This window comes from Oreochromis aureus, linkage group 6 (genome assembly GCF_013358895.1).
Source record: "Oreochromis aureus strain Israel breed Guangdong linkage group 6, ZZ_aureus, whole genome shotgun sequence".
Classification (NCBI taxonomy): domain Eukaryota; kingdom Metazoa; phylum Chordata; class Actinopteri; order Cichliformes; family Cichlidae; genus Oreochromis; species Oreochromis aureus.
Window position 1 is genome coordinate 26,334,527 of NC_052947.1, and position 72,089 is coordinate 26,406,615.

A 72,089-nucleotide genomic window follows, 5' to 3' on the forward strand; every position below is an offset into this window, starting at 1 on the left:
CGGTTTTCTCTGGTTAGACCTGGACCGTATGTATATTTTTGAACATGTGGATTAGAGAAAATCCAAATCCAAAATATCTTCAAATTTGTGCACCGATTTCTTGTTTTTTAAAGTCATTAAAGATGTATGCTGTAAAATATTTCCACCTTGGACAGGCATGACGCCTGTTCACTTATACATTATTTGTTCTGGGATTAATAAAGTATTCTGATTCTAAAAGCCCCAAACTACCATGATCATGTTCATGGTGAGTGTATGTAAACCTTTCACCACAAGTGCACTTCTCCAAATTTTAAGGGATGCACAACAAAATGTAACTAAATGAGGAAATGAAGCATGACAGAAGGTGACGTTAGGGAAACCTGATGCTAAGTATTGGATGTTTTATCTGCTTCTCCTTTTTTTCCCCAGACACACAATATGATAAATTTAAATTCAACATGATACGAAAAACATCTAATACAAAAGATGTCTATTAAACTTACTCAGAGCTATTGCTGGGATTCACACAGAAGTGTGAGTCAGTCTATCTATCTGTGACCATCTGTGGCTGAGAGAAGGATTCAGTATAGTGAATCTAAGAGCAGATGACAGCAACCTCCCTAAACAGGACCCAGTAACCATTACAGTGGCAGACATCCTAGCACTGTACAGCACCAGGCCTTGACATGATTTACACCTACTATAAAGCTTGCTCAATAACTTTATCCCTGACTTGTCTGGTGTGTTCTTTGGACTTCATGGTGTTGTTGCTCCCAGCATTCTCTTAGACAACCTCTGAGGCCGTCACAGAGCAGCTGTATTTGTACTGACATTAGATTACACACAGGTGCACTCTATTTAGTCATTAGCACTCATCAGGTAATGTCTATGGGCAACTGACTGCACTCAGACCAAAGGGGGCTGAATAATTACGCACACCCCACTTTTCAGTTATTTATTTGTAAAAAATGTTTGGAATCATGATTTTCGTTCCACTTCTCACGTGTACACCACTTTGTATTGGTCTTTCACGTGGAATTCCAATAAAATTGATTCATGTTTGTGGCTGTAATGTGACAAAATGTGGAAAAGTTCAAGGGGGCCGAATACTTTTGCAAGCCACTGTATATCAGCTTTTTGGTCAGCTTGCCCGGATGGATGGTATTGAAAGCAGAACTGGAGTCCAGGAAAAGCATCCTGGCATACGTTCTGCTACTCTTCAGATGTTGCAGAGTGGTGTTTAAGGCTATTGCTACTGCGTCATCCACTGATCAATTGGGACAGCAGGCAAATTGGAGGGGACGGACAGTGTCCGGGACCATGTTGTTGATGTGTGTGAGAACCAGTTTTTCTAGGCACTTTATGGCAACTGGTGTGAGTGCCACTGGCCTGAAGTCATTTAGGGTGGATATGTCCAGTCTTTTGGGGGCTGGTATGATTGTGGAGGATTTGAAAATGCATGGGACTACTGCCTGGCATAATGACAGGTTAAAGACATCAGCATACACACCAACAGGCCTTCAGAACTCTGGGAGGAACTCCATCAGGTCCCACACCCTTGTGGGAGTTCACTTTCTTCAGAGCTTTCAGCATCACCTAGAAGGCAGTGTCTGTGGGGTCATGCAGACATAAGTGTACACATTAGTTTTTGACTGCTAGTGAAAATGGTTTTCTTTACAAATAACTCTCTCGCTGAACTAACACACCCAAACCCTAAACATGTTTGTACTCTCTGCTCATAATGCCTTCATAATTAAATAATGTTTTGCCTTTTAAAGAACTTATTTTAACATTGCACTCAACAACAAACATATGCTTCCTAACAAAAGAACTTCCTTCAAGGGCCAAATTGCACATTTATATTTCTTCATGTCAACATACGGCCCGGGCAAGAGGCCCGTGAGCTGCAAGTTTGAGAGCCCTGGTCTAGACGAATAGGCATATGACTCAATACATGGGCCCAGAAAGGAATTGTCAGAAAAAGCAAAGAGGAAAAACACCAGCTGCTGGAACATTGGTCAGTCTGGTCTCAAGTGACTGCTCTATCTGTGCACCACCTAGTTTAATTACAAGAAAGCCTACGACACAATGCGTCACACATGGATATGAACAACACCTAAAACTATTTAAGCTCAACAAGACCCTAAGAACAAAACTAGAGGCCAACTTCTCGCCAATAGCACAATTGCAGGATGTACCAAGGAGAAGCTCTGTTGTCTATGTTTTTCACAGGTCTGAACCCTCTCAGCCATATCACTCTTAAGACTGGCTACAGATACAGAATTGAGCAAACGTATGTATGCCAGCATCGAATGAGACATCAATTACCCAGCAAGATCAACAGCAACATCATCTGAATGCTATTTGGACTGATTAAGTGCAGTCAGATGGTAAATAAAGAGAAGGAACCTAGTGAGAAGTGAAAGTGCTCCATTATTAGAAGGCAAGATTGAATATATTGGGGACAGTACTTTGGAATCCCCCAGTCAAACTGGAACCATAAAGAGGCCTGTGGGAAACCATCAAATACCTGCAGTGAGTAAGGCCAGTTCTGAGGAGTCAGCTGAATGGAAAGAACAAGATTTGCCTCCAGCAGACGGTAGGGACACCAAGGATCTATGTTCAGAAGAGTAGTTCTAGGAACAGCAAAGATGCTGCGCAAGAGTCTGAAGCTCCGAGGCCTCTGGTAGAGGACCTGAGCTTGAAGAATAAAGACAACAGCAGGGCAAGTGGGGACATGCATACGCACACACAGCTTATTACGTCATTCAAGAAATCATTGTCTAGAAACTGATTACTTTGAAAACTGACTACATATACACTTTATTGGCCATGTAATGATGGATAATTATGTCTTTGGCTTCTAAAAGTACTTACATCATGGCATTTCCTCTTACTGCATGGAAGCAATTACTGAGAAGTAAATTCAAACCAATAATTTTTAAATGACTGTAACTGTACCTGCAAACAGTGTTTTCAGATGTGTGAAAACACACGTACACACAGATTTGTAAAAAAAGAAAGAAAAGAAAAAAAGACTCAATTTATTCCAATAATACATTTTATAATAACAACAGATGTCAGTGAATTTAAAACACAGGGTTACATCAATCAAACCTCCATCTTTAATCAAAGCCTTTGTAAGTATAAAAGCAAAAGCAGGACCAAGCGTTCTCTCTTCCCAAATTAAAAACAAACAAAAAACTCAAACAAAAACAGTTTTTCACTTCTTCGGCACGTTAGACTGACTGCAGCCTACATATTGTCTGCACTGCGCTGTTCAGACATGTTAATATGTCACGTAACATGGCAGTGTAATCAAACTCAACACTAGCTGTGATGCTGCCTTTGAGTATTTTGTGTAAATATTCCACTGGATCGTATCAACACTGGTCATGAGCATTTGAAGACTGGGTATAACAAAGATGTTCAGGGATGAAAGGGGGAGGTAGGGATGTTCATAGGAAACAGTCTTTAAAGAGGCGAGCCTCCAGTTTGCTGTTGGAACACGTCGATTGTATCTTCATCCTCCATTTCTAGCTGCAAAAAAAAAAAAAAAAAGAAAGACAAGAAAACTTTTAAATATTAGAAGGAAGTACAAATGCTTTTAAAAGGAGGCCGTAGCCACCGTGATGCAACCCACTGGTATGTGAAAAGACTTGACAAACAAGTTATTACTCAGTGAGCTGCGGTATGAACCTCAGATCATACTTCTTTCTGAATGGACTTGATGTTTTAGGTTTGTTTCCCAAGCTCACAAACTCATCAAGAAAGTGAGGTCACAGAGGAAGTAAGCCAGGGCCATTTTCCCACACACATACAATCACAAGTTCTTCAACAAAAAGGATGGCCTGCCCTCTGGTGGCCATTAAAATATAAGGCACATCAATGCTGACTACACTTTTTCAAGACCTGAGGCCTGTAGAAATCCTGAAGCAGGATTTGTACCCATCTCATTTACTTCAGGGTTATTTGTTGATATATTCTGAAAGCTGTTCATTTCTTGCTGTTCTGGGCCCTGTTTCAGAAAGCCGGTTTAGAAAACTCAGAGTTAAAAATGATACTCAGGGTTGAGTAACCCCGAACTGTCCAACTCAGAATATTCGGTTTCAGAAAGGCTGATAACAATTAGTTCAATCAACCCGGAGTTGCTTTTAACCCCAAGTTAAGCGCCAGCATAAAGCCCTGATTAGTGGAGCACAGATTAAGCGAGTCACCATGGAGACAGAGGGAAAGAAGGCGCGGTCAATGTATTTCACAGCGCTTGAGGCCGAAATTCTGATGGCAGCATATGCCAATAACATGCAAATTTTATGGAAAAAAGTAACACAGCCTCAGCTGCAAAAGAAAGGGAGCATGCATGGCAAAACATAGCCGACAGAGTCAATGCGTGAGTGTTAATTTAAACATTGATCTAGGGATTTCCACCCATTTAACACGTTATTTTTTTATTACATTTCATTTTTTATTTTATACATTTTATTTTGTGATGTGATGTGAGCGCATGTGCAACCCAACAGGCCCCAAACGTTCCTGGCAGCAAGTAAAATGAAATATAAAAAATGTAGAGGAAGAGGGTCCAGCCACTTCTCCAACAAACCTTTCCTCAGTAAGATGTTCAGCACTGATTTACAACCAACCTAAGTAGGCATGTACTATGAATGTCAATGCTATTTTCTGTGTTTCAATAGCTCCCTGTAAAGCAGCTGTACAAGACCTGTTTGATCAAGAAAATAAAAAATGCTTTTTGGAACACTTCAAGCAGCAGAATGGAATGTGAGTGCCGTCTATACAGCCAATCACGCCTGGGAACCCTGAAAATAAATGTAAAATCTAAGTAGTAGTTCAAGTATCACCACATCATGAATTAAGTTTTGTTCATCCTGATACCTGCAATTTTGTGGAATCCTCTTTGATAAATCTTGTGGGTCTATGACCGGGGAACACCACAAACGGGTACAGGAGACGTTTCAGTGCAACTGTAACATTCCTGACTGCCCGACAGACGGTAGCCTTGGAAACGTGCTCAGCGTCACCAATATTATACAGAAAGCTCCCGCTTGCAAAAAAACCCAAGTGCAATACAAATAATATGTACAGAACTGAGAGAATGTCCGCGATGTGTCACATGAGCAATATAAGGCCTGAGGATGTTATTCAAATAAATTATGGATTGTGCTGAAAAACGGTAACGTTCACACAGAAAATCATCAGGAAATGATAAAATGTCCAAACGCGCTCTAATCACTCTCTCTCCGGCGGAGAGCTCTCATGGAGAATTTGGGCTTCAACATCTACTGGCTCTTCAAGGAAGGGGCATGCCATGTCTGACACTTCCTACAGTCAGGTTTCCGACAAAGAGGCGGAGAAGGTCAGGGTTAGTTGAAGTAAACCTGCTAGGGGGCAGGTTAGCTTCACGGACTGTGTCGTCATAGTAACTCACTCAGAATTAATCTAAACTTGCTTTGTGAAACCGAAAACCCAGAGTTTTCGTTAACTCAGGGTATACTTACTCAGAGTTTGCACTAAACCAGCTTTCTGAAACAGGGCCCTGGAGAAGGTTATACTCAAGATAAAGATAAACAGGTAGAAAACTGCCTACTGAGCAATCACTTTTCTGGAAAAGTATCATCACCATTCCTGGAAGATCCAAAAATATTTAATAGGATCTAAAGTTTTTGTCTTTCCCACCTGCTCTTGGGAAGCAGCTTAATTTCAGCTTTTTTCCCCCCACTTGTCAACTGCAAGTTCAAAAGACATGTTTTAGGAGCATTAATGTGCTCCTGAAACATAAGCACTTCTAAACATTAACTCAATGTAATAAAACAATTATAATCCATCATTTTGTCCTGTGTTTTGATAACAGACCTGTAATACCTGTGTGTAAACTTACACAGTAATTATTATTCTGTGATTAACCTCTTCAATTAGTTTTAAAATATCATAGCTTTTAATTAACCATATGCATGATTTGTCATATGTTTTTAATGTCACCCCTTTCATGTGAAGCTGCTTGTAGACAGGCTGCCAAACCCTGGGTTGATTTATCCAGTTGATATCAACCTTCATGTGAACTCTTAGGCTGACTGCCAAGGGTAGGGTGAGTGAAGCAGAGAGATCTGAGTATGTTGAACTTGCTTTGGAGTACAAGGTCTTGGTTGCTGTGTCTTTATATGCTTGGCAGTCTTAGTAGAGCAGCTGTGTGAAAGAACAATGTGTGGAGACATGGGCAGCTTTAATTTTTGTGTCCACAGCAGTTATGTGAATAACTATACTTAATGTATCAGAGTATTCTTGTTTCTTACCTGATTTATCACCCAGTGTTTGACATAATGTTTTCCTTTAAACATCATAGTAAAAAAAGATTATGTTCTGCACTGAAATAAAGGGGTACTGCAGATGCAACAAGGAGTTAGATCTGTTCATAACGGCTCTGTGCTTTTGAGTAAACCTCTATGCTTTTTCTGTATACAACAGTAAATATTATAATCTCTTTCTTGTTTTAGTTGTAGTACAGTTGTAATGCAGAATTATTGCTTCTTTGAGTTCATGAAAGTAAATGGTATATGCTGGAAACATATCAGCTGAAATGCAATCTCGGGACTGCAAAAACAAACAAAAAACCTAAACCAAAACAAACAAGGATCATGTTGGCCTGACCTATATTAGCTATGTGGTAATCCATGACTTTACTGGAATGCCCCAAACAGCTGACTGGTTTGTGGATTTTGAGTACTGTAACATAATGCATTGAGTTCACATGTAACTACTAATATGAGGTGTAAGAGCCAAAGTAGCAAGACTATGAGGGCCAAGGTTTATTCAGCCGTAGTTCACAATAACGAAAAGTGATTCCAAAAGTGCACAAGAACAAGAGCATGTAGACTTACCTGAGAAGGTGTGTCTGTTTCATTGATGGGCTGACCGTCAAATCGAAATCGTATTTGCCTCATTGACAGCCCCTGAGTGGAAAAACAAAATGTTTACTTTTAAACTTCACAAGGTATTTTTGTGACCTCGGGTTTAAAACACCGACTGTGAATTGCAATGACTCCTGTTTCAGGAAAACCATCTCTCCCTACTGACTGCTTAACCAAAAAACCCCTTCAAAATTTGATGGAAATAAAAAGGGTGGGACAAAAGGAAATTATGTGGTTAAACTTGCTCCAAGACCATTAGAACCGTAACAGACTGTCTAAAATTAAATAATACAATATATTACAAAGTTACATACATGAGAAATAGCTCTAACGTATACAAATAACACAATTTCTAAACATGCAGAATATTGTAAAGATTAAATATATATGATTGACATTTTAGTTTTAACTGCAAAACTTTGTTATTTTCACTATAGCGGATGTGCAAAATGGTGTAACTGTCTCACTGTGTGCTGTGCATTAGATGGGGGAGGACTGATGTTGCACACCTAATATGTCTACAGTAGAACTGAGGTGTTTTTAAGACTCTTAACTTCCAGATAAATTTAAGGTTGTGTGGATTCTGCCAAACTTTTCCGGGTACCATGTGAGTAATGACAAAATGAAAACAAAGATTTGCTTCTTTAGGATCAAACCAAAAACTCTGCATATAGTTAAAGCAACAAAAAGCCTTGTTACCATGGTTAACAGATGTTTGCATTACCCTTATATTTTAGGCCATCTGATATACAGAAACATATTCTAAGCATAAGTAAATTAAGCAAATTAAATTTTTTTGGAAGGTTTACATTGTTGGATGTTTGGATGTCCAAATATACCCCCCCCCCATTTCTGATTTGGCAAGAACCATGTATTTTTAAATGTCAATTTCTTGGTCTCTTGTTTATGAATGATCAATTTCAGATGACCAGCAATACACTTAAAGACACTTATAAAAAAAGTTAATTGTGTCCCAGTCTCACCTGCCGTTCACAATAAGCTTTCATCAGTTTGCTGAGAGGAGTGTGCCTTTTGATCTTAAACTGCACCACTGAGCCATCCTGTCCTGCCACCTTCAGGTTGATGTGCTCGTTGTTCTCCGTCTTTACTCCCTCCTAAGACAGAAAACAAGTTCATAGAAAGTCACACTATTTAGAAAAAAGGGGGAGGTGTGACGATTTACAAGAAACTGCGCCCGCCATTACAAATTCCGAGTCATAGGTGTCTTGCATATCTCAGCGATACCTCATTGTCTTCAAACAAAAGTTAAGTTCACAATATGTGCGTGGATTTACGTTTTTTGTTTGTTTGTTTTATCCTCCGCGACAACTGCCTGCCTGATGTGCGTAGAGCTGAAGACTAGCGTGGGTACCGAGAGCAATGAGGACTGGATTTACAACTTCAGCGTTAGCATTAGCTGTAGGCAACTCAAGCAACAATGGCCTTCAATACAACAAGATGCACTGCGGCCTAGCAAAGATTCAAATTATTCCACTTGTGCTATTAACAAAACCCTTATCTCTTTACCCAGGCTTATGGCTGGCGAGTCAGTACAACGCAACCCTTTATTTAAAATCTAAGATTCGTTTGCACATTACGACTTTTGCTCAAAAGGTTCCTTTTTGTACCGTTTATGTTACAAAAGGTGGTCGTCTTTCAGCCTTTCTTACCTTGGCCATGTCTCCGAGTATTGCACACCTTGTGCTTTTGGGCACTCCAGTGATGTTGCAGCTCTGAAATATGGCCAAACTGGTGGCAAGTGGCATCTTGGCAGCTGCACGCTTGACTTTTCTCAGTTCATGGGCAGTTATTTTGCGCCTTGGTTTGTCCACACGCTTCTTACGACCCTGTTGACTATTTTGAATGAAACGCTTGATTGTTCGATGATCACGCTTCAGAAGCTTTGCAATTTTAAGACTGCTGCATCCCTCTGCAAGATACCTCACTATTTTTGACTTTTCTGAGCCTGTCAAGTCCTTCTTTTGACCCATTTTGCCAAAGGAAAGGAAGTTGCCTAATAATTATGCACACCTGATATAGGGTGTTGATGTCATTAGACCACACCCCTTCTCATTACAGAGATGCACATCACCTAATATGCTTAATTGGTAGTAGGCTTTTGAGCCTATACAGTTTGGAGTAAGACAACATGCATGAAGAGGATGATGTGGACAAAATACTCTTTTGCCTAATAATTCTGCACTCCCTGTAATTATATTGCACAGTTAGGATATGCACATTTCTCACATGAAGTGAGGTAGTGTGGGATTATTATTGCACGTTGTTCAGTGTTTTTTGTTTGCCATCAGTCTGACTGTGGAGGGGAATAAGCTATTGAAAAACCTTGTTCTGTGAGTGATGATGCTGTCCGCTCTGCTGTGTCTTAGGTTGTATGTGCAGTTCTTGTGTCTGAGCAGAGAGTGAGCTGAATGGAGTGGGTCGCTGATAATTCCATCTGCTCTTTTCCCTGGTTCAGGCTAGCTCTCCCGAGCAGCCTAATGACATAGAGCATTTGCTGTTCTTTTCTCATTGTGGCTGTGGTGTTAAGAGTCCAGCTCAGGTCTGTGACCTGCAGTCCCAGGAATCCGTGGCTTTTGGCCCTTTCCATCTCAGTACCTTTGATGATAAGAGGCTGCCGAGGGGGAGGATTTTTCCTGAAGTCCAGTATCATTTCTTTGGTCTTCTCTGTGTTAAGGATGAGGCCATTCTCCTCTCTGTAGACAAGAGTGTTGTTTACCAGGGTCCTGTACCCATGCCCCCCTTGATAAACCGTAGGATGGCGGTCTCATCATCGTATTTAATGACAAAGATGTAATCCTGGGTGGAGACACAGTCATTAGTACACAGGGTGGAGAGTCTGGGGCTGAGGCAACAGCCCCGTGAGGATCCTGTGCTGATTGTGAGCTCAGCAGACACCTGTCCTCCCATTCTCACCACCTGTAGTCTATCTGTCAGGAAATCCAGAGTCCAGTTGCACTTGGGAGTTGTATGCCGAGGTACAGTTGCTTGCAAAAGTATTCGGCCCCCTTGAACTTTTCCACATTTTGTCATATTACAGCCACAAACATGAATCAATTTTATTGGAATTCCACGTGAAAGACCAATACAAAGTGGTGTACACGTGAGAAGTGGAACGAAAATCATACATGATTCCAAACAGTTTTTACAAATAAATAACTGAAAAGTGGGGTGTGTGTAATTATTCAGCCCCCTTTGGTCTGAGTGCAGTCAGTTGCCCATAGACATTACCTGATGAGTGCTAATGACTAAATAGAGTGCACCTGTGTGTAATCTAATGTCAGTAAAAATACAGCTGCCCTGTGACGGCCTCAGAGGTTGTCTAAGAGAATACTGGGAGCAACAACACCATGAAGTCCAAAGAATACACCAGACAAGTCAGGGATAAAGTTATTGAGAAATTTAAAGCAGGCTTAGGCTACAAAAAGATTTCCCAAGCCTTGAACATCCCACGGGGCACTGTTCAAGCGATCATTCAGAAATGGAAGGAGTATGGCACAACTGTAAACCTACCAAGACAAGGCCATCCACCTAAACTCACAGGCCGAACAAGGAGAGCGCTGATCAGAAATGCAGCCAAGAGGCCCATGGTGACTCTGGACGAGCTGCAGAGATCTACAGCTCAGGTGGGGGAATCTGTCCATAGGACAACTATTAGTCGTGCACTGCACAAAGTTGGCCTTTATGGAAGAGTGGCAAGAAGAAAACCATTGTTAACAGAAAACCATAAGAAGTCCCGTTTGCAGTTTGCCACAAGCCATGTGGGGGACACAGCAAACATGTGGAAGAAGGTGCTCTGGTCAGATGAGACCAAAATGGAACTTTTTGGCCAAAATGCAAAACGCTGTGTGGCGGAAAACTACCACTGCACATCACACTGAACACACCATCCCCACTGTCAAATATGGTGGTGGCAGCATCATACTCTGGGGGTGCTTCTCTTCAGCAGGGACAGGGAAGCTGGTCAGAGTTGATGGGAAGATGGATGGAGCCAAATACAGGGCAATCTTGGAAGAAAACCTCTTGGAGTCTGCAAAAAACTTGAGACTGGGGCGGAGGTTCACCTTCCAGCAGGACAACGACCCTAAACATAAAGCCAGGGCAACAATGGAATGGTTTCAAACAAAACATATCCATGTGTTAGAATGGCCCAGTCAAAGTCCAGATCTAAATCCAATCCAGAATCTGTGGCAAGATCTGAAAACTGCTGTTCACAAACGTTGTCCATCTAATCTGACTGAGCTGGAGCTGTTTTGCAAAGAATGGGCAAGAATTTCAGTCTCTAGATGTGCAAAGCTGGTAGAGACATACCCTAAAAGACTGGCAGCTGTAATTGCAGCAAAAGGTGGTTCTACAAAGTATTGACTCAGGGGGCTGAATAATTACGCACACCCCACTTTTCAGTTATTTATTTGTAAAAACTGTTTGGAATCATGTATGATTTTCGTTCCACTTCTCACGTGTACACCACTTTGTATTGGTCTTTCACGCGGAATTCCAGTAACATTGATTAATGTTTGTGGCTGTAATGTGACAAAATGTGGAAAAGTTCAAGGGGGCCGAATACTTTTGCAAGCCACTGTAGTGAGTGAAAAAAGTGACTGAAGAAGAAATAGTCAATGCATCATGGGAATCCTCCAGCAGCCTACGCCTGTTGCAGCATAACTAAGGGAGGATTCAGGGTCACCTGATCCAGCCCTAACTTTATGCTTTAGCCAAAAGAAAAGTTTTAAGCCTAATCTTAAAAGTAGAGATAGCATGTGCCTCCCAAATCCAAACTGGAAGTTGGTTCCACAGAAGAGGGGCCTGAAAACTGAAGGCTTTGCCTCCCATTTTACTTTTAAATACTCTAGGAACAACAAGTAAGCGTTTTGTTTTTTGAAATTTCAACTATTATATAACTGGCAAAAGTGCAAACCAAATTGGTACAGTCTTTCTGGCCAGACACGTGGCAGCACTTGTGCTACAATTTAGTTTGTATTTAACAAAATAAAAATGCAGACATAAGTGTACACATTAGTTTTTGATTGCTAGTGAAAATGGTTTTCTTTACAAATAACTCTCTCGCTGAACTAACGCACCCAAACCCTAAACATGTTTGTACTCTCTGCTCATAATGCCTTCATAATTAAATGTTTTGCCTTTTAAAAAACTTATTTTAACATTGCACTCAACAACAAACATATGCTTCCTAACAAAAAAAGTAACTTCAAGGGCCAAATTGCACATTTATATTTCTTCATGTCAACATACGGGCTGCAAGAGGCCCGTGAGCTGCAAGTTTGAGACCCCTGGTCTAGACGAATAGGCATATGACTCAATACATGGGCCCAGAAAGGAATTGTCAGAAAAAGCAAAGAGGAAAAACACCAGCTGCTGGAACATTGGTCAGTCTGGTCTCAAGTGACTGCTCTATCTGTGCACCACCTAGTTTAATTACAAGAAAGCCTACGACACAATGCGTCACACATGGATATGAACAACACCTAAAACTATTTAAGCTCAACAAGACCCTAAGAACAAAACTAGAGGCCAACTTCTCGCCAATAGCACAATTGCAGGATGTACCAAGGAGAAGCTCTGTTGTCTATGTTTTTCACAGGTCTGAACCCTCTCAGCCATATCACTCTTAAGACTGGCTACAGATACAGAATTGAGCAAACGTATGTATGCCAGCATCGAATGAGACATCAATTACCCAGCAAGATCAACAGCAACATCATCTGAATGCTATTTGGACTGATTAAGTGCAGTCAGATGGTAAATAAAGAGAAGGAACCTAGTGAGAAGTGAAAGTGCTCCATTATTAGAAGGCAAGATTGAATATATTGGGGACAGTACTTTGGAATCCCCCAGTCAAACTGGAACCATAAAGAGGCCTGTGGGAAACCATCAAATACCTGCAGTGAGTAAGGCCAGTTCTGAGGAGTCAGCTGAATGGAAAGAACAAGATTTGCCTCCAGCAGACGGTAGGGACACCAAGGATCTATGTTCAGAAGAGTGTAGTTCTAGGAACAGCAAAGATGCTGCGCAAGAGTCTGAAGCTCCGAGGCCTCTGGTAGAGGACCTGAGCTTGAATAAAGACAACAGCAGGGCAAGTGGGGACATGCATACGCACACACAGCTTATTACGTCATTCAAGAAATCATTGTCTAGAAACTGATTACTTTGAAAACTGACTACATATACACTTTATTGGCCATGTAATGATGGATAATTATGTCTTTGGCTTCTAAAAGTACTTACATCATGGCATTTCCTCTTACTGCATGGAAGCAATTACTGAGAAGTAAATTCAAACCAATAATTTTTAAATGACTGTAACTGTACCTGCAAACAGTGTTTTCAGATGTGACGAAAACACACGTACACACAGATTTGTAAAAAAAGAAAGAAAGAAAAAAAAGACTCAATTTATTCCAATAATACATTTTTATAATAACAACAGATGTCAGTGAATTTAAAACACAGGGTTACATCAATCAAACCTCCATCTTTAATCAAAGCCTTTGTAAGTATAAAAGCAAAAGCAGGACCAAGCGTTCTCTCTTCCCAAATTAAAACAAAAAACAAACAAACAAAAAACTCAAACAAAAACAGTTTTTCACTTCTTCGGCACGTTAGACTGACTGCAGCCTACATATTGTCTGCACTGCGCTGTTCAGACATGTTAATATGTCACGTAACATGGCAGTGTAATCAAACTCAACACTAGCTGTGATGCTGCCTTTGAGTATTTTGTGTAAATATTCCACTGGATCGTATCAACACTGGTCATGAGCATTTGAAGACTGGGTATAACAAAGATGTTCAGGGATGAAAGGGGGAGGTAGGGATGTTCATAGGAAACAGTCTTTAAAGAGGCGAGCCTCCAGTTTGCTGTTGGAACACGTCGATTGTATCTTCATCCTCCATTTCTAGCTGCAAAAAAAAGAAAGACAAGAAAACTTTTTAAATATTAGAAGGAAGTACAAATGCTTTAAAAGGAGGCCGTAGCCACCGTGATGCAACCCACTGGTATGTGAAAAGACTTGACAAACAAGTTATTACTCAGTGAGCTGTAGTATGAACCTCAGATCATACTTCTTTCTGAATGGACTTGATGTTTTAGGTTTGTTTCCCAAGCTCACAAACTCATCAAGAAAGTGAGGTCACAGAGGAAGTAAGCCAGGGGCCATTTTCCCACACACATACAATCACAAGTTCTTCAACAAAAGGATGGCCTGCCCTCTGGTGGCCATTAAAATATAAGGCACATCAATGCTGACTACACTTTTTCAAGACCTGAGGCCTGTAGAAATCCTGAAGCAGGATTTGTACCAGTCTCATTTACTTCAGGGTTATTTGTTGATATATTCTGAAAGCTGTTCATTTCTTGCTGTTCTGGAGAAGGTTATACTCAAGATAAACAGGTAGAAAACTGCCTACTGAGCAATCACTTTTCTGGAAAAGTATCATCACCATTCCTGGAAGATCCAAAAATATTTAATAGGATCTAAAGTTTTTTGTCTTTCCCACCTGCTCTTGGGAAGCAGCTTAATTTCAGCTTTTTTCCCCACTTGTCAACTGCAAGTTCAAATGACATGTTTTAGGAGCATTAATGTGCTCCTAAACATAAGCACTTCTAAACATTAACTCAATGTAATAAAACAATTATAATCCATCATTTTGTCCTGTGTTTTGATAACAGACCTGTAATACCTGTGTGTAAACTTACACAGTAGTTATTATTCTGTGCTTAACCTCTTTAATTTCTTTTAAAATATCATAGCTTTTAATTAACCATATGCATGATTTGTCATATGTTTTTAATGTCACCCCTTTCATGTGAAGCTGCTTGTAGACAGGCTGCCAAACCCTGGGTTGATTTATCCAGTTGATATCAACCTTCATGTGAACTCTTAGGCTGACTGCCAAGGGTAGGGTGAGTGAAACAGAGATCTGAGTATGTTGAACTTGCTTTGGAGTACAAGGTCTTGGTTGCTGTGTATTTATATGGTTGGCAGTCTTAGTAGAGCAGCTGTGTGAAACACAACAATTTATGTGTGGAGACATGGGTGGCTTTAATTTTTGTGTCCACAGCAGTTATGTGAATAACTATACTTAATGTATCAGAGTATTCTTGTTTCTTACCTGATTTATCACCCAGTGTTTGACATAATGTTTTCCTTTAAACATCATAGTAAAAAAAGATTATGTTCTGCACTGAAATAAAGGGGTACTGCAGATGCAACAAGGAGTTAGATCTGTTCATAATGGCTCTGTGCTTTTGAGTAAACCTCTATGCTTTTTCTGTATACAACAGTAAGTATTATAATCTCTTTCTCGTTTTAGTTGTAGTACAGTTGTAATGCAGAATTATTGCTTCTTTGAGTTCATGAAAGTAAATGGTATATGCTGGAAACATATCAGCTGAAATGCAATCTCGGGACTGCAAAAACAAACAAAAAACCTAAACCAAACCAAACCAAACAAGGATCATGTTGGCCTGACCTATATTAGCTATGTGGTAATCCATGACTTTACTGGAATGCCCCAAACAGCTGACTGGTTTGTGGATTTTGAGTACTGTAACATAATGCATTGAGTTCACATGTAACAACTAATATGAGATGTAAGAGCCAAAGTAGCAAGACTATGAGGGCCAAGGTTTATTCAGCCGTAGTTCACAATAACGAAAAGTGATTCCAAAAGTGCACAAGAACAAGAGCATGTAGACTTACCTGAGAAGGTGTGTCTGTTTCATTGATGGGCTGACCGTCAAATCGAAATCGTATTTGCCTCATTGACAGCCCCTGAGTGGAAAAACAAATGTTTACTTTTAAACTTCACAAGGTATTTTTGTGACCTCGGGTTTAAAACATCGGCTGTGAATTGCAATGACTCCTGTTTCAGGAAAACCATCTCTCCCTACTGACTGCTTAACCAAAAAACCCCTTCAAAATTTGATGGAAATACAAATAACAAATAACTAGAGATGGACCGATCCGATATTACGTATCGGTATCGGTCCGATACTGACCTAAATTACTGGATCGGATATCGGCGAAAAATAAAAAATGTACTCCGATCCATTAAATATCAAAAAGCATCTCACAAAACTTGCGACACGGCGTAACTCGGCTCATAACCGTAGCACGTTGCAGCAGTTTGCCTCATGTGATAGAGTGGCTGTGTGTATTTGTAGCCTCACTACCAAACCAGCATTTCATCTCCGAGGAAGTGATCCCAGAGAGAAGTAAAACAAGTGTGTAAGTTCATCTCTGAATGTTTGTAAAGCGTTCCCATGTTAAGCTTAACAACCGATATATGGAGCGACTGCCTCTCTCTCCCTCACCTTCCTGCCACTACTTCAATCGTGAAACTGCTTAACGATCAGCTGATCGGCTTTTCTGTCAGAGAGTCCGTCTCTCTTCTTTGTTTTTGGCCCACTTCTCACCAGAAAGAGGAAACCAGCGGCTGAACAACAGCAGCACGTTTAAGCTTGATAAGCTGTTGTTAGAATTTATTTAATATTACTTTCTACACCAGGATCCTTTTCACGTAGCTGACGGCTGGTAACTGTGCAGGGGCGGATCTAGCAAAGTGCAGCCAGGGGGCCGATGGGCATGAACAGGAAAAGGGGGCACAAAGACATACTTTTCTTTCTTATTCTCATTTAAAATATGTAGCTTTTAATAAATAATTATCTGAATCTTACACCCAAAGTTTTAATCTGATGTAAAATGTATAGAAGTCCATTACTATATATAGTAACTCTTAAGTCTATATACCCTAGTAAGCTATAGTACTTTTTCCTTTGGGAAGGTACCGTCTGTGAATTCTGCAATTCTGTTGAAGAAAGATGTTGAATCTATTTAATTATTCTTGAAAAATAATTTATTTCTGTGCATTTTTTTTCACCCTGCATCAAATTAAAGTTGATTACATCGATTAAGCATCATGAGGTGGAGGGTGGGTGGTTCCCTATTTTTTTGTTTTTTTGCTGGGAGTTGGCAACCCTATTAGTTAGGTTGCTTAATATTTCTGCTAAGTACTCTTTAAAATACCAGAATAGGGAGGATGGAGTAGGTTTAAGTTAGGTTTTAAGTTAGGTAAGGTTTATTAGATTGATCAGTGTTGCTGAACTATGAAATATTTTGGGTGCAGTGTATTTTTTACACACAGGTATAACAGAATAGCTTTAGTGTTGTTGTTTATTTAAACTTGAGTATGAACTTATACAAAATGCAGCAAGATATTAAAAACACAGTTTTATTGATTAAAAAACACAATATCGGATTCATATCGGTATCGGCAGATATCCAAATGTATGATATCGGTATCGGTATCGGACATAAAAAAGTGGTATCGTGCCATCTCTACAAATAACACAATTTATAAACATCCAGAATATTGTAAAGATTAAATATATATGATTGACATTTTAGTTTTAACTGCAAAACTTTGTTATTTTCACTATAGCAGATGTGCAAAATGGTGTAACTGTCTCACTGTGTGCTGTGCATTAGATGGGGGAGGACTGATGTTGCACACCTAATATGTCTACAGTAGAACTGAGGTGTTTTTAAGACTCTTAACTTCCAGATAAATTTAAGGTTGTGTGGATTCCGCCAAACTTTTCCGGGTACCATGTGAGTAATGACAAAATGAAAACAAAGATTTGCTTCTTTAGGGTCAAACCAAAAACTCTGCATATAGTTAAAGCAAAAAAAGCCTTGTTACCATAGTTAACAGATGTTTGCATTACCCTTCTATTTTAGGCCATCTGATATACAGAAACATATTCTAAGCATAAGTAAATTAAGCAAATTAATGTTTTTTGGAAGGTTTACCTTGTTGGATGTCCAAATATACCCCCCCCCCCCCCATTTCTGATTTGGCAAGAACCATGTATTTTTAAATGTCAATTTCTTGGTCTCTTGTTTATGAATGATCAATTTCAGATGACCAGCAATACACTTAAAGACACTTATAAAAAAAAGTTAATTGTGTCCCAGTCTCACCTGCCGTTCACAATAAGCTTTCATCAGTTTGCTGAGAGGAGTGTGCCTTTTGATCTTAAACTGCACCACTGAGCCATCCTGTCCTGCCACCTTCAGGTTGATGTGCTCGTTGTTCTCCGTCTTTACTCCCTCCTAAGACAGAAAACAAGTTCATAGAAAGTCACACTATTTAGAAAAAAGGGGAGGTGTGACGATTTACAAGAAACTGCGCCCGCCATTACAAATTCCGAGTCATAGGTGTCTTGCATATCTCAGCGATACCTCATTGTCTTCAAACAAAAGTTAAGTTCACAATATGTGCGTGGATTTACGTTTTTTGTTTGTTTGTTTTATCCTCCGCGACAACTGCCTGCCTGATGTGCGTAGAGCTGAAGACTAGCGTGGGTACCGAGAGCAATGAGGACTGGATTTACAACTTCAACGTTAGCATTAGCTGTAGGCAACTCAAGCAACAATGGCCTTCAATACAACAAGATGCACTGCGGCCTAGCAAAGATTCAAATTATTCCACTTGTGCTATTAACAAAACCCTTATCTCTTTACCCAGGCTTATGGCTGGCGAGTCAGTACAACGGAACCCTTTATTTAAAATCTAAGATTCGTTTGCACATTACGACTTTTGCTCAAAAGGTTCCTTTTTGTACCGTTTATGTTGCTCTGTTCTGTCTCAGCGTTAACTCACTTTTCTTGAACTGGTGCTTAATCTAGTCGGGTATGGGATAACTAGATTATTTCCCATTACATGTGCATTAGTCATACAGATGGCAAAATTTTAAAGGTGCCGATTAGAAATTATTTTACAGAAAATATTGATATTTTCTTTATTTCACCAATGGATCGGGTCGGTTAGCCACGTTAGCTTATTATGCTAACTTAACCCGCTAGCTTCCTAGCAAACACCGTAAAGTTAGCGCATGTTTGAAGCGGTTTTTGGAGTTATACGATTCGAAGTAATTGTACGAACTGCTTTCCATCAGTTTACCGTGTACATTCAACTTTGTATGGGCTCTGATGCATTTAAAGTCCAATCCTCACCTTGGGCTTTCCATCTGCCATGGCTGCTGCTGCTGAGGACTGTCTGCCTGCGTCTCGCCTGTTCTGCTACTGCTGCGACTGCGCAGTCTAGCGCGCCACTTTGCGTCGGCTGCAGTGAGCGAAGAGCCCGCGTTTGACTTAACAGCAATATAGTTCATGGCTCCAGTATCGTCAAGTTAATAACAATTATTAAGCGAAGTTTAGATACATATAATCTGGGAGTAGAAGCACTGTATCTGTAGTTCGTACTTACCATCTGGCATTGCAAAATGAATAAATGCACATCAAGGACGTTGTTTGGTTATATTAATGCACTTCACATACAGCAAACAACAACATGAGGTACATAAAATCCATTTCAGGGAGCATATGACTATTATTTTTATCAGGTCCTGAGATAGGTTAACGATTGGCAGAAACATTGATTTTCATGCATTCTTATTTTTTCTACAGTGTATATTCTAGGTCCCAATGAAAAAAAATGCAACTTCCCACAAACGGCTGTAAAAATATTATCTAGTAATATGTTGAGTTGAACTGATTAATTTGTTGACCTGTAAACACCATCTGTAATGAGCATCCCTATATAAGGCTGCTGTTCTTCTGTGTCCATATACACCACTGAGTGTTTCCCAGGGCCACAACTTAGAATCAGCAGCGGTGCATAGCTGGTGGCATGGTGTGCAGGTCCCAGGTTCAAACTCGTAGACCGTTGCGGTGTTAGTGGGAGATAAACATTTGGGGAATACAAAAATATGGAGATGGACAAGTCAATCATGTCAGTGCTTCAACCATATCCAAAATGATTGCAATTGCAGGAGCAGTCATTCTGGATATACAATATTCAAAATGCAATACATTTACTCTTATTGAATTAAAAGGCCACACCCTGCATTATAAACTAAGAGAAAAGACTTGAAGGGGGATCTCTCTCTCTCACATACGATTATCCAACAACATTTATTTCAGTAGCAAAGCACCCTTGCAGAAAAAAGAAGAGTGACATTTTGCCACTTGCTTTGAATGGGAAAAAGCAGTACCATCTGGTGGGGAAATATAAAAATAAAAAACTGAGGTGAGTACTCCAAAATCAAACCTTAACATAAAGGAATGAATTAGTTAATGTCAAAATAAATGTAGGATCAAAAGTTGTATTTTCAATGACTTTGAATGGGGGAAAATGTGGCCCGTTAGAGTACCTTAGACATTTTAAGTTAATTTAAGGAACTGAGATAACAATTCTAAAATGAAAATACATTCAGTTGCATTTACACCGATTTTGTGAACACTGAAAAAACAACAACAAAAAAAATCCAAAACAAAAACAAAGTCATGTTAAAATGTTAAAAGGTTTAACATAAATAAAATCCATCCCAGGCTTTATTCATCCATGCACAGAAGTAGTTGTTCAAAAAATGCAATGACAAGTTAATTTAACAATATGACAAATAAATAAACTTATAAGAAATATGTAGAGAACCTCCAGCACATGTAACTCCAAAAAGATAAAGACAAAGAGGTCACAATTCTGTATGAACACATGGTAAGTTACCCAAGGGTTAGGCCTTGACCTATGGCTGCCGTTTCTTCCAACATGAATTAAATTTCCTCGTTAAGCCCATCTCTAGTTTGCTAAATAATGTAACGTTTATAACAAGTCTGTATGACTATTTGGTAACATTACAGACTCTGAAAATCACACTAACCTTTTCATCTATTAATACAATACTCAAAGTATCTATTAATAAGGGGAATGCAGGATACAGCTGACAGCTGCATCACCACACATTTCGTTAGGAGTTGTGATAGCTTCCTCACTAACCAAAATAAATACATTCATGACAATAAATACTGCAATGCTAAAAAATATTAGTGCTGAATATAACAGGCTGAGCTGTGATTTCCTGTAAAACCCAGAAGAAAGGTATTCAGTTGTAGTTTTGAGACACTCTGGAAGCGACCGATTTCCAAACAGCCAATATTGGAGTGATTTTTGAGCAAAAGAGGGGCTCTTGTTTGCTTTGGCCTGATGTCTCAACTCTAAAAATCTTACACAGTCATCAAGAAATCATGTGAAACTCAAATTGCGATCACATGTTCATACAACCACAGTTTCACAATCATTTTAACCTCTAATGCAAGACTGCCTTGTTTCCAAAAGTGCAACTATTCTCCAATAAAACAGAGACACAAATAAGAACATTAAAATTATATCAAAGGGGTACTAAAAAAATGAAAGCACAACAATATTTAAAATTCACCAAACAACCACCATCAGCATTCAGACAGTTCATTTTGTTAGTTACTGCATCACACTGACTACCTCTGGTATCGTAATAAAATTAGCGCTGTATTTGTGCTACATCAGCAGACCATCTTCAACGCTCTGAAATCCAACAAAGTTTATCATATATTCAAACTCTGCCTGAAAGCTTTAATATTTTGCTTTCTTTTGACCACAGCAGAGCAAATCGATCAAGTAGTCTTACAGCAATCAGCCTACAGAGCTATAGAGCTCCCCATTTATCAACAGGTGGAAAATCATTCACCTCCCCCACTTCTGTGAATGGCTGCTCTCCCAGCGTGAATATCAATTTATATCTCATCCGGACCTTTTCCTGCAAGACATAAAAGCAGAATGTTTCAGTTAAGGACCGCACTGAGCCATTAACCATTATATTCTCATATTGATTGACAAGGAAGACAGTAAAAAGATGTTTCACCGTTCTTTACTGAATGAACAGCTCAACTGAGTAAGCGCTCTGTCAATAAATAAATGCTTAAATGCACAAACACAAGAAAAGCTCAAAGCTGAGCTTTACCTTGAGAGGATTGGCAAGCAGCATGATCTGAGTGATGGCAGCAGGGGGAAGTATTGGGTTAAAAGAGGCCAGCTCTGTACCCGAGGGTGGCTGCAGTTTTACTTTCATCGTCTGGAAAATTGGCAGAAGAGACATCCACATACATCAAACAGAAGCTGCATCCCACTTAAATTCGATTTTTTTCTCAAAAATCTAATCTCATGATGCAGGAACAGTGTTACGTATGCACGTCATGTTTTACCCTGGGCACAGCAGCCTGCAGAACAATGTTCTTGACCGGCTGAGTGGCTGTGTTAAGCATGGACGCCACCATCACCAGCACATCCGGCCTGCCTGGTGGAGAGTCGGTGGCGAAATGCAGCAGAACACGAACACCATTTTTATCATAAGCTGTCACTGGGCACACTTTACCTAAAAGTGTAGGTAGCGCAAAGAAAAAGAATAAACTGAGATTACTTCATAAACTGATAAGGCAGTACACACGACCCTCAACACAGTCATTTGAGTCAGCTAGAAGAGGTTTCTGCTTTCATGCACATCGTTCCTTTCGTGCATGCTGCAATGCTTAATTTCAGACCACAATAAGAACATAAAATCCATCTTATTTCCAGTATTAATATGTTTTTCACTGTCAATTTGTTATTCACTTTTTCACTGTCACCAGTAATGATCAGTAATGATGAAATGTTCATTTTTCCATCTAACAATTATGTTTTGACAAAAAACACCTGGAGGTCAGTGAACCATCTGCAGTACACAGGCACGAATGCTTTCCCAAAATCTCTCAGGTGATTATTCTCTCTACAGAATTTGCTATCAAAGTAGACAGATGGTCAAACAGCAGCCAACATTTTAAATTACTGGTTGGAAAAACAAAAATGTCCTAATAAAAACAAAATACATGTTCACATTTTGAGAACATAAAGCTCTTTTTGAACAGCTTTTACACTGGTCCTTTTCAGTGAAAAATCTACTTTAGAAATATATATTTCCAATAGGTTTTAAGGACTTAAAATAGTGTTAAGTGCTTAATAGAGTAAACACCATTTTTCCATCACTGAAAACCTCCAGAAAGACATCAGATGATCTGATTTGACCTCAAATTTATCTTGTCAGGGACCCTGAGCATACACTCCAACAGGCTACAAAAACCTTCACTTAGAGATAAACATATAGTCAGTAAAGCCCACTTGGTGAACTCACTTGGCTTGATGGTATCAAGAGGGACAAATACATTGGCCAGGGACACCTCTTGTCCTCTACCTGGACTCGACTGGCTCAGGGGTAGAACAGGGGACAGAGAGCGCAACAGAGGGCTGTCATCTGCCTGACTCTTGATAGACAGAGGAGCAGACCATGCATGTATTCCTTCTGATATAATTGGGGTGGATGTGGCTTCAAGACTGAAAGACAAAGCGCAAAGAAAATGTTTGGAAAAAAAACACACATTTTTTGTAATTTTGCCTCTGTACACCACCACAGTGGATTTTAACATTCAACAATCAAAATGTGATTTAAGTGCAGACTGATGGATTGGATTTGGTGAGTTTAACAAAAGTACTACAATTTATACAAAGCCCCCTGTTTTCAGAGACTTAACTGTAATTGGACAAGTGACTAACAAGTAGTTTCCTGGCCAGATTAAGTCTGTCTCCTCATTTTTTCAATGCAAATTAAACACAAAAGATCTGAAGCGCTGAATTTATAGCTATTGACTGGTAATCTCAATCTGAGTCCCAAAGAGACATTGATGAAAGTGAGGGAGGCCATCCTTAAGAAATGAACAACCCGACACGATATAAAATGAATAAAATAAAAATGAATAAAAATTAATGCACTGGCATTCACCAAAACAACTGAAAGACCACAGAAGACAAATGAAAATAACTTTACAACATCTAACCAGCACACTGGCACGGTGGTTAGAAGGTGGTCCTGGGAGTTTGGCATTTGCATGTTCTTCCAGTGTCTGCGTGGGTTCTCTCTGGGTACTCCAGCTTCCTCACAGTCCAAAAACATGCAGTTAGTAGGGTTAGGTTAACTGATGATTTTAAATTGTCCAGAGTTGTGAATGTGTGCAAATGGTTGTCTGCCTCTGTGTTAGCCCCGTGACAGACTGGCGACCTGTCCAGGGTGTAACCTGCCTCTTATCCTATGGCAGCTGGGATAGGTTTCTTACATGTAAAATGATGTTAGTTTGTCCAATTATCTTTGAGCCTCTGAAAATGGGGGGGGGAACTATGTATAAAAATGAGTGAAAATCCTAAACAGTTACCGCCATGCTTTTATCAAATCTCTTAAATTAAAAGCTGAAAGTTGGCACTTCACTGATTTAAAATACATTACGACAGTGTGCAGAAACTGTGTCAGTGTCTAAGTATTATACTACTTATGGACCCATATGTATAAAACAACATGTAGTAAATGTTTGGCACAGACGAGATCATAAATATTTATCCTCTACTTGGGAAATTCTTTTGTTACATCAGTTGAAGTAATGACTATCATTATTTGGCACATGTGTACAGCATGTGGTATGAAAGACTTTCTCTGCCTTATTGAACTGAACTAGCCTGTTAGAGAACAAAAAACACACAACACTGTTCCTATAACACTTCCGCTTGAAACACTTCTGGAAATGCTAGGGTAAATAATCAATAGTGGAATCCAAAAGCATTTGACTTCACAGTAACACAAACACATTTGAACCATTAGCAGATAATCAGCTAGCACAGCTACATGAAAATAATCCATCTCAATCTTTGTCTTATCTCAGTTAACGCAAAATACAAAGTACTCTAATGATTTAAAATTTAATTTGTATCATATGGAAAAACGATCAAAAAAAAAAAAAAAGTGTCTGTCAAGAGGTAATGGAGTTTTACAGATCAATCTGCCACTTGCAAACTTTGGATGATTAAATACCACCTTTAAAATTGATTAAGAGACGCAGTCTTAATGGAATGAAGAGTTTGCACCATTTACTGAGGATTCTTTATAAAAAAAAATAAAAATACGATGTGTGAAAGTGTACAGATGGAGTGACCCAGTCTAGAGAATTTTACACAACAGCATATGTATTACTCACCTATTATTGTTGCCCAGATCCAGCAAGGTGAGATCTTGCAGAATGTGACCTGGAGAAGGCGATGGAGAGTGGAAGCCCAAAGTCGAAGTTGAAATTAGTTGAGGGGTGATATTGGGGGCTGAGGGAGCAGATGAGGTCAAGCTGAATGACTGAGGAGGAGCAGCTGGAGCCACGGTGGTCAATACAGAACTGAAGGGTTGTGGGGATATGACGGATGTTGTTGAAACGGATGTTGTAGAAGCCAGAGGTGTAGAAAAGACAGGGCCATTGAAGTTTAAGGAAGAAGCTGGTGTATAAGTCTTGGAAGAATTAGCTGGGGCTCCTGTTGTAGAGAGGGCATCCAGAAAGAGAGAAGGCGTAGAAAACACCGGAACTGTGGGTAAAGTGTCAAAAAGACCCAAATCTTGACTGGAATCCTGGAAATCAAGGGAATAAAAACACTTCTAACCAACAAGACAATAATTAAAATTACTTTAAATTAATTCACTTAAATACCTGTGTAGATGGCAATGGATTGCTTGGGTTTCCATGTGTCAATTTATTAAGCTCAGTAATAGGTTCATTGAGGCCTGTAAATAAAAACAATTGTGACAGAATTTGCATCAAAATCTATTAATTCTGATACAATTGTTAAACGGCACCCATTATTTTGATATTTAACTCCAAATTTTCATTGTTGGACCACAGTAGCCCTGCATAATATACAGTTTACCTTTGTTAAACTCATGGTACAGGCCAAAGTTCATACACTATCTGAAACAAAATAGTTTCCAACTCCCATGAGTGTTTAGAGCAGTCTGATGCCTGAGTTTTTGGCTCATGTATCAGCACTGAAAATACACAACTATAGAAGAAGGTATTTTTGGCTGCTTCTTTGTTTCCTAAGGGGTCACACGCTTGTGTTGGATTTAATGCAACCTTCCCATTTATCCAGGCTTGGGACCTGCACTAGAAGTACACTAGCTTGGGACCCTAGTCTCAAATCATGAGTCTTAAGATGAATGGGTTAACCACTATACCATGGATGCACTATAGCAACAATACACAGTAATACAAAAAGAAAGAAAGAAAGAAAGCAAAAGCGTAATAGGTCCTCTTTATAATTCAGTTTCAAAATTAAAAAATAAATCAGTGTGATTAAACCACATTATGCTGAATGTTACCTAAAGACAGCAGCTCTTCATCCAGCAGTGACAGTGCTGTGGAGGGTACGTTAACACTCTGGGACGGTGGGTCAGTGGCAGCTGATCCACACAACAGGTCAGCAGGAAATGACTGCGAAGATGCTGGAGGTTGCTGCTCAGATGCAGAGGGGCTCTGGATATCCAGACCCACCAGATCAATCAAAATCTCTGATTGGTTTGTGCTTCCAGTGCCTATCAGATACAGTATATAAATGTACTCAAAGCAGTAGTACTGTCAGTCTTCACTGGTAAAACAAGCCAAATCTAAAGAGTCACTTCCCCTAAAAATAATACTTACACCCAACCTTGCTTGTAAACTGTACACAGCATTCCAATACGCACAAAGGCCATTCTCTTAAAAGTGCTAATCCTTTCTCAGGTTAGACTGGATATCCACTCTTAAGCTTATTCTTATGTGTACTTTACACATTATAACATATCTGAAAACATGGTGGATGGGATTCTCAGCAAATTCCTGCGTCAAACGCAATAAGCTTTCACTGTGGTCACGCTAGTGCTGATTGTGCATTAATCAGTTTTGACAGGCACAACATTAAAGCCAATACCACATAGACCCCACTGAGAACATGTCACAAACCACCATGCCAAATGGTAGAAAAGTTAGGACCTGTTCTCTCTAATTTGAATGACCTACACTTCAAATTTACCTGCACTGACTGATGTTTGTGTTTGATGTCCTCCAGCCTCTCCATTCATGGTTTGTCCTTCCACAATCTTCTTATACAAATTAATAACCTGAGAGAGGTCATCATTGGCCTGCAAGATGTCTCCTAACATGTGAATTTCAAAATAAATTAGACCAGGGTGAGATTTAATATAACCTTGAGAAGACAAGTGAAGACATTGCCAATTTACAAACTGAGCAGAATGATTCTGAGTCACCTGGGTCTGATGGGATGTTAGTTTTGAATCAGCACAAGAAAACTGAGCAAGACATTTCAGCAGAATAAACAAATCCAATATTTTATTACCCAAACTACTGTCATTATCCTCGGTCTCAGTAGCGAGCTGAACTACCGTTTGCCTGAGTTTGTCACAATCACCATACAGCTCCTGGAAAACAATGAAAAATAAATCATTATTTAAAAAAGAGACTAAACTAAAAAAATAATAACAATAATAAAAATAAATAAAATAAGTTTAGAATTTCAAACTAATTCAGAAACTATTCATAGGGTATTATAAATTGCTTCTAGTTCGGTTTAATTAAAAAGCCCAGAATTACTTCAAACTGCTTAAGGGTTGTATGGGAAACATTTGGAATTTTCTATTAGTATTTCCAGAAAGGTCAACTAATGATAGACAGATTAATTTTTTCAAGAAGGTCATTTGAATCTTAGCCAGTAAATAACGAACCCTAATAAGCTCCCTGTCTGCGTCTGTGGAGTCTTCTGGGCTGAAATGTGCAAGCATCTCATTAAGTAGTTTGACGCTGTTGTTCACCGCCTCCAGTGTGCTTTTTTGCTTTGTTGCCTTCTGTGTTCTCACCTCATCCTGAAAAAGAAAAACTACATTTGTTAGTATTTGTTGATCAGACTCGTTATTCCTGATATAAGGAGGTAAAATGTCTCCAAAAGAGAGCAGCCAGAAGTCCGACTTAATTCATACTCAAATATTACAACAAAAACATTTCATCTGACATTGACACACCTCCTTGACCATATTCTTGATGAGCCTGTTAGCCTCTTGCAGATCTTCTGGCTTTTTGCTCTTCAGCAGTTCTGCTAATCTCTGCAGAGAGATAGGAGAACTACTAGATTAACTGCTGTGAACCCAAAGTAAACACCCACACACCCACCCGTGAACCCAATATATTTGTAGCAACCAATGAGCTAGTTAAGCAGCATCATAAATATACAAAGTTTGTCTTTATTTCTGTGAAATGCCACAATGCAAATCATGATGCAAGAGAGAGAAAGGATTCAGACAGAAAAAAAAAAAAAAAAAAAAAAGGCAGCCAAGAGAGATTCTCTTCTTTTGATGTTTTGGAGTGTTTCGATTTCGAGTATGTAGTGAGAAAATCCTATAATCAAAATTTCCTATTCAAGCATGAAAACGGCATAAAGGTATTAGCAGGAACAGACTGAAAAGCCATCAGCTGGAATCTGTTGGCTGAGCTGCTGAAGACAAACGGCCAGTATTTCAGGGCTTCAGTTGGGATATCGGCCAAAGCTTGTGAAGTTAATGTCATCAGATAGTAAGTGAAGCATAACCACTGGACATGAGAAAAGAAGCTAGCTCGCAGCTGTCACAAATCTACGATTATTCAAAATCTGTTCTGAAAGCATTACAGACTTTTTTCACTGAACTTTATCCATGTGTCTGAAGTGTTTTACAACGGTTTCTCTGGCTGCCCAAGGCTATGCTAACTGTGTTCTGCCTGTAGCTTTGTGTTTAAGTGCATATATCAGAATGGTTCTCATGTAACTCTGGCAATTTATAGCCACAGATAATCTCAACTCATGATTATGCCATACATATTTAATAGTGTTGTAATTACTGCATTATTCAACGACTCATTTCTTTGACCATTGATCTTCACATCGCACTTTTATTTTGACTAGGAGCTGGAATCAGAAAGTTCCAGTTCATAACAAACGCTTAATTACCCAATCCACTGGAACCATGAGCCTCGGAGCTTAATCATTTTACCAGTGCTTGCTGTTTTTGATATTTGTTCATTGCAAAAGACATGTTAAGTTCAGAACTGCTGCATTTTTGCACACCTGAGTCACATACAAGCCTTTCTCAGTATAGTTTCTGCAGTGTGGCCATAATACGAAGACTGAATGGTACTGAAAACCTGCGTAGGGCTACTTTTTCAGCACAGAAGGAAAGGAATATGAATCAATAGGGCAACTGAACTACAAACAAGACCTATAACATCATTAGGATCAGTACAATCTTGTCATTCTTCATCCCTACGCCACACCTTTAAAGTTTCAGGGGTGCATAATGCATAGTTGAGATGCTACTGCGTTGACAAAATGCACCAACATAAATCCAGACATATAAACATCTCTCAGAGTGCAACAAAAGGTGTTTGCAGGGCCACATTTTTTCTATGATGACTCACATAGCCACTGACTCCTAAGCTACCAAATGAGCTCTATCCTGAAATGCACTATTGCCTCTTTGAGGTATAAGTGATATACCATCTTAAATAATGCGGAATAACCTATAACTAAAAACCTATATCCGTAACAGAGACGGGAGAAGTGAAAACGAGAATTAATGAGAAGCAGCTTTCACACAATATCCAAAAATAGTTTCTCTTACTTTGCTTTTCTTCTCATCATCAAACACAGGATTCTTGGGTCGTGGAGAAGGTGATGGTACTAATGTGGCATCAAGAGGAATTTCTGGGTCAGCTGAAACAATACCTAAAAATAAAAACAGGTAGTCATTGCACTTTGGTAAAGACAGCGTCAGGACTTCATAGCACAGTGATAGTGATTTTTGGATTTTACTGTGATCAGTTCATAATGTTTTTCACTCAGTATATTTAATGATTTTTGAAGCTGTTTATGTCTCACCCTGTAATTTCAGCATCTGATATGCTTCAGCAATCTTTGTTTCATCTGGCAGAGACACTGTCCAACTATACAGCATCTCTATCACTCTTTTCTTCACTTGTTCTGACACTTTATCTCCCAGGTACTAAAAAAAGATGTAGATGAACTGCTTAATAAAGGAAAACAACAACTCAAAGTATGACGTTGTCTGCAAATGTAAAAAATTTGGTACTTACTTTGGGTGAAACCACCTTAATTAATTCATTCAAAAACTTAAATTTCCCAACTTCATTGTGAAACCTTCGCCCACAATTCTTCATACAAGCTTCAAGAACCTGCAAAAACAAAACAAACTCAAATAAATATTCTTCTTTTTTAAACCGAGTATCCATGAATATCAGAATGAAAAACACAGTGAAATTATTTCACCACACACCGTTAATGCTTGCATTGCTTCCCAGTCCTGTGGTGACTGAATCTTGTATGCCAACAGTCTGACGGATATCTGTGGACTGAAAAATATGCCAGAAAGGCAATTCAAACAATGCAATGCAAACTCAATAATGTAAGACATACAAAGGCTTGTGTGTTTACCACAAGGAGGGGACAGATGATTTGATTATGAGTGTAGGGAGAGGCTGGGGTTATTAAATGTACGTGGCCGTACCCTTCTAGCTCCTTATTGATTTGATCACAGAAACTCATAATATACTCCCAGTCTTCCTGCCGGTTAGAAGGGTTAGTGGCTTTGTCTGAAACAGAAAATATAAAATCTCATGAACATACAACTCTGACAGCTTCTTTGGTGCCTGTGGTTCACCTAAATCCAAGGACAGCCACTGAAGACTACAGTTTGTTTACTACCAAGATTTCAATCAGCCCTCCAGCATCAAGCTCCCTCCATTCCCAGACCACCTTACGAACAATCCAGGCAGTTGTTAAAAATATTCAGCTTAATGTGAATTCACTCTTACTGAGCCGCAAGATACTTTACTGCTCCTGTTTATGTTTGTTGTTTTCAGATGGTGTTAAACTTCGGTTAAAACCTAAAGGTGTTTCAGGAAGCAAACGTTTAAGTGCATTGTGGAGACCCAATTTAAAACAAAAAACTCATCTTTCTAGGCATACCAACTATAACCACGGGAAACGAATAAGAACAATTCAAAAATGGTTAATATTTGTCGTGTGTCAACCATCAGCTGACAGCTGACTGTGCTAGCCTCTTGTGACAACACAGATGAATTAGCATCGCAAATTTCAAATGTAGTTATGTCATACGAGTGCAACTAATATTTAATACAACTAAGTTATCGTAGAGGGTACGCGACTACTTCTGTCATGAATAAATAGCGAGAAAAAAGAGTTTAAATTTATACTTACTAAGCCAAGACTCCAATGACTCGCCATCGTCCGCCATATTTGTACAAACAACGCGTGACTCCTGATGCCTTCACGTGCTTCCGGATAAATGGGACACTGTATATTTTTGTAAATTCTATATTTCTACCCTACCATCATGTGACGACTTGAACATTTTTTCAGACAGCATAATATTTTAATGTCTCAGCTTGTTCTGTATTTATTCGTTTATATGTCTTTTTTCACCAAAAGCATGCAGCTGAGATAAAAAAAAAATTTATTAATGTCACAACTTTGGTTTTCAATTATTTATTTTGAACTACGCTTTTTCATGCTGTACAGTCACTTCAGTGGAACGACTTTACATTATACACCGTTAATGCCTAAAAAAAGAAAAAAAAGAGAACTGAATGCACAAGTGTGAATTTATTTTAATTTTCCCTCTGTGCCACTTTATACATACATAGTGAATGCATTTATACAGGTGATATTAAATATTTTAATACGTGGTGCTAAAGGTTCTATATTGTCTTTAAATGTGGCGAGGCTTTGGCCTATTAAGTTGTCATCAGTCATCATGATTGACTGGTATTTTCTCTTTGTCAGCACAGAAAGGATTTGTTTCACAGCGTTCAGTGATATGACCAATACTCAAAACACTGGGAAAGTCTCAGTGAAGAACTCAGTGAAGATCTAAAAAAGGAGAATTGTCGATTTTGTTCCTCAGATGTGTCACCACTTTGCCAAGGTCTGGAAGAAACTGACAAACAAACTGGCATTCTGAGATGAGAGCAAAATCGTTAGAATGTTCAGAAACAACCCAGGAACCATCAAGGCTTAAGCCTGCCTGGAACTGGAAAATGCTGGAAAACTAGCATCACTGTCCACAGTGATGCTAGTTTTACATCATCATGGACTGAGAGGGTGCCAAGTAAAAAGGAAGCACCTGTTGCAAACTCAACACCTAAAGGCTTGACCTAAATTTGCAGCTGCCCACATTACCAAGCCAAATGACTCATGGTCATAATGGCAAGAGCTATGCTTGGGTGAGTAAAGGTGAAGATTTCAAACCTAAGAACACTGTACCAACTGTCAAGCTTGGTGGTGGTAGCATCGTGCTCTGGGGTTGTTCTGGTCTAATGGTCTAATGAGCAAAAAATCTAATGAGCAATGTGCCAGAAGTTTATTGATGGCTACCAAAAGCATCTGATTGAGGTGCTAAGAGACTTGCTAAGGAACATTTAACCAAAAATTAATGGGAGGTATATGTGGAATAGAGAAAATGCAAATTCAACATTTATTTATTTATTTATTTTTTACTGAATTTCTGTTTATTTTAGAAGTTAAAAGAAAATTCAAAAAAACCATTAAAAGACCAAAATTACCATGATGAGTGTATATACACTTCTGACCACAACTGTATAAGAAAAATAAATGTGTTCGGTATATAACTAATAATTGGCTAACAGTATCATTGCATTTAAAATGCAATGAGTCTAAAATTCTAATTTCTTATCAGATTGTTTTTGTCAGTTATTTTAAAGTTTAGCTTTGAGATGTTAGTTTAAACTTTAAATAAATGCTTTTCACAAAAATTTGATTTCTTTGGAGAACAAGTTGCTATCACAAGCTACTGCTTTGTGTAATGGCGAGCTTTTGTCTGGTGTTGTTTTCTTTCACTGCATGCCATTCTTTGCAAATTCAGTCTCACTCCCTCTGAGTTTCCAAATGAAACTGCGTGAACAATTCAAGGAATCTTGATCTTCAGATATCTTCAAGGACTTTAGTGGCTCCTATGCAAATAATCCATAACATGAATTCCAGTGTTACTGTATAACAGGTTTTACATATCTTACATCTTGAGACAGACCAAAAAAAGCACTGTGGGACAGCTTTGTCACCTAGTACCTCACATTCATCAAGCTTATAAGGAGGAAATAAAGTCCAGCAAGACTCTTTGTATAGGCTCATGACATCTGCTGCAATTGTTTTGTCTTAGGTCCAGTTTAATGTATCTGTTTACAGAGTCAGTGAAGTAATGTGAGAATTTTGTGAAGAGGGGGATGTTTTTATTGGCTTACTCTCAGAAGTTAGAGAGAAGCAGATATTTTCTGAGTCAGTCATACTACTCATATGAGGAGTGTGATTTCCACTAATTTGATTTAAAGCAGTCTGTAAACTAAGTCCAGCAGCAGCTTTATCCACACACTCCGCAGCCTATCAGCTGCAGAGTCCTCTCATCTTATCAGTTATAAGTGATGAAGGTTTTCTGTCTGCAGTAAACACGTTTGTGCACTCTGTTGTTTATTTCCTTTAGATTGATTGATTCTCCTTCTTCTTCCCTTATTTACATTTAGAAACTGAAGAAATCAGGCTTAGAGGAGAGGTCTTGCCTCTTCTTTTGATTACTTCATAACTACAGCTTTTGTTTGGCCGAGCAATTCCCCTGACAGGAGCAGTGCCAAACTGAGTGATTCACCCTTTCCTGTCGATAGACTAGTATCACCAGTTTTAGCCCATCAAAAGTGTTTGGAGAGGTTGTGGTTTCCTCCACAGGCAGTTCAGAGAGTGCAACCAACAGAGAAATGGCTGCAAGACCATTTCTCTGTTTTTTTGTTTTTGCTGAATGTGTTTTGTAAGTGTCAGGAGATGACAGGAAAAATTTCTACCACCATATTGAGAATAAACAGTTCAGAGGTTGTGTCTAACAATTTTTCAGACTTTCTGTTTCAAACAGTCATGCCCACTTCACAAGGGGTCTGGCCAGAAATAAAAGTACACAGAACGTGAACTTCTGCGCTCTCTCTAAAACAAGTGCAATGTCACAAAGGTGTCAAAGGAGAGTCTGTCTGTGCCATTATTCCCATTACTGAGCACTTATCATGTCTCATTCTGCTGGCCTTTTACCCCACTTCAGTGTAACATGACCAGACACCTCAAGCATACCCAGACCTTTTTTTGCTGTTGTACATGTCATCATGTGGCATCTGGAAGCCAACTTTTGTCCGTGTGTGTGTGAGAGAGAAAGAGAGTGTGTGTGAATGGCTCAGTGTTTATTTGTTGATTATTGTGTAAAATGCTTTGACTTGCCGTTCATTCATTCATTATTGATGAATTCACTGAATGTGTTTTTTAGAGACTGACAGTGTTGAGCTTTTGTGTGATGTTGCCCCCCACCCGCCTCCAGAGGTACTACTCGTCTTCCTGTGGAGCCACAGAGTTATGTGCAGCAATCAGGCCTGATGTCCATGAGCTCGGAGAAAGGTAACAGTCTGTGCCAATAACCTTTATCTTGAAAGCTTTTTAACTTTCTGTTCCTGGCTGTGTTTTTGATTGACTTGTAGATCTATTGTAAGTTGTAGAGCAGCTTTTCATATTTAGTAAAAACCACTTAACACTTCAAGTTAAAAAGTTGTCTTTTGTTTTATTTATGGTTTCATTGTCTCCCTTTTCCATCAGACACTTTAACTGTTGCTTCTTAAGTATTCCCTGGATTTTCAGAGAAACAAAACAATTCAAGAATAATCATTTTCCAAGCATAATCCGCTTGCTAGTAAGCATTGTGATTTTCTGAAATAGCTCTAATGACACTCTTCATGTTCCAGCTGGTAGTAGACCCAGGGAACATCAGAATATGCAGGAGCAATTATTAACACCATCTGGCTGAAAAAACTTTGGGCTCCTTCAAGAGATGCTGGAAAATATTCCTGGGAAAAGACATATGGGCCCTTTTGACTGTTATACGTAGCCTGCTGCCACCTTAACCATGCTCCATATAAGCAGTATAGATGTGTAGAGGCTTTGGCAGATCTTTGTGATCTTTAATATTACTGCTGTATTGACATATTAGACAAATTGAATTGCTTTAGTGGCTTAACACTTGATTAGAGGGTGAAGGAGTATAAACAAACATGAGATAACATTTGATCTTGGGATTGCTGCATTGGACAATGCATTGAGGTTAGAGGGCAAGGTTTCCTTCAGCTTGAGAGAAGCCCTCAGCTGATGCTATGATGCTTCTACTTGTTTTTCAATCTGCAATGTCTGCCCTGCAGAATTTTGTGTAGGGACTGCCAGCCTGCATGTGTGTGTCATCTTAGTGATATTGATTAATGTTGTATTTCTTTCATATTTTTATGTCACAGGTCCTTTTACCATGTGGCCATTTGGCGGTGCTAACATCTCAAAGAAGACGTAGAGCCTATTTACTATGCACTGTCACATTTAGCTGTTATAGATAGATAGATAGATAGATAGATAGATAGATAGATAGATAGATAGATAGATAGATAGATAGATAGATAGATAGATAGATAGATAGATAGATAGATAGAGACAGAGCGGGAAGAAAGAAATAAACAATGTCATATTTTTATTGGAGTGTTTTTAAATGGCGAGAGACAGAGTATCAACCACAAAACAGGGGAAAAAAGGCATAAAAGTAAAACATTCAAATTAGTATTTCATTCCCAAGCAAAACATGACTTGGTACTTGGTGGAGAAAGCCTTGTTGGTGAGCACGATGGTAACATCTCAGATGGGATTTTGGCCCACTCCTCTTTACAAAGATACTCTAAATCCTTTATGTTTCTTGCTGCCACTCGGCAACTCTAAGCGACAGCTCCCTCCACAGGTTTTCTATGTGACTGAGGTCTGGAGGTTGGATAGGCCACTCTATGATCTTAATCTTCTCCTCATGGCACTTCTTCCAAGCTTTCTCTGGATCATTTAGATTTTCACTGGAAAAAAATTAAGACAGGCCTGCACATGTGTCTACTTGAGCAGGGGCACAGAGCAGGCCGTGCAAGATATCAGTCTATTACAGCATAGTGTGTTGCCAGCGGTGTTCTAGCTGCTATGAACTGCCTTCTGATCATACAGAGCTCCACCTGTGTAGTTTTGGGCCAATCCACCACCTTTCTCATGATATTCCTCACATGATGAGTTAAGGTCTTGTATGGAGCTCCAAAATGAGGGCAACAGATTTTTATTTGATTTCTTTTTATTATTATTGGTGATGAGAACTGTTGGTGCAATTATTAGGAAATAAAATTCGCACCAACAGTTCTCGTCAAGCCTCTTGCCAATGGTCTTGTAGTCCATTCCAGCCTTGTGCAGGTCTACAGTCTTGTTCCTGACGTAGTTTGACAGCTCTTTGTTCTCTCCCATGGTGGTGGAAAGATTGAAATGGAACAAAGTGATCCTGTGGACTGGTGTGCTTTATACAGATAATGAGTTGAGATCATGAGTATCTGTAATTGATTGATCTGATTGATTGCAATCTGTGTACCAGGTGGACACAACCAATCTGTGAGACCCATGAGGTGTGGGAGATGAAATATTTATTTCACCTTAAATGGTGCCATGTTAATGAGGACAATGCTTCTGTGGGCATTGTCCTCACATACATACCCACATACTCAAGCAGATGTGGGTTTCACCCATGAAAAACTTGCCACATTTTCTGTCTGTCAAACAGCTTATTCTGCTACTGATTCATTTTTGAGCTTCTGGAGACCCAGGTGCTGACAATCAGGCACAAATAGCATTTTTGGGATTAACTTGAGTGTGTTATTTGTGCCGGAGTGACCGACACAACCACCAGTTGAAGAATAGGATGCCATCCCACAGCAGTGTGTGACCAGCTGGTGACCAGCTTGAGGAGAAGCCACAATGTGTTGTTGTGGCAGTGTATGGTTCTTACACATGCTACTGAGGTGCCTGTTTGTTAAATGATGAAATTGTTAGATTTTCTAATATGTCTTGTTTCTTCAGATTCAACCATCCAATCCAATAAACAAAAAGCAAGCAGAAAAAATCTGTCAAGCCAAGTAATACTATATATTACTGTGAAAATAAAATACACAGATACACATTAATCTGTCACGGTTGACAGATTAATGTGTCGATAGCAAGAGTCAACAACTGTTCTCTCTTTCTGTTTCTATTGCTCGTCACAGGGACTTCAGCTGCATGTCAGTAGTCAGTCAATAAAGCTGTGGGAAGCTCAAAACAGCCATCAAAGCATTGACTGCATTTCCAGCAGAGAGTGAGAATAATACAAACATCAGTTATCAACACTGTCACAAAATATAAATAACCTGTTATCTTTCCCACAAATAAAGTGCTATATATATAATTTTTTCCTGTGGCTGGTTTAATATACTTCAAAGAATTTAAGGCAAGATTTCAGGGTGTTGTCACATGACTATAAGAATGATGGAGGTCATTGCTTAGTCACTTCATTAAGAAAATATTTGACTTTAAATAGATTCTGCAGAAATGCTGTGTTTTCTTCTTTCGTCTCACAATAGCCTTTCTCTGGTCTTAATCTGACTATATGAAACTACATATCTGCAGTCAAAAACTATAGGCTGTCATGGTTGAAATAAATGAAAACACTGTAAGAAAATTTACCAAGATAATACACAAGATTTAAAATGCTTTGATAGCTTCTCGTGTGTCTTTAGATCATGGTCTAAAAATGAGAAAAAAAATCTTCTAGACTTACACACACAAATATACATTGTAATGTCTACTGCAGGTGGTTGAAAAATTGAGGTTACTAAATGGATCTGGTTCCTGTGTTTTGCTGTGAGATATATTTTGCTGCCGTGGGGCGCAGTTGGCAACTGAATGGTTCAATGACTACGGAAATGTGAATCTTATGCTGTGGTCTACACGGTACATCATCAGAACGCCAAATAAGGGAGTACACTTTGGAAGAATGGTATTCAAGCCCTCCAGCAGAGTTTCAGAGAAATGGAGAATCAATGCCAGTGGACGGTGTAGCTGTTCTAACAGCATGTGGTGGCCCATCACCTTACTTTCATAAAGGACTTAATGTTTTCAGTTTGTCATCTGTCTCTATATGTGTATTTACTGTGAAAAATGCACACCTTTGCTTTGAAAGTAGTGAAAGGTAGCCCCTAAATAAAGGATTTCTTAAAAAAATAGCCACATAGGATATAAACTAGACCTTAATATGAATCTTTGGTTTGTGAAAGATAAAAACAGTGGAGAAAAAACAGAAATAGGACTAACTACAATAACCACAGAAAAATATGATTTCTTGGATCAATCAAAACAAAAAAAATCAAAAACCAATGATATTAATTTATTGATTTATTATCACTTAAATACAGCAGGTAACTTCCCAAGTAGTCAAAAAGTGGCAGAATTAAATATAGTGATGTATGTTTCATCAAGTTGCATCATAAGTCAAAGTAAGACCCAATGAGGTCAGAGCTCAAATGAAACACCTTTAAAAAAAAAACAAAAAAAAAACCCTCTCTCATCACACACTGAAAGTCGAAAATGACAAGTTCCTCCAACAGAATATTAACAGATTCATGGTCAAGCTGTCAGATTGACACAGAACGTTAATTTTTAAGAAGTCACCTTGAGCAAGCCAGGTGAGCTGGAGAAAACGGCACTGTCATGAGATTGCAATCTGTGCAGCAGGTTCGACTTTTAGAGAGAGCAATTTGCTATTAATAATCATGTGATAGTTGTCAGAGTTTTATGCCTGCAAAGTTCAACACTGAATTTTCTGTGTAGCACAGTGCTGATTTGGGTGATTTCATAAGATGCCAAGACAAGAATGTTGATTGAGCATGCAATCAGACATGAAGGAAAGTTCTGATTAAAGAGGGCGACGGCTGCAAAACTTGCTCTGCGATACTGAATCAGGGCTATGAGGACCTAGACACATTATAGCTGGATAAATAATTTTGTAAATCCACAGTATTTGCATTGCTTGTTTGGTCCAATATAATGCTTTTTTTATTGATTGGGAACTGTTGTACTTAAAAGCTCAGACTTCTGACTCACCCTAATGTTCAGTTTCAGACACAGTTTGCTCCTCTTGGCTCTGTATGATGTCCATCATATGGTCATCTTAGCTCTGGCTGGAACACAGAAGCCCCAGCCACCTGCTGTTCAAACCTTGTCCTTACAAGGGGATGCCAATGAGAAAAGACCTAACTTAATGAGAGGGTAGGGAGCTAAACGGCATGTTTCAGGCAGAGGAGCTGCACCAAGGCCAAGTATGAGATAAATATGCATTATTTTGAAATGGGAATCATGCAAAGCTACTCTATTAGAGTTTAGGAAAAAAACATGGTGCGTGTGTGCTAAAAAAGCATATCACACTGTGTTTGTATCACAGTCTTCTCCTTGCATACAAAATCTTGAATAATCAGGTCTTAAAGACCTCATTAAGTATCTTATTATCCTAACAGAACACTTCACTCTTAGACTTAATAATAGTTTCATTTATCATACTGGTCAAAAGCAGATATGTAGTCTTTTTTTAAAACACAATTTAACACAAAACTAACCACAAATGAACTGCTGCACATACATAACTTGATGCTGTTTGTATGCACAGTACACTTTGATAGCATAGAAATAATTAATAGTTTAGATTTTTTCTGCGATGTTAACTGCTTGTGTTGACCTGTCTGTCAACAGATTAAAAAAATAATGACAAGTCAGTTTAATTGACCCCTAGAGACATATGACAGAGTTTATTGACCGGAGCTGAACTCAATTAATTAAGAAACTCATATAAGTGTCATCTATGACCTTAGCTCAGGGGAAATTGAAGACTCAGCTTCCCGCTAAGTTCAAACAAGACCATTTATAATGTGTTTAACAAGAGATTTGCACATAGCTAAATTAAAATGGGATGTAAAACACAAACCCAGAGGTTTTTACATAAATTAATGGGTGTGATCTAAGTGCACAAACTAAGAGGCAAATTAAAATTAATTAATATGGTGTGTTAAAATTCATGATTCATCTATTGCATTTTTGTCAGTTTGCGTTGTTACAGGAGTTTCTTGACTTGTGTGTCAAGAAACTAACAGCACGTAGGCCAGGAGGGATGCTGATTGGGTGGAAAGGAGGAAGTGGCTACAGTGGATACTTTTTGTTGTTACTGTTGTTGTTGTTTTTTTATATATATTTTTGTGTCTTACAGCTATTCCACCAAGTGGACAAACTAGAGTAGTCCACAGGACTGTTGCCTGTAACACTGCCCCCTGGTGACAGTAAACAGCGATAACATGTAGACTGCGGTCTGTAAAAGCTATGCAGAGGTCTCATGCATACTAATTCCCTTCAGTGTGAAATTCTCTGATTTAATTTAGGTGTCAAAATTGTTCTGAAAGGATTTGCTAATAACACCAAACTAGGTTAGACTGCCACGGTTATGTTTTCTGACTCCTTTTAAACTCTTAAATCCTGCTTATGCAGTTCAACAACCCGACCAAAAAGGCAATGTGTTTTTGCCTTTGCCATCAGAAGGCTGTGAGACTACCTGACAAAAATTACAGTGCATGTACATTTTTGCACGGATTTGACCTTTAAAGTCATGTGGTCCTAACTTTTTGATCAGCTGTGAAAAAGCTTGTTTCTGTTTAAGCGTTGTTTTCAATACAAAAAACTGTTTTGTCTCACTCCCATTTCTTCTTGTTGCATGTTGAAGCTCTACTTGGAACCTTGTTTAATTGAATCATTTAAAATATGATTTTTTGCCATTAAACTTTTAATCGGGACTGTATCTTTCTCTGTTTACACATCAACACATGAAACACAAAAATAGCATCTACAGTGCATTTAGAAAGGGCTGCCAATTAAGTTAAATAGATCTCTAATTTGCGATTCATAAGCCAATTTCTACTCATCTACATCAGAAGAAGAAAAGAAACAAACGAAAATTAAGTACACAGTGTGAGTACACAAATAATTTCCTGTTGCTGATTTTCATTCACATCTTGTTCATTTAGTTTCCCGTAGAATTATGCAGGGGTTAAAGTGGGATTTGGCAGGTGGAGGAACTCTAAGAACAGGTGTAAAGGTGCAGCAAAAGGAAAGGAATTACCTGCACCGCTACTCTGATATTCACTGCTCTTTGTAGATTTAGCTAAGTGAATTCAGAAAGATGACAGATGTTCCACAAGCTACACTACAAACTGAGAATAAAAGACAGAATTCAATGAGTGAATCTAATCAGCTTCATCACCTTACATCCTAACATTAAACACAAACTCCAAACTTGAGCACAGTGCTCTACTGTAAACTACACAGTGATACTTTAAATTAACCAGTAACTGGCACTAATCTGTTTCATGCAACCTATGAATAACAAAATATTACTTCAATTTTTTGTAAAACATTAAAAAAAACAATTCGGTGACATATCATGTGAATATATGATTTAAAAATCCTAAAATGAATTTGGACATTACATGTAAGGTATAAATTTCCAGCTGTTAAATCCTTATCTTTGACAATAATCTCCCTCCTCCTTCTCCTGTCCTGTCTTTCTTACATCTTTCACTGTCTCTGTGTCGCATGTTAATGTTTTTTTCCTCTCCCTGGGAAATGACGTGACTCTACATTTAGCCAGCAGACACATTTTGTGACACATTTTAAAATTACCTGTCTTTTAAAATAATAAAAAAATGCACCTTGAATGCATCACAGACATAATAAGGTAAGAAGAATCTGTTATTCCTAAGCAAGTATCTCCATGCTGTCAGCAGAAGAAAAATTTGCCAGTAATACGCAGTTATCTCCCAATCAGATTTAATTGCTCATTAACTGAAGACGTCAGAATGTGACTCTGGAATGATCTGTCCAACTTTAACCTCTGACACACTGATCAGGGCTCTTTGTTCTTTTATAGCTGCATTTGAATTCAGGTGCTGAAATCTAAACTAGAGAGGGGCTGAATGTGTGTGGACCTGAGGGCAAGGCTGACACTTGTGGAGCCGACTAATGCAACACTCTAGACACTTACAGTTGGTGTCAGCATAATAATTAAAAAATGGACAAATCTACACGTTTGCTTCCCTCAGGTTAAACCTAATTCTTTCCTCTTGACAATGTAAAATTTAGCATTTTACATTTTAGCCATGCGTGTGCTTTGCATACTGAAAAGACAGGATTTTACAGCTGCATTTGTAAAAAACAAAAAACAACCCAGCTGGTTCTGGCTGGTAATTTCATCATCTGAAACTGACAGATGGTGTGTCTCTTATTAGATTTCCAACCTTGCAAATTACAAAAAAATTCCTAAAACCCTCATTAGTGTGCAGGGGTTATGTTTACACAATTTGGGAAAATAAAGATTAAATTTGAAGAAGTGCAAAGTTGCACAGGCACGTCCATCCTTCACACTTTTATGCAGTCTTGAAATGCAGAAAACTACAGTACCTGACTGAGTTGTGCTCTACTCTGATGAGTTTATTTCCCATATCTGAAGGAAGAGCTGTACGCGTTTAAAAAGGCACATTCAGTAAAGTTAATAGAACAGGATGCTTTGAATCCCTTGCTTGATTCAAATAGCACACAGTATAAAGAAGGACACCACTGTATGGCGTGTGGAACATTTTCATGAAATCAAACTGCTTGGCTTGTAAGATAAAAAAAAATTCCATAGAAAGTAAATGTGCACAGCAGTAATTACAAATGCCTTAACAGCTGATAAATGTGAGAGGATGCTACTTTCATTGTCGTTTATCTGCCAAGTCTCTACAGAGACCCAGTGAATAAATTCTAGTACCAATGAAGACAAGCGTACTGATGGAGGAAGCTGAGAGAATGCTGCTTAAGAACTGCCAGCACAATTTTCCTTCCTGAAGGATGCAGTATAAGAGATGACAGGTGTGGGTTGGCCGTTTTAGGTAGTGCTTTGAGTTATTGTTAAATTACAATGCTCGCAATAACTGTGCCAAAAATGCTGACATTGAGCCACTTTACCATGCTTCCCATCTTAGTGTAACATGTTAGCATGCATTTTCTAAAGAAAAAAACAAAACAATGAAAAACCAAACACTGAGACTTTTGGAAAATGTGCAGATTCTTAGGGGGGGGAAAAAGAAACATGGCCAAATGTATATATTATCAATACCAAGTGATTGTGCAAGTCAATGTTTACAGGTAAAAAAATATTTTATTTGCTGGTGCTACCTTAAGAAACTTAAAGCAGACATGAAACACTACAGGTATTAAGACTAATTGGAACCCTACTCTAAAAGAACCTGTGACAGGTTAACTCTATCTGCCAGATTTAAGTGTTTAAAGTGATAGTTTTTAGAGCATGTGCTGTGCTATCTTGTGTGAATACAGAACATGAAGTCACTGGTTTGGTTGCTGCTAACAGACTTGCAGTAGTTTATGTTATCTAACTAGTGACATAACCAAGAACAGAGTTTAAAAAACAAAATAATAACAAGATGTCTGTGAAGGTTCTCAGTCATCCAGGTCATCGTAGACTAAGGAGCTTGGAAAGAAAAGCGTCTGGACTTCTTGAGTTGCTTGAAGACGTTTCACCTCTCATCCGAGAAGCTTCTTCAGTTCTAAGGATCAGTGGTGGAGAGTCCCAGATTTAAACCTAGTGGGAGTTTCCCCCCCAAAGGGGGGACAAAGGACCCCCTGATGATCCTCTACCTAATCACATGAGCCAAGGTGTGAAAGCAGGTGTGGGTCCTAATCAGCCAGAGTTTCGGGTGAGCTCATTGTGAAACCTGGCCCCACCCTATCATGTGATTTCCTGAGGTCAGATGGCCCAGGGTGTGAGTGGGCGTTAAGGCGTCTGGGAAGGGATCTCAAAACTGGATTATAGATGGCAGACAGTTGGTGTCGTAAACCCCCGCCTCTGTTCAAAGATGGTCGCTCACAGTGGACGTAAATGGCTTCTTTCACTCCTCTTTCAAACCATCTGTCCTCTCTGTCCAAAATGTGAACGTTGGCATCCTCGAATGAGTGACCTTTATCCTTTAGATGCAGATGAACTGCTGAGTCTTGTCCCGTGGAGGTGGCTCTTCTATGTTGTGCCATGCGCTTGTGAAGTTTATAAACTTGGAGTAATCAGGACCCTACACCACCGGGCAGAACATGTTCCCTCTAAGCCTGAAGGGAAAAAGAAGGAACACACACATGTAAAGGAAGCACTGAAAACATGCGGTTATCCTAATTGGGCGTTTATAAAGTCAGCAAAGATGCACAGAAAAGAAGATCAGACACCAACAAGGGAGGATAAGAAGGACAAACGCAACAACATTGTCATCCCCTATGTAGCCGGTGTATCAGAGAAACTCAGGAGAGTTTTCTCCAAACACGACATCCCAGTGTACTTCAGACCCAGCAACACACTCAGACAGAAACTGGTTCACCCGAAAGACAAAACTCCAAAACACAAACTGAACAATGTGGTGTATGCTGTACAGTGCAGCGAGGAATGCCCAGACCTCTACATTGGAGAGACCAAACAGCCACTTCACAAGCGCATGGCACAACATAGAAGAGCCACCTCCACGGGACAAGACTCAGCAGTTCATCTGCATCTAAAGGATAAAGGTCACTCATTCGAGGATGCCAACGTTCACATTTTGGACAGAGAGGACAGATGGTTTGAAAGAGGAGTGAAAGAAGCCATTTACGTCCACTGTGAGCGACCATCTTTGAACAGAGGCGGTGGTTTACGACACCAACTGTCTGCCATCTATAATCCAGTTTTGAGATCCCTTCCCAGACGCCTTAACGCCCACTCACACCCTGGGCCATCTGACCTCAGGAAATCACATGATAGGGTGGGGCCAGGTTTCACAATGAGCTCACCCGAAACTCTGGCTGATTAGGACCCACACCCGCTTTCACACCTTGGAAACTCCCACTAGGTTTAAATCTGGGACTCTCCACCACTGATCCTTAGAACTGAAGAAGCTTCTCGGATGAGAGGTGAAACGTCTTCAAGCAACTCAAGAAGTCCAGACGCTTTTCTTTCCAAGCTCCTTAGTCTAAAATAATAACAAGGTTGTATTGTCTACTTTCACTCTGCTTCTTAACCAGAAAGTAGTTCATTGTTGGCTTAATGAAGTGAAATCGGAATATTCACACATTAACTGTAAACGTAGGCTTTGTAGAGCACTTTATAAATGCGTCTGGTTCACCAGACCAACAAGCTGGAGTCCAAAACTATCCCCTCTGTTTGATTTTCCCTTATCGGGTTGGGAGTAAAAACAGTCACATTTACATCACTCCTCAAAGCCCGCGATGCCGCCTTCAGGTCAGGTGACAGAGCTCTGTACAGGGCTGCTCGAGCTGACCTGAAAAGGGGGATTAAAAAAGCCAAGACAGACCACAAAAGAAACATCGAGTCCCACCTGTCCAGCAGCAACACACGGGAGGTGTGGCAGGGAATGCAAGACATCATCAACCACAGAGGCAGCACTGCGAAAACAGAAAACCTGAGTGTGCAGCTGGCAGAGGAAATAAACAGCTTCTTCGCCCGCTTTGAAACACCACAACAGCAGCACTCATCTGCCTCAGCCCTGCTCCCATCCTCACCCTCACCTGGTTCCTGCACCGCTCCACTCACTGTAACGGAGCACGATGTCAGACGTCTGCTCCTAGCAGTGAACCCCAGGAAGGCGGCCGGTCCAGACGGAGTACCTGGCAAGGTACTAAGAGCATGTGCCCACCAGCTCATCCTCATCTTCACCAGACTCTTCAACCTCTCACTGGATCAGGCAGCCATCCCATCCTGTCTAAAATCAGCCACAATCATCCCAGTGCCGAAGAAGTCTCCCATCTCCAGCCTGAATGATTACCGCCCTGTGGCCCTCACACCGGTAATCATGAAATGCTTTGAGAGACTAGTCCTTCAGCACATCAAGGATTACCTTCCCCCAGAATTCGACCCCCACCAGTTTGCATACCGCGCAAACAGATCCACAGAAGACGCCATCGCCACAGCCCTCCACGCTGTGATGAGTCACCTAGAGCAGCGGCAGAGCTACGTCCGAATGCTCTTCGTGGACTACAGCGCAGCCTTTAATACAGTCATCCCGGACATCCTCATCACTAAACTGGTCACTCTTGGCCTCCCTCCTCTCACATGTGCCTGGATAAAAGACTTTCTCACAAACCGGCCCCAGACTGTAAGACTCGGCCCTCATCTCTCCTCCACTCACACACCGAGCACCGGCTCCCCACAGGGCTGTGTGCTGAGCCCCCTCCTGTATTCTCTCTACACCCACGACTGCAGTTCGACCCACAACAACACTCTCATCATCAAGTTTGCTGATGACACCATGGTAGTCGGACTCATCTCAAAGGGAGACGAGGCAGACTACAGAGAGGAAGTCCTGAAGCTGGCAGCATGGTGTTCAGAAAACAACCTGGCACTGAACACTAAGAAAACCAAAGAGCTCATTGTCGACTTCAGGAGACACAGTACTGACTTAGCCCCCCTTTACATCAACGGGGAGTGTGTGGAGAGGATCCACACCTTCCAGTTCCTTGGTGTCCTCATCTCTGCTGACATCTCCTGGACAGACAACATCTCAGTGGTCGTCAAGGCGGCCCAACAGCAGCTGCACTTCCTGAGAGTCCTCAGGAAGTACAAGCTGAATTCCAACCTGCTGCTGACCTTCTACCGCTCGTCCATTGAGAGCCTGCTAACCTACTGCATCACGGTATGGTACGGCAGCTGCACCAAGGCGGATAGAGTGAGGCTTCAGAGTGAAGTCAAGACAGCACAAAAGATCATCGGCTGCCCTCTCCCCTCCCTGATGGACATTTATTCCTCCTGCTGCCTCAGCAGAGCAGCAAACATCATCAAGGACAGTTCCCACCCTGGCTTCAACATACCAGCCTGCTTCCCTCAGGGAAGCGCTACAGGTGCATCAGCACAAAAACCCACAGACTCAAAAACAGTTTCTTCCCCAAAGCCATAACCACCCTGAACTCACACATGCACCGATAACACAGCCCCCCTCCCCCAATTTCTTTTCTTCCCACTTCCTCTATGGACCACCACTGTGCAATACCAATTCTTTGTGCAATAACCCAACTGTATATACACAACACTATTTATTACATATTACTTTTTTTTAAAACCGGCTTGTATATTTGTACATTTTATATATATATATCTTTTTCCCTCTGTTAATACTGTCCATATGTATATAGCGCTGAAGGGGGGGCCACAAGCCGGAAACGCGTTGGTCAATTATTAAAGCTGTTCTTCGTTTCTCAAGTGTTGCTGGAGTTCCTGCTTTTTTAATTCTTTCATCTTCTCTATGCACCTTGGAAGCAGGTGAAGTTGTGCCAGGATTTTTTGCTGTTTGAAGTATACCCAAAATTGTTACATATTTACATTGAATGTAAAAAATGAGTCCTTAACGTCCAGAAAAAAATATTTGAGCGAGCCTTTAATTCAGCATATGTACTGTGGGAGTGCATTAGTCATTCACTTCACTCAAGGTTAACACTCTTCACTTCTTTATGCAGTTTGTGAAGTGAAGCACTTGAGGAATTCTTTTATAGACTTTTTGTGTTAAGCTGCATGCAATGATATAAAAGTTTAATTATTTTAACAATTAAACTTATTTCACCTAGCAGCCTTCTGCTGCCATAATGCTCTAGGCAAAATGCAAACTACCTCAAACCTGCTTGGGTTGCATCAGTCCATTGTGCTTATATTATTGATTTTGCTATACACAGGTCATCCCTGATCTTACGCCGCTGAGCTTCTTTCAGACTTATACCTCTTTCATGGTGTTTTTATGGTATTGTGCCATAATTATTATGTGTCTGTCGGAATTGTCTGAAAGGCTTCTTACATGCCTCACTGAAAGTATCCTGACAGGATTAATCTTGAGTAACAGCTCTTTTAAAATTACAGTAACAAACTGTTTCAGCCTTTTCAGAACGAAAGCACACCAATTTTCTGTCACGTTATTAAATTATTATTAAGTTATTCAGGCAGGACTGAGGTTGATTAAATAAGCACAATACTCATTTGAAAAACCTTTGCTTTGTAAATTGCCAATGGCATTGTAGCCTAGCCAGAGACTAAGTGGGAAGAAAAGCAGGGGGAAATTACTCATATTTAAATAAATCACATATTCATTTGTATTTTGAATGCTAGATTTGTTTTCTTTGTCTTCAGGCTGTGGTTGGGTCAGGCTGTATTATTTAAGAAGATGTTAAATGAGCTATGAGCCCACTTTTTTAAACCTTGCCAGTAGAGAGCTAGAGTAAAAGACCATCCTCAAGTTAAATCCAAATGGTTGGCACCATTGATGTCACAACCTCGTGGACAGGCCAGTTTATGAAATGCAACTTGTTGTACAATCCCTTACCTTTAAAAAAAATCTCATTTTCATCTCCTGTCCTCTCTTCTTCACGTCCTCAACTTTCTCCATCTCATAGCTTTTATCACACGCGTTATCACACATACACCCACTGCACTGCGAGCAGACAGATTGTGTTTGTTGATATTTGTTGAGCTGCTTGAAATATTGCATTTGAAATCGCCTGACACTTTAGAAAAAAGAACTCTGTTATGCTCACTCCCCTTATAGCTACATGCTGGAGAGAGGTATGGCAAGTGCACGCTCCACTGACAGCAAGCGTGAATGCACAGCATGAATGAATAAAGAAAATTAATTAAAGGTGCCAGGGAAGCTGTTTTGAATTGTTCTGACCCCTTTAACCCATGATCATAATAACTATCCTTTATTAAGCAGGAAATGATTAGTGGAAGTCCTGAGTGATGTATGAAACCTAATTGGAAAAAAGTACTTCTCTTTATGGTTTAATATATACTTCATTATTGAAGTGAGAATGAGAGAGCAAGACAGAGAGACATGTAGTCATCAACTAATATCATGAAGTGAATATGGTAGTGAAAATGAGCCGATGCAGTTCTGCACTGACACTTTAATTATTTCCAAACCACAATCTGCAATTCCAGATTAACTCTGACACACACATATATACATGCTTTAGGAATAACCCCCATTTCTGCAGTTCAGCTTCATGCCAGTTAAAATCTGCAGGAGGAGAGTAAGATGCATTTATGAAGAAAAAATACAAAACAGTTAACACATGGTGTAATTTTGCCCTTGTATCATCTCTAGTGATGCTGAATTATGTGAATCTACCAAGCAAACTCTAGCTCGAAACACTGCAGGCAGCAATCCCACAGCTGGTTCCCCCGCTGAATCACTGGTGGACCAATCCAATATCGGTGCCTGTGTTGCTGAGACAATGAGGCAGAGTGATAGAGACAGTTACAAACTGTCTCTATCACTCTGTAACTGTTTAGGTGCCACAAAATCTGACAACCTGAACTTTTCTCCAAATGTCAACCAGACAGTGACTATTTATATAAGTCCCTGTGACTGTATTCATTTTTCCAAAACACAAAGGCACCGAAGAGCTTTCATTGCTGGTGGGAATGCAATAAAAAGAGTTTTCAGGATTGAAATAAATAAAGAAGTGATGGCAGAGCTGTGTAGCCTTGGAGCTAACATTTTTAATGTTTCTCATACAACATTTAGGCGTTTAAAGAACATTCCATAATCAGTACTGGAATATTTTCACCACCGTCAATTTTTTATGATAAGAAAAAAAAGGAAGAGTTAACTTGAAAGACTGAGAAATGACTTCTTTGACTGAATCCAAATAGCTTTATTTTCTCTCAGAAATGCCAATGTATTCATGTTGATGCAAGTTAGTAATTTTCGGTGCTTTCACACTTGGCATAAAGCGAGCGATCTGACACCAGCTGTGATGGAAGTTAAAATAATGATTTTGCTAAGTAAACCTGGATTGATCACCGGTCACAATGTGCGGTTGCAGCAGTGCCAGAAATATTAGGCGTCATGCATCATGATCAATTAAGACTTTGGCTTAAACTTACTTTCTGATTCTTATTAGATGTTGAATTTTAAGACATGTTTTAAAGGATTTGCTTCCCCCTAACTAGATTCCAGATAATGATATTCTCTATCTTATTGCTCTCTGGCGGGCTCTGTGGGTTTAATTATACAGACCCACAGTGAAATAAGAAACTGCACCATAGTGACAACTGGCACCACTGACTGAATAATACCAAACACTGGCCTTAATCTAATGACCTAATTCAGTAAACAAAATATTTTGTTCCAGCATTGAAGAGGTGTCCTATTTTATGTAAAAAAAAAAACCCCTATATATTAAATTTATATAGTTTTAAAAATCACTAGCTCTATTTCAGGTAAGACTCATGGATTATACATTTCTATAATATGACATCCTCCACTAAAATTCATTTTCCAAACCAGAAAGCCCTTAAGGTTGTACTCAAGCTCGCTTTCTCCTTTTCTAGTCTATTTAAACAGTAATTTAATGTAAGTAATGTCAGCCCCATTTTCTGGTTTCTGTTATCATGTTAGGTGCCAAGTACACACATTTATAAAAATATGATAAGCCATAGGGGAATTTGGAGCTGCTAAAACACGTTGATGCATGGTGTGTAAGGAGAGTTTTCTCATCGTGAAAGTTTATCTAGAAAATGTTTTTATCACATTTCTGTCTCTATCACTCTGCCCGGAGGGTCCTCCAGCCCTTTTGTGCATCTCTGCTGTTTTCTCTCTCTCTCATCACTGGCATGATTGTGTGGTCTGTTTTGTGTGTATGTTTCTAAGCATGCCTTACCTCACAACAGGGTGGGATCCTTCTGGGATCTCCGCCCCCCTCCAGTGCACACCTGAAGCAATCAACACCACCTGTTGGTCGTCTGCTGGCTTCTGAGAGCAAACCTTCAGTCTTCGCCTGGGAGTTGAACTAACGGTCGTAGCGAAAGCTGTCTGCTTTCCTGGTGTTGTCCTCCTTTGCACAGAAGCCCTGAAGTTTATATCTGGGAGAGGGAAACTGTGTGCGAGAGATGTGTGGAGGAGAATCTGTTCCTGTGTCAAGCATGATCGCAAACACTGGATTTCACCACCGGACCTTGAAATGGTTTTACTTTGTTTCTGTAATTTCAAAACTTTATGGTGTCAAAAAAGTAAAAGAAGAATATCAAAATTAAGTTTGAAATAAGAAAAACAAACTTAACTCTCATAATAGGTTCCAGTGCAGTATTTACAAACTAAAGGTTATAGATGGGTCCCTTATTTATTCTAATGATGTGGACACACTCTCAACAGAGAACACGGTGCTGAACTCCCCCCAAAACCACACACAGCAAGCAATTAAAATGTGAATATACTGAGGCGGCATGCACTCTGACACACACATGCTAACAATTTATCCTCCCATTATTATAATAGTAGATCATCTTCTCTCCTATTAAGACACACACACTCATGCAGTCTGCTATGGTGACTCACTCCATTTCTTTTTTGTGTGGGAGCGCTGATGAGCTCAGTGCAGTCTTTGAAGAGATGACACGTCACGTCCGATATATAAAGGGCTTTAACGGCTAATCAAGCAGGAAGGTACTTTATCTAAGCCTTACATGCGCAGCCTCAGAACTGGGTATGACTTCATGCTGCAGGCCTCTGGGTCACGATGGCTCAGAGACTGCCATGAATTTATTTTGTGCTTGTTGTTTGACATGTTTGTTTTGCAGGGGAAATGAAAAGGATAAGCACTCCCCCAAACAAAAGTAACTGACAACAAGAAGACAGACCATGACAGACAAAGAAAGGCAGTGTGGAGCTAGCGTTAGACACTGAGACTGCATAACGAGTCTGTTTCAGTATCATGTTTTAGAAGCAACAGATTTGTTCAGAAATGTGTTTTTGTTTTGTTTGTCTGCTTATTTCTTGTAATTCCTATTATTGTTGTTGATGAGGCCAGAGAGTAAAGTAGAGGCACCAGATCATCAGGTCAAGTTTGCCAACATTTGGCAAGTTTGGGTTATCGCTAAACTCACACTACACCTACGGCTGATGACAAAATTGTGAATATTTAGTGATAAATCAGAGCAGTGTGAAAAAACCCTATCATTACTTGTTGACAGAAATTGAGTTATTAGTTTTTACATATTTGCAACAATTCATGCAATATTTTAGACTTACCCAAACGGCACTGCCCAGAGGCCATCAGTGTCTGTACAAAATGTACCCATACAGCATGTAGGTGTCAAGATATTTCTCAGTATAAATTAAAATCTGGTGATGCCAGAGAAATTAGATGAGTAATGATTTGAATCACTATGGGTCAGCATGCGGGGTCCATGAATGTCTGTACAAAATGTCATTGTAATTTGTTTATTAGTTGCTAATGGAGTTAGCATCTGCTGGACAACTTCAGTTTGGTCCACCAACTGACAAATTGGCTGACACTGCTATTGCCGGTCCAGAGCCACATCAGTGTCGTGGGTACAGACGAAACCCAGAAATTCCTCATTTTTGTTGGCAAAAAGATGATAAATGGCTTAACAGAAAATAAAAGCACATTTTTTATTTTATTTTAGAGAAGTTCAGTTTTTGTTTTCACCTCTTACTGTAATAATAAACTCAGGATACAATAAGAACCAAATAACCAACAAAATAAAACAATCTAACACAGTACAGAGCACTACAGTGCACCAGGAATGTTTTTTTCCAAAACTGGAAGAAAATGAAGTTTGCCCTTGTTCAACTCTGCCAAGATCCACTGTATTCATTCCTGAAAGTAATGATTGCAACAACTCTTGTACTGATGCATTTTTTAAAGGCATGTGAACAAGTTCTATTCTGAAACATACATATATATATAAATTTGTCTTTTGGGTTGTGCCATTGTGTCTGGATTGAAAACACATTGGCTGATGCTGGGTCCAAATGGAATGTGTTTTCATACACAACACACACACACACAGTATGATGTTCTGACTATAGGTCACAAATATTATTCATGCTTTCTCACACTTTAGATGAGAGAGAAGATGAGACTGAACGAATGACAAAAGAGATATCTGGACAAGAGCAGGAAAAGAAAGTGACTGCTACTGTGGGATAGGGTTTCTTCGGGGATTACCTTAAAACCACCATGACTGCTATATAAATATATATATGAAAGGACACAGCCAGTAATATACTGCATAATATAAGAGTGAATTAAGAATTCCAGACAGACTGAAGGCCATACAATTGTAAGGCAATAATTTAATGTGTTTCCTGAAGTTATACGTTTTCAATTAAGAAGGAGGAAGAAAAAAGTTCCACACATTTTTAAAATAAAAATGTGCCGATAGAAGTACATGACTAAGGATGTCCATATCAGGATACGGTGCCAGGTGACTGGAGCTGGGCCTAATCCAGACCCTTTCAACTAGGTGTATAATGGTGTGAGGCCGACCTCTTGTCTTTTCTTAGGCAGTTTCCAGTCGCTTTGTATGGAGGGCCAGGAGTGCCAAAATGAATTCAATAAATACATAATTAAAAAATTAATTTAATATGGAATTAATTAATTAAAATGTAAATGTAATTAAAATATAAAAATAAATATTAAATTTAAAATCATTTTATTTAAAACGTGAAACAATTTACTTTAAATTTTAATTAATTAATGACACATTTAAGTAATTATTTATGGAACAAAGTGCAGACACTTTTCTCAACTTGAGAGTGAAGGATAAAGTGCTTCGATGTGACTGTTAATATTGTAAAATAATATTGAACTGAATTGAATGAAATAGGTGGTTTGTGTCAAAGTAACATCCACATGTATGGCAGGACCCAAGGTTTCCCAGCAGAACCCAAATCATCACACTGGCTCCTCAGGCTTGCCTTCTTCCCATAGTGCAGCCGTATTGAAAGTCCGGGAGCCAGTCATGGCCATAGGTCAGATGGCCCCCTCTCACTCCCACCTTAACCTCCTAGGACCTGGCGTCCACATATGTGGACATCACATTTTGGGTTATTTAGACCAAAATACTCAATTTTGCTCTACATGGGCCTGATATCTACTTACACGGACATTATACTGCTACTGTTCTATCAAAATTTTAAACAAATATCCTCATATTTGGCTCTTATTTTTCTTAAAAATAAAAATAAGGTAAAAAAAAAAAATCTGGTAATTCTTTGTTTTTATATTCATCGGGCCCCAATATGCCCAAATATCAAAGAGAAATTAAAAATGCATGTTGTGGAAGAGTTCGGGTCTTAGGAGGTTAAAATATATTATTCATCGAATGCCACCAAAAACAAAAAGAATGAATGAAAGTGTCATTTTTCTTTTCACCTCATGGGGGCAGCACCATCTGATCTTTTTGCACCTGTGATCTTTTTTACCACCTGTGGCTAATTTCTAACATGGCACCTGCAAGAGAGAACAACTGATGCTCAAGCCCAGCACTTCCAGGAAAGATGGAAATTTCAATTCTTTTCACTGAAAAAAAAAAGCAAAAAACAACTGTGTTTTCCTAATTTGCTAAGAGAGCACTGCTGTGTGTAAGAAATTACATTCAGTGACTCAGCTTTAGACCAAACATACTAATGCACATGACAAACTATCAGGCAGCTTGAAGATATTCTTCACCTAAGCCCCGATTCAAATGAAAATACTGCCAAAGCAAGCTATGCAGAGGCCATGTTAATTGCTAAACATGATGATGAGATTATAAAAGACTGTTACAAAAATGATGGAGCACATTTGTCCACACATGAAACAAGAGTTTGCTAGTGTTGGCATAGCTTGCTGTTCAGTAACACGGAAAACTGAAGACATATAATTAGATATTAAATGACGACTGGTGTACTGGGGTGGTGATTTCGATTATTTTTCATTAGCCTCTGATGGAAGTAAAGATGTATCTGACCAGCATTGACAATGACATAAATGCTTGCTTGCTGCTCTGTAACAAAGTCAGTGAAGAAGGAGGCAACACTATTAAACTTACTTTATATTTCAACAGCAGGTTCTGTCTTCAGAATATCTCAGATTTGATGATGTTATGAAACGTGGGGTGAAGACCATTAATTTCATTTGTTCCAAAGCCCTGTACCACCCCCAGTTTCCGCAGATCCTGCTTGACATTCAAGCTGAATATGAAGATGGAATATATCACAAAGTTGTGAGGTGGCTCAGTTGGACTGCAGCTCTTTTTTCTTTTCTTTTTTTCTCTGAGGAAGTAAATTTGACAGCTCTGACAGACTGTCAGACATCAGACTGGCTTTTTTTGGATGACATAGCGCAGCATCATAATGTGCTCAACTTTAACCTTCAAAGGAAGGACACAGTGGTGAGCCAGTTGTTGGCACACATCAAAGCCTTCACAACCAAGCTGCAACTTTTCTAAAGAGAGTTGTCATAAACGGTTCCGAGCACCACACATTTTCCAGCACTGTGTGAGGTAACAGACAGTTTTCCCACATGATATTTAGGGTGCACAAGCATAAAGGTATGCGACAGTCATGGCATCCCTTACTGTGAAGCTTAATGAACAGTTTTTGGATTTTGCAGCTATTGAAAAGGACATATTGCCTTGCCTTTTCTCCCTTCTCCATTGATCCTGAAGATGCTCCGTATCAGCTGCAGCTGGAGCTCAGTGGGTTGCAGTAAGATGATGAATGTCGCAGCAGGCACCAGCGACTCTCTCTAGTGAACTTTTACTGGCAGGTGGATAAAGGCAATTGCAAAGAAATAGCTAAGCTTGTTCAGCTCTACTTATCTGTGTGAGCAAACATTCTTTATTATGAACTTGAACAAAAACAGCTTGAGGTTAAGACCAAGTGACTTTCACCTATCTCCACCACTGCTCTCAAATCAGCCCTTCAATGTGCAGTAAAATCCAGGTCACTCTTCTCATTGGTATCAGTAAATTACCTGCTTCTTGGTCTTTAGAAATTCACAGATTCTGGCTTCTGAGTGTTTTAAATAATAAATATATTTCCAGTGTAAGTTTTCCCCAAACATAACATTTACCACTATAGACACTTTAAAGTCAACACCACAGCTAAATAAATTGTATTTCAAAGAAAGATATAAAGCAACAAAATAAGAAGCTTAAAGAAAACAATGTACTTAATGAGCAATGAGCTGACTGCTGAGATTGTCTTTAAGTACAAGCATGAACAAGATGAAACAACCCCAATCTGTCACTCAAAGTCACCATTCATGCCCTTTATTATGCATTAAACTTAACTTTCAATATTCTCCACCCATAAAGTTGTCATGAGCTGGGAAATTTGCTGTAGAGACTAAATAGTGTTTTATTTACCAGCCCACAAACATGTTTATCTCTGCTTTAAAGTTGGGCATTTTATCACAGGATTCTGTAGCGATTGATTTACTTTTGATGTCAGCCAGAAAGTCTGCATTTCATGAACCACAGTTTTTAGCGCTTCTGAAATATCTGCATGTTTCCATCCCTGATGAAGACAGAGGGGAATAAATTGGAATTCAAATGTCTGATTTGCATGACAAGAAGTACAGGGGAGGTGAAAGGAGATGCGAGCAAATATTTGTAATTTGAATGATGATGTCAGAGAAAATATGCCAACTCTCTGAACTCTAACCCAAATCAGCTTTTATTTATTTAAGGATATTTCGGTGTTGCATAAAGCTACATACAATTACTGTGTTATTTGGCTTTCAAAAGAAACAAGTAACACACAAGCAAAATATTTCTAGTGTTAGGCATTTATAATAGTAATAATAATAATACATACATACGTACACATACAACAAAACAGTATTTTTAACATACAGAGAATATTTGGCCTTGCTTGCAAATATCTTTCACTCTCAGTAAATAACATCCAACTGTGAGATTTCTTGAGCTTTCATAACTCTGGAGTTCTTAATAGACACAAAGTGACAAAGAGTGTGAAAACAAGCACAAGATTTCGACTTCCTGTGACTCTGACCAGAATAATCATCCTGGATCAAAGATGTACTTATCCACAGAAAGCAAGTCTATAGCACTTCTGTTTCATTTTGAAGGTTATTTCCTTGTGAGGCTTCTACTTCTTTTTGCATCCTTTCTTTGCTTGCTCTAAACCCATTATAGTGCCTGACTGAGTTCCCTTGTGTCTTATTACCCTTCTCTCCATGTTGTGCATTTAGGCTGTGGGCTATCTCTCAGTCCCTGTCAGTTTGTCAAGTTATCCAATTGCTGTCCTGCATCTTTCCTGGCTGCCTCTTACATATTGTCTTTGCTTTCTCTCTCTCTCTGTTTTGTAAGAATCTTGCCACTTTCTGTTATACTTTGGTTTTATCGTGTTTACTTCGCCACTGCTTTCTGTTGTGACTTTCTTTGGCAAGTCACATTGAAGTGACTTTTTTTAATTACACCTCCAGCTAGTATCATTTTGTGCCAGTATTTGAGTGTGTGTAGAATTGAATTACCAAAAAATTAATCTCATAAATCTTGATCTTCCAGATCTCTGATCTCCTGGAGCCTGTACAAAAGCAAGTTCAGCACGTCCAGGATATCTTTCTGTTACCTGGGTTCACTAAATCAGGCTAAGCAATAAGACGAAGGTGCTTTGTTTGCATAAAAGGAGTGAGAGGATATGTGTGGATATATGACTAATCAATCATGGACATGTCTACTGCAGCAGCATATTCAATGAAGCCATTTAAACAATTATATTATAAAAATAGCAAAAGATTAAACACACAGCGGTGCTATGGCAGTGAGTGTTATAGGAAATGTGCTGTAAAGTATAGATTTCACCTTATTGAAAAAGAGCTTTGTCTATGTAAAAGCAGTTTTTTCAATAAAACTGGAAAATATATTCACTATATTAATTACAGTGTAAGTTAATAGACTCACCAGTATCACAGCTCTATTAAGACAGAGGAGGCTCTGAGAAGTAATTATAGCTGCATCTTTCTTTCACTTATTTGCTGTTTGACGTGCCCGAGAATTTATTAAACAGTCTGCGAGCAAGTAAAGAACAAATCTAAAAAATGACCTGGTAAGTTGGCTCGGTGTACGTTTAAATTTGATATTAGGTCAGCAAGTGCAAGACTTGGTTTGTTTTGGTATGATAAATTATTATGCAATTGTTGCTCCTACAAATCAATATTTCTTATTGATGTTCACTGGGAAAAATACAAACTTTAAATCACAGACCTGCTTACTTATGGCACACCAATGTCCAATGAATGGCATTGCTGTTTTCTAAAGAACTGATTGGTCAGTAAGGTGGTGATTGGTACCTGTTGATCTCTAATCTCACACATAACTAGGTGACATAATCCACATGACAAAATGTTTGTCAGTTACTTGTTCAGAGTTTTACTATGATAAAAAATACAAAACTGTCATAATGTATTTATTTATTTATTTTAAATTTACTGTAGTTTGTATTTAAAGGCAGGGATGTTGTGTTTGCTGTTTATTTCCTTTTATTGTGTAGCTACATTTGCATATTTGTGTGTGTCTATTTTATGTAAAATAGGGTTTACAGGCTCTTGTCCAGGATTTGTGCCCGCACTTTTTTTTTGGTCTCCCTGCTTCTTGTTGGATCTTCCTTCTCTCCAGCTGCTTTTTAGAATGATAGAAACAAGAACAGATTGATATGCAGTTAAAAGACAAAAGCTGTTTGCTACGCGGATCTCTTCTCATATTTGCGTTTTTCCCCCTCACTTTTTTGGGGGGATATAGCACCTACTGAGCATTAGATTGTATGTGTATATATATGTGGGGTTTTTTTGTTTGTTTTTTAATTGTTTCTGATTAGACTGGTGCTGCAGTCTTCATATAAACCCAGTTATCTCCAGATACCTCCTTAAAAAGTGTAGCTAATCTGTCGGTTGTTATTCGATGTAAGCAGCTCAGTGCATTCTCTCTTGGACTGATTACCAGCTTGTGCCTTGAGGTGCATCTCCTAATGGCTCATGGTGGATGTAAGCTAAATTTTAATGGACTGTTAAGATTACCTTTCAGCATTCAGCAGTTGTCTCTCCATCCATCCATCCATCCATCCATCTCATCCATCCGCTTTAATTCCGGTGAACATTATAGTCTTGTAGTTAGCATTGCACGAACCACCTTGTTCACATCTTCAAACTTGTGCTGATACACAAGGACAGCTGTTGGCTTGTACTGTTGATCAGGCCAGGGCTTTAGAAGTTGCACACAGGCACCACTCAATAGTTTATAGTTCTCAGTAGCAAACAAACATTCCCGGGTGGTTGCTGTTTTTTCATTTCCTTCAAAGGCAGTTGGTATGTCTAAGTATTGCATTTGAACAGCATTTAAAAAATACATTATATATTATTTCTTTGTTTTTTTTAAACATACTTTAAGGTGATTTTTGTGCAGAAAAAAAACAAATGCAGGCTTTAGTTATCTGCCCTGTTGAAACCCTGAGTATAATTGGATTGGAAATAATAAAAGTGTAACATTAATTTCTTTGTGTAGTATATTTTGTTTAAATTATAAAAAATAAATGTCAAGTGAAAAAGGGTTTTCATAAAAAGTTTAAAAAAACATTCTGCATGTATCCAAACTTTTATATAATTTAACGGTATAACCTGTAACCATAATGCACACAAAGGTCATAACAAAATAACCTCATATTTAGAATCCACATCTGTCATTCCCTATATGCATATATGTTGTCAATACAAACAATGTAAGTAAGAAACATTGTTTTAAATAGCTCTATATAACATTACACAACCTTTAGATTAATCTTTTGAGCTTGAGGGAGAGATCAGAGGTGAAGTATCACGTGTAATATTTTAATTTGTCATACAATTTATGTTCTCAATACACACCACACCTGCAAGAATCATAGTTTCTAAGTTATAAGACTTTTGTCAGTTTGTCAGTTGTCAACCAATAAATCATTAAATTCACCACAAAGATCATGGTGGATGTAAGCTAAATTTTAATGGACTGTTAAGATTACCTTTCAGCATTCAGCAGTTGTCTCTCCCCCGATGCTCTTTGCTGAGGCAGTTCATTTGGCCTTAGGGTATACAGAATTAAGCTGACCTTGCTTTTACAGACTGTTTTGGGAGAACTAAAGACATGACACAGCTTCCAATTGGGGGATTTTGGCTTTATTCACTGACAACGCTGTATGCATTTATCAACACTCAACACTAACAAGGTGGAAAACTAAATGGTTCATCAAGGCAGCACCAAATCCCAGAATAGCTTTTATGAAGAGACTGAAGGTCTTTTAGCAGAATTCCTGACTGACCTGCTTGCTACAGTTTTGTCTCTGAGGAGGGCTGATGGGTGTGACTGTGGAAAGCTTAAATGCACCTGGATTTTCTGTCCTCTGCTTTTTTTACTGAAAAAACTTCTAATAAAAGCTGGAGACCTTACATTTTATGAGTATTATTTATTATTACATTTTATTACATAACATATTATTTATTGTTGTAATTTTAAAAGATTTAGCCTTTTTTTTTTTTTTTTTTTTCTAGTTCTTTGCATATTTGTTACACTTAAATGTTTCAGATCATCACAACAATTTTAGTTTTAGTCAAAGATAAACTCATATTTGATAACTGGCAACAAGACTTCTGAATCCCTGTGGAGGAATTTTGGCCCACTCTTATTCGCTTTACTTTGCTATGTTTTAATTTATGTCTATTTTTAGATTTGACATGCCAAGCACTGCTAAGTAATTGGGAAGGTGGCAAATGTGTTTTCACAGATTGGTTGATTTATTTTTAGAGTGTGGGTGGTGGGAGACAAGGGGACGTGGTCGTTCTGAAAATACTAATGTTCCATACAGTGCATCATATACAGAGTCACTTTTTGAATCCAAATTTCACAAACATACAGTAAGAAAGTATTTACTGTATGTAAAGAAAAAAAACATAAAAAGCATAAAATGATCCACACAACTGTGCACATAGAACACGCTGACATTTATTTACATGCAGCCTGCACTTCAGATCAATTGGGCACTCTGAGATTCAGATCACAGATCACTTATTGAGCTGCCATATCTTGATGTATCAACAACTCTGTCTATTAGGTAACTAACGGGGTGGCTGTGGCTCAGGTGGTAGAACAGATCAGCTGCTGATCGGAAGATTGGTGGTTCGATCCTTGGCTTCCCCAGTCTGCATGCTAAATATCCTTGGACAAGATACTAACCCCAAGTTGCCCTCCGATGTGTTCATCGGAGTATGAATGTGTGTGAATGTAGTTTAGTTTGCACTTGAGTTTAGAAGTGCCTGTATGAGTGGGGGTGAATGAGGCATGTTGTATAGAGCACTTTGAGTACTCTGGGAAAGTAGCTATAAGCGCTATATAAGAATCAGTCCATTTACTATAATGATCATTTTTATCTGTTTTTGTAAACATCATTATAAACGGTATCATAACCCTTGAATGGCCTGATTTCCAAAATACAAATGTCTTCTGATAGTTATTCTGTTCTATTTTATTTTCTCTCGTTTCCTTTTCTGATTGGCAGCCATGTTTGAGATCATTGGACCTATTTGGGCGACCCAGATAGGTCCAAATCTGACAAACAGACAGCATGAGCAGGGCACCAGGCCACTCATTACTTGCTCATACACAACACAGAGGTAAATGGACTGCTGACCACCTCTTAAAGTTGCTCCCTTATTAGGGTCCAGGTAAATCCGTTGTAAGCACTGCCTCTCATACACTACACATACACACTCTCACATTTCCCAAAATTCAGTTTGTTTTGTTTTATTTCTGTAAGGATTCAATCCTTATCATTTTGGGGGGTTTAAAAGTCAAATGAAATCAAATAGAAAGGTGTCAGATTATACAGTGCATCGCAGTTTATTGTGTATGGAGCTGCATATCTGCAGACCAGTTAGGGTGTCCAACAAAAAGTGCCAGCAACAGGCACATGAGTACCACATTGTTTTTACATCACATGGCCATGTGAATGCGACCTTGACACGTACCACCTCCCTAAATATCGTTGCTTAGTAGATTGATGGCTGTGGCCTCTTGCAGCAGGATAATGCACAATGCTACAAAGCAGAAATGATTCTGTAATGGTCTGAAAAACAACGAGTTTGAGGTGTTGACTCCAAATGTCCCAGACCTCAGTCCAATCGAGCATCTGTGGGATGAGTCAGTCAACCAAGTCTGATCCATGGAGACCGCACCTCACAACTTACAGGACTCAAAGGATCTGTTGCTAACACTTTGGTGGCAGATACCGCAGCTTAGTGGAGTCCATGCCTTGATGCATCACAGTTGTTTTCACAGCAATAGTGGGAACAACTGAATATTAGACAGGTGGTCCTAATGTTGTGCCTGATTAGTGTAACAAATATTGAAGAAAAAAAAGGCACTTTCCAGCACCTGGATTCCTTCCACTGAGTGTACCCAGAGTACTGCTCTTTCATGCTATTATGCAAATGGAGAGGGAAAAAAAATACAATTTGATGCTGTTATTGGGGAAAGGGTTTTTAAACTGATTACAAAGATTACAGCAACGTGATTAGTTTATTATGGGCTCAAGATTAAAACAGTCTAACTGATGAACTGATCAAGCAGTAGAAGGAAACGATAAGAGGCTGCTGGAAAATTACCGGCTTGGACAAAAACCAAAAACAGTTGAAGCAAAAAATTAGGTTCCCTGAAGTAAGGACAACAAGATGCCCTTTCTGTCTGAATCATTCAAGAAATTAATGAAAAAGAGTAACAGCAGATTTCTCATAGGAAGAATTCAAAATTCTGACTGGAAAAAAGACAAACCTTTAATAGAAAAACTACATTTCCTTTTCATATCTCCTAATATTTTAACTGTGTTGTGTTTTAAACAATGAAACAGATGTAGCCGAACTTGAAACATAGCGTTAGGTTCACTGGCTGAAACCAGGAAGCCCTGGATTTGCAATCACAGCACAGTAAAAAATAAATAGTTATCACCATCCATCCATCCATTCACTTCCGCTTATCCTTTTCAGGGTCGCGGGGGGCGCTGGAGCCTATCCCAGCTGTCATAGGGCGAGAGGCGGGGTACACCCTGGACAGGTCGCCAGTCTGTCGCAGGGCCAACACACAAGGACAGACAACCATTCGCACTCACATTCACTCGCACATTCACACCTAGTGACAATTTGAATTATCCAATTAACCTATCCCCACAAGCTGCAAGGCAGCACGGTGGTTAGCACTGTTGCCGCACCGCAAGAAGGTCCTGAGTTCAATTCCACCATCAGGCCGGGGTCTTTCTGTGTGGAGTTTGCATGTTCTCCCCGTGTTTGCGTGGGTTCCCTCCGGGTACTCCGGCTTCCTCCCACCGTCCAAAAACATGCAGCTTGTGGGGAAATAGTTATCACAATCTTCTTAATGTCAGGCAGCTGTAGGTGTGTCCTGGGGGAAATTAATTGCCTCCACTCAAGAAACAATAGTGAATCAACCAACACTTTATTCACACTTCAGTCCTTAAACTTGATTCTTAAACTGTGGCACATTGATGGTGTATTAGTCTACAGCACATGCAGCCGTATATTTAATGGACACTCTGGTCGGCAAAACGAAGAGGACAAGACAAACTACAGCTTTTTGTTTCCCAAGCATTTCCTACCAAGAGTCTAGACTGTAGTTTGTGAGTAACCAGTCTTCATATCCATTTTTTGGTTGAGTTCACTTGTGATTGTAAGTGGTATTGTTTAGTATATATAGAATAAAGTAGTGTTTATATGTATAGTTAAATTTTATTTGTAGTCTAAAGCATTTTGAGGGATGCGGCTGATCCTTGTTATATATTAATGTGTGATGCAACATTTTACTGTGATCCCATGAGCTTCTTGTAGCACGCGAATGTCATAGATATTAACCATTTCCTACTGTAGTTTGGTTTAGAAAATGCCAAATTTATACTTTGGATATGGGTGCCAACCTTCTCTCTCTTTCTCTCTCTCTCTCTCACTCTGACACACACACACACACACACACACACACACACACACACACACACACACACACACACACACACACACACACACTGACCCTTACACTACAAGATTTTCACTGTGAGCGACAAGAGCATGGCAGGATCATTTTGGAGGAAAAGTTGGATAGACAAGGCTGAGAGGAGGGATAGTAGATAAACTGGGCAAAAGGATGCTGAATATGGAGCTGCCAGGCAGGAGAAAAACAGAAAGACCGCAGAGAAGATTCATGAATGACATGCAGAGGATTGGTGTGATGGAGAGGACATAAGCTGAAAGAAGAACACCTTACGATAGACAATGCATGCATGCTTCTGTTTCAGTTGCTTTGAGTTGCTAAACTATTAACTGAACTGAGATGGCTTAAATGTGTTTTTCAGAACAGACAAACCGTCCACCGCTCACATCCAATGTTAATGCCCGAGAGGCGCGAGTAGCCCAAATAACAGGCAACAAAGCCATCTAGTGGCAGGTCATTTCAGTGAAGGAAGCTATCTGTCTGTAGCTGCTTTGAAACGCTTCAAACCTACGTGTTTTGCCTTGGAGTCATAAGTCGCTGTTCTTTCTCTGCTTTTCATGAAATCCCAAAGTATTGAGGGTTAGTGAAGGTTGTCGTTTAACAGAAAATTCAAACTCTAAGACAGATTAAGAGAAACGCGCATTAATAATAGATCTCTTGTTTGCGCACCCAAATTTCCACCAAACCTTTATAAGGAAGCACTTTTACGCACTTGTACACACAAGCGCACACACAGCGATATTATTTAATCTGACACCTGCAGCGCAGTCGCAACTCCACACTGCGTCGCTTACTTGGAGTGAAGATGCTCTCACGGACTCTTCAGTGTCAGTAACTCACAGAGGAGCTGCATTATTACCACTGAGGGCGCAGAGCGCGCTGATCCGCTCACACAGTGACGGTTGTGCTGGAACGGATTTAACAATCTGATTTATTTTAACAGAACAAAACGTTACTTCGGTTTCGGCTGCAATCTGCTCCAGATGTTTTTACTTGGAAAGCAAACCCTGTCATAACAGCACCACATCTTAACTTGGATGTACTTTTGATTTTACCCCATGGATTTCTTTAACAATACAAATTTTTCCATCGATGGCAGCAATTCAACAACAGGTAGGTTGAACACTATTACAGCCCAACAGATCTACATTGTTATGGACTTTTTTGCGGTATAAATCGTCTAACATTAATGTAAAACAAAACAAAACAAACAGAAAATGATGCTTCCGTTTTCCTATCTTGTAATTTTCTTTGATTCACTGTTATCTCGTGTTATCTTATGTTTCTGAGGTCTGAAAACCCATTCCGCAAATTCATGTTAGAGTGCGCAATTCTTTTTTAAATAATACTTTTAAAATAAAAAACATGAATAAATAAAAGATTTAGTGCAAGCCTAACTTAATTAAGCCAATACTCCCTCACATGGTGCAAAAAACAAAACTACAACAACAAAAAACCCCCAAACATAAATATACAGACATAAATATGACCAAGCCAGGATTTTTTAAGTTTTAAATACAAGAACAGGTCTTCTAGACTTCTAATAATATCTTTAGAATAATAATTAATTTTCTTGTATTTTGTGGTATTCCTCCCTGTTTTCGGTTTTGCTGCAGTAGTAGAGCCAAAAGAAAACAGGTATGCAGACATCATGGGCAAATATATTCACATGTAAAGCAAAGAGATCTCCCTGGACATTAATTTAAATGTATTAATATTCTTAATTTCATTATATGCTACTTAGATGCACAGTATATTCATGCTGTATCAGTACAGTTCTAGACTGTTTTTTTGTGTATTTTTAAGATGTAAAGCTAATTTGTAGTATTTCCACATTTAACTGCTGTTCCCTCCTTTTTTGGTCTCCAGCTGAAGATGGTGCTCTTCACTGTGGTGCCATCCTTCCTGTCATCTTTGGCATTATCTGCTTTCTGGGCATCATTGGGAACTGTATTGTCATGTACACCATTATGAAGAAGACCAAGTGTCGAGCCAAGCAAACAGTTCCAGATATCTTCATCTTAAATCTGTCAATTGTTGATCTTCTGTTTCTCCTCGGGATGCCATTTCTCATTCACCAGTTGCTGGGCAACGGTACCTGGCACTTTGGAGCCGCGATGTGTACGGTCATCACGGCGCTCGATTCCAACAGCCAGATTGTCAGTACTTATATCCTCACTGCAATGACCTTTGACCGTTATTTGGCAACAGTCCATCCCATCCGCTTCAACTATGTCCGCACGCCTTGCGTGGCTGTGCTTGTCATTGGGCTGGTGTGGGTTCTGTCCTTACTCACCATTATCCCTGTGTGGATGTATGCCGGCCTGATGCCTCTCCCAGATGGGCTAGTGGCCTGTGCTCTGCTTCTGCCTGATCCAGTTACAGATACATACTGGTTTACACTTTACCAGTTTTTCTTGGCCTTTGCGATACCCTTAGCCATTATCTGTCTGGTATTCTTCAAGATTCTCCAACACATGTCCACAAGTGTGGCGCCTCTGCCTCCACGGAGTTTGAGAGTGCGCACCAGGAAGGTGACCCGGATGGCAGTGGCCATCTGCCTGGCTTTCTTCATCTGCTGGGCTCCTTTCTATATCCTCCAACTGGTCCATCTGGCGGTGCAGAAGCCGAGCATAGCGTTCTCCTATGCCTATAATATTGCCATTAGCATGGGCTATGCTAACAGCTGCATTAACCCATTCCTCTATATTATGCTTAGTGAGACCTTTAAGAGGCAGTTTCTTAGAGCTGTACGGCCAGCTCATCGGAAGTTCCGCGTGGTGAACCCAAGCACCACAGACGGTGGCAGTGTCAGTGTGAGGATGGTACCTGAAGGGGCTCAGCAGGAGCCAGCCTGCAGGGAGATACCATCCAACGTGGCTCCAGAATAAATCCATGGATAAAAATGTCTATTATTTTATTATTTTGTATCTAAGCAACAGGTCATGGGACAGCAGACAAAGAACAAATATTCAGAGCATCTGTAAGAAGTAATATTTTCATATCAGTCCTAAATGATCCTTGATTAAATACATATGCATTTGCCAAGCACAATTCTGTTGATTTACACTGCTGTTGTTGTTTTTTTAAACTCTTACAACTGTGCTGCTCCTTATTAATAAGCATAAACACAGTTCATTCATTTATTCAAAAATAGAAACCAGTGTTGTCAGAAAGGGATATTTACTGTGAATATGTGAACTCATTAAAACACATTTAATTAACATGAGTTTGCACATCCACAGCCAAGACAAATATTAGCTTTCTTATTGCTCTATTTTTCTTCTTTATATACAAAATACACTTTAGCTGTTCACTTTTTTCCCAAGGGGTCACCACAGCAGATGGATCAGAATATATCTGACACAGATTTTATGCCAAATGCCCTGTCATTTATCCACACTCAGTACCAGTAGGAGTCCACCAGCTTTTGATGCCCTGAAAGTGGATTTACGTCTCCTGCTGCTCTTAAGCAGGATTCTTTATGTGTTAACCACTACAACTTAGAGTCTCTCATTCAAGTATGAAAACTAAAGTAAATAAATAAAAAAAAAACATCTAAAATAAAGTATGTTTTAAACCAGCAGTGATCACTTTACCTAACCAACAAAATGCTTACTATGTTTTCATCTTTGTCTTTTTTTTTTTTTACACCAGCTGTTAATATTAATTTTGGATATTATGTGTATTTTTTATGCTTTTGGAGTAAAACGAAAATCAAAGTCAAGTTAAGCTACTGACCAATTTAAAAGTATTATTTTTTGTAGCACTTCATGCAGAAATATTTAATGCTGTGATGACAATAATCAACCACCCTTGTTAAAAACTCATGCACAGGGATGATATGAAGTTCTGGTGCAATGTCACTGTCATTTCACTGCATGTAGCTTTGAATTGTATTGTTATGCAACTGAGAGCTATGATCATCATCATTATGAGGCCAAAGAAGATGAAAAATATGTGGAGAAGCAAATCAAACACAACGAGAGTCTGGACATGATATTACCAAACATCAAACGCTAACAGTGTTTACTCGCGAGGAAGGGCGATGCAAGGAAAGGTAACGTTCTGTTAGGATTGGCATAATTCAAAGCCCCTAATTTAAACGAGGTGGTGTTTTGGATGAATTAGCATGTCAAATATTTTTAGGTGTTGTTCCTTTTGTTTATTTTGAATAAATTATATTGTATTTTAGCTGTATTTTTATTGCATTCTGTTTTTGCTTGTGTGTATGCTGTAAAAATATTCCAGCTCAGGGTTTCTCAACCTTTCTACACTGTGACCCAGTTTCCAGAAACTGACTGGATTACAGCAATTAGAGGTGACAAGTTGTAAGTTGACATAGCTCCCTGTAGGGTCCAGAGACTGAGGCTAAGAAACTCTGGTATAACTGTTGTTCTTGTCATATTCCGTATGAACCAAGAACCAAAAAGAACAAATCATCATCATGTCAAACTACTGACCACAATAAACTGTGGTCCACCCTGTGATGTAAACACTGACAGTTACATACAATATGTTTATTGCAACAGGAATAAATAAAATCTGCATGAAACTATTAAACTGGATAAATTTAGCTGTGCTTTTTATGTGTGTGTGTGTGTGTGTGGTGGGGGGGGGGTTCTTATAGCTTCATCTCTATTGGATCGTTAACATGTGAGCTAATAGAATTCCAGGTATTCACAGCTCTAATACAGGTTCCTTAAGATCTTTTGCTGGAGCTCAAGGACAGATTCTGGGTTTATTTTGCATCAAAGAAAATCTACACAAGAGCTGGAATTAAAAGCTTTAATAACTGGAGTTTGCTCATTAGTGGATGAGCAAGTAACCAGGAATATTGCTGGACTGCGGACATGAGGACACGAGGACGTGAGGCTGGAGCTCATTACAAATCTTTTTTCGACATATATGATTTTGTCTTAAAATCTGCCTTTCATGTACCAGTTTAATTTTCAGAAAGGCACAGACTTAATTATTTTGTCAGAGCAAATAATATTGTGACATGTCTGAAGACTTAATTACCATTAATGTATCCACACGTCCCGAGGAGTAATTGTTCTGCGCTCAAAAAGTGAACATAGTTATTAGACTACAAATGAAAGGCCATTGTCTACTGCATCTCCCTGCTGCTTCACTCCCAGATTCCTGTTATTTCATGAACCGAAGCCTCATTTATTTTCCACAAAGCTGTGGAATTCAGAGCTGTTCTGCAAAACTCTGAATATTGTTCAGAATGAAGCATTATTGCATTACATGTTAAGCATGTGTGCTACTTTGATCATAACTTTTCGAAGCAACACAACAATAAATGCATTAATAATGTCTTCATTAATGCAGTGTAGCATAGGCAGCACAGTCAGTGCACCTCAGCTGGTCTGATAATACTCTGGTATTATGATTAGTGACTGTCAGATAGTCAGTGCAACTACTAAGAAGAGTAATATTGGCATATTAATAAATGTGATTTAAAAAAAATTGATTAATTCAAGACACAAATCACTGCAAAATTGGGGTTTTTTTGGGGTAAAAATCTATTAAAGATGTACTAAATTGTATTTCTCTGCAACATTTACTAATTTCAGCATCAGTGGCAGCTCAGATACAGCAATTCAAATTTGGAAAGTGAAGTCGTCTTCTTGGTGATTATCTACTTATGAACAATTGAAATGCAATCATGAGATTATGCTAAGCCCTCTTTTATGCTGTTTTTCGTCATAATTACTTTAATTTCTGGGCTTTTAATTTGAAGTTCACAAATGAGCTCTACAACCTTGGCTCATTTTGAATGAATGGAATCTAAGGGGCTTTAAGGGCCAGTTATATTCATCCACTGTTGCCCTCGTGAATGGGATGGTAAAAGCTGCACAGGTCCTACACCTCTAGATTTTTGTAACCTTTCAGGAGTGCTGTGGCTGGCACCACTGGGTTAAAGACATAACTTGATAGTTATAAACATTCATCAGTCACTTTGTTAGGTACACTTGTTGCACTGCTTGCTAATGCAAATATCAAATCAGCGCTTTCGATTTGGGAGAAGGATTCAGGGGTTCAGGATATCCTCAACAACTCCCTTTAGTATCGCTGTCATCAGACAGAAGTGAGCTTCACTCCATCATTTACTCGTATCGTAAGCTTAGATTAGAAAAATGTTTCTTGATGAGTCTCGATTTCTGCTGCAACATTCAGATGGTATAGTCACAACTCACTGGATATTTACTCTAGCTTCAGATGAGCATCGTTTAAATGTTGTAGCTGACCTGAACATTATTGCTAACCATGTCCATGTGTTTAGTGCAACCCTCTTCTGGTGGCCGCTTCCAGCAGCACACATGATCTCACAAATCTCCTAGGACAGGTTTTTTGAGCAGGACAATGAATTCACATACTCCAGTGGGCTTCATAGTGGCTCGATGTCAATCTAATAGAGCACCTTGGGATGTTCTGGAATGGGAGATTTGGATGTACAGTTGACAAATCTGCTGCACATTAATACAGACCATAAGCTCTGTGGCATGTTTCCAGCACCTTGTTGAATTTATGCCATGAAGAATTATGACAGTTCTGATTGTCCATCCCCAGATTAGCAAGATGTACCTAACAAAGTGACCAGTGAGTGCATCAGATAAAAATAATTTCCAGTGTAGCTCACTAAGCAGGAGTTTGAAATGCAGCACCATGGTTCAAATCCAAGTCTAGCAATTTTCTGCATATATCCCCCTGTTTCCTCTCTATTCTTCAATCCTAAAGGCAAAAATAAATCTTTCAAAATATATCAGTACATACTGTCATAACTCTGATTCTGATGCTCTTATAACTATAGGTTTTATTTCCATCCTTTGTACTGTAGATGATGAACTTAATAACAATCATCATTTTTCAAATGGCAGAATCAGGATTTGTGGACACAGATAACTGTTTGTCCTTGACAATATAGCAGCAGATACACAGTATGGTTACAAATATCCAGAGATATAATGGGATTGCCCAGGAGACATTTAAAAAATATTCTTAATGCCTTCCAGGACTTCACAAAATAGTGTGTTTTTTAAATGTGTTTTTTGAAAGGGAGTGTGTGTCATATTAGGCGACTAATGTAGCAACAGTGAACACTAACTGCTGCTGCTTCCTTACTGCTAAAACGGTAATAGTTATTCGATGTCACTTATCTCTTGTCAGATCTGAAGACGTCGTTTTGGAATTGCAGCAAAAAGCTTCTAAAATTGCCACTGATGACTGGACTGATATAAGTGCTGTCAGAATATTCTCCAGTTAATGGAACCAGAAGTTTAATCTTATGTGTGAAAGCCAGTACAACAACTCTAAAACACAGACTTCTTCAAATCCTGAAATAAACGAATAAAAAATAATAAATCAACAAATGAAAATGTTGTCTCTCTGTTCACTTAAAGTGCAGTGAACATATATGATGCGAGTCAAATCAACCGTGCATAAAGTTTTCACTGGAACATGTATTTGTTTTAGTTTTGGTATACATCAGTGCTCCAGAAAAGTAGAACTGTTTGCTGCACTAGTCAAGACAAACTAAAGTCAGCTGGAAACAAGCAATCCAGGAACTAATTTAGTCAAATTGCTGACTTTTTAAAGCCTCAACATGGTTCAGATAGTTGAAAAAGATGCATATTTTACAAACTAGAGTAGAATGTACATACACATCCAAGCCTTGGTGTGAAAGTGGGAGTGTGAAAAAAAGCAAAATGCAAGAATCGTTGCTTTTCTCAGTGCACAACTCATATAGATGCAATTTACAGTTAATTACAGTTTAATTAATCCATGGACTTTTACCAGTCTGTAGCGAGGTGTTGGCAAGTCCATGAAAAAAAAAACCCTGTACTATCACCACTAGAAAAAACAACCCCATTAAAATTCATGAGCCATGCCAGTTATTACAAATATCTCCCTTATGATGTTGATAGATGAAAAGGAGAAGATCAGAAGTCAGCGACGCTGAGCATTTATACAAAAATGTTTTACTAAACATTTAACAATATTTTACTGGAAGAGTTGGAGAAAAGGTCAGAGAATCACTCAAATCTGTCAAAAAAAAAGCAATAGCAATCCATCCAATAGGTCACTGAGGTTTCCAGTTGTCATGGTTTTTAAAGCGCTTCTCAGACAGACATTTTTATCCCTAACCATGATACAAGTATCCCAGGAAATTACACAATGGCATGAAGTGCTGCTCAAGTGATTGTTATGGACATATTTAGTGACCCATGTGTGCTGGGTCTGCTTGAGGAGTGTTATGCACTCAATATCTGTCCATGCTCTGCTGAATAAAAAAACAGGGCACAATTGATGCTTAACGCTAAACATACTGCTTTACTGAAATAGTCAATAAAACATTTCTTTCTGGCATGAAGGAATAAAGTTCCTGCTGTACTTCTCTACTAACAGTGTAGCCTTGGAAGTAAATGTGATTTGATGATTAATTATTTTTTCAGTCTTTC

At 39.1% G+C, this 72,089-nt stretch overlaps 4 protein-coding genes across 5 annotated transcripts; 1 reads left to right on the forward strand and 3 right to left on the reverse strand.

Annotated features, from left to right (window-relative positions):
* Positions 1–3,050: 3,050 nt before the first annotated feature.
* LOC120440461 (small ubiquitin-related modifier 2-like) lies at positions 3,051–8,596 on the reverse strand. Its single transcript, XM_039613025.1, has 4 exons — positions 8,573–8,596; positions 7,886–8,017; positions 6,873–6,944; positions 3,051–3,522 (listed from the first exon to the last, which is right to left on the reverse strand). The coding sequence occupies exons 1-4, from the start codon at positions 8,579–8,581 to the stop codon at positions 3,457–3,459; spliced, it is 279 nt and encodes a 92-aa protein (XP_039468959.1). The 5' UTR covers positions 8,582–8,596; the 3' UTR covers positions 3,051–3,456.
* A 4,713-nt stretch (positions 8,597–13,309) lies between these two features.
* Positions 13,310–19,083, reverse strand: LOC116320574 (small ubiquitin-related modifier 2). The gene is made up of 4 exons (XM_031740205.2): positions 18,962–19,083; positions 17,927–18,058; positions 15,644–15,715; positions 13,310–13,841 (listed from the first exon to the last, which is right to left on the reverse strand). Exons 1-4 carry the CDS (start codon positions 18,980–18,982, stop codon positions 13,776–13,778), a joined length of 291 nt encoding a protein of 96 aa, XP_031596065.1. The 5' UTR covers positions 18,983–19,083; the 3' UTR covers positions 13,310–13,775.
* A 167-nt stretch (positions 19,084–19,250) lies between these two features.
* gga3a (golgi associated, gamma adaptin ear containing, ARF binding protein 3a) lies at positions 19,251–31,035 on the reverse strand. 2 transcript variants are annotated; one of them, XM_031740180.2, is made up of 17 exons: positions 30,972–31,035; positions 30,259–30,343; positions 30,028–30,103; positions 29,828–29,926; positions 29,613–29,736; positions 29,356–29,459; positions 27,727–27,807; positions 27,433–27,570; positions 27,048–27,129; positions 26,724–26,846; positions 26,035–26,247; positions 25,367–25,440; positions 24,872–25,287; positions 22,987–23,186; positions 22,025–22,194; positions 21,784–21,894; positions 19,251–21,579 (listed from the first exon to the last, which is right to left on the reverse strand). In XM_031740180.2, the coding sequence occupies exons 1-17, from the start codon at positions 31,006–31,008 to the stop codon at positions 21,469–21,471; spliced, it is 2,244 nt and encodes a 747-aa protein (XP_031596040.1). In that variant the 5' UTR covers positions 31,009–31,035; the 3' UTR covers positions 19,251–21,468. The 2 variants fall into 2 exon arrangements, with proteins under 2 accessions (XP_031596040.1, XP_031596047.1); XM_031740187.2 differs by lacking the exon at positions 30,259–30,343 and having other exon boundaries at positions 30,972–31,016.
* A 33,391-nt stretch (positions 31,036–64,426) lies between these two features.
* Positions 64,427–68,144, forward strand: mchr1a (melanin-concentrating hormone receptor 1a). The gene is made up of 2 exons (XM_031740071.2): positions 64,427–64,734; positions 65,491–68,144. The coding sequence occupies exons 1-2, from the start codon at positions 64,680–64,682 to the stop codon at positions 66,510–66,512; spliced, it is 1,077 nt and encodes a 358-aa protein (XP_031595931.1). The 5' UTR covers positions 64,427–64,679; the 3' UTR covers positions 66,513–68,144.
* Positions 68,145–72,089: the final 3,945 nt, after the last annotated feature.

Coding starts and splice junctions, on each gene's coding strand:
- LOC120440461 (XM_039613025.1), bottom strand. Junction 6,945..7,885: donor AAGCTTATTGTGAACGGCAG/GTGAGACTGGGA, acceptor TTTTCCACTCAG/GGGCTGTCAATGAGGCAAAT. Junction 3,523..6,872: donor AAACAGACACACCTTCTCAG/GTAAGTCTACAT, acceptor TTTTTTTTGCAG/CTAGAAATGGAGGATGAAGA.
- LOC116320574 (XM_031740205.2), bottom strand. CDS start 18,982: ATGGCAGATGGAAAGCCCAAG. Junction 18,059..18,961: donor TGGCAGATGGAAAGCCCAAG/GTGAGGATTGGA, acceptor TTTCTGTCTTAG/GAGGGAGTAAAGACGGAGAA. Junction 15,716..17,926: donor AAGCTTATTGTGAACGGCAG/GTGAGACTGGGA, acceptor TTTTCCACTCAG/GGGCTGTCAATGAGGCAAAT.
- gga3a (XM_031740180.2), bottom strand. CDS start 31,008: ATGGCGGACGATGGCGAGTCATTGGAGTCTTGGCTTA. Junction 29,927..30,027: donor AAGCAATGCAAGCATTAACG/GTGTGTGGTGAA, acceptor TTGTTTTTGCAG/GTTCTTGAAGCTTGTATGAA. Junction 21,895..22,024: donor TGCAGGCTGCTGTGCCCAGG/GTAAAACATGAC, acceptor CCAATTTTCCAG/ACGATGAAAGTAAAACTGCA.
- mchr1a (XM_031740071.2), top strand. CDS start 64,680: ATGGATTTCTTTAACAATACAAATTTTTCCATCGATGGCAGCAATTCA. Junction 64,735..65,490: donor TGGCAGCAATTCAACAACAG/GTAGGTTGAACA, acceptor TTTGGTCTCCAG/CTGAAGATGGTGCTCTTCAC.